At 41.6% G+C, this 60,948-nt stretch overlaps 3 protein-coding genes and 1 long non-coding RNA gene across 4 annotated transcripts; 2 read left to right on the top strand and 2 right to left on the bottom strand.

The window, feature by feature from the left end:
* Positions 1-3,021: 3,021 nt before the first annotated feature.
* LOC119740336 (demethylmenaquinone methyltransferase-like) lies at positions 3,022-6,605 on the top strand. The gene is made up of 5 exons (XM_038215599.1): positions 3,022-3,227; positions 4,238-4,360; positions 5,202-5,337; positions 5,764-5,856; positions 6,345-6,605. Exons 1-5 carry the CDS (start codon positions 3,081-3,083, stop codon positions 6,554-6,556), a joined length of 711 nt encoding a protein of 236 aa, XP_038071527.1. The 5' UTR covers positions 3,022-3,080; the 3' UTR covers positions 6,557-6,605.
* Positions 6,606-11,287: 4,682 nt separating this feature from the next.
* On the bottom strand, positions 11,288-18,253 carry LOC119740638. Its single transcript, XM_038216002.1, has 7 exons — positions 18,248-18,253; positions 16,543-16,599; positions 16,076-16,145; positions 14,765-14,809; positions 14,111-14,310; positions 12,814-12,876; positions 11,288-11,499 (listed from the first exon to the last, which is right to left on the bottom strand). Exons 1-7 carry the CDS (start codon positions 18,251-18,253, stop codon positions 11,383-11,385), a joined length of 558 nt encoding a protein of 185 aa, XP_038071930.1. The 3' UTR covers positions 11,288-11,382.
* A 258-nt stretch (positions 18,254-18,511) lies between these two features.
* Positions 18,512-23,246, bottom strand: LOC119742156. The gene is made up of 3 exons (XR_005272826.1): positions 23,002-23,246; positions 19,013-19,118; positions 18,512-18,625 (listed from the first exon to the last, which is right to left on the bottom strand). It is a non-coding gene; the product is annotated as an uncharacterized LOC119742156 (long non-coding RNA).
* Positions 23,247-26,447: 3,201 nt separating this feature from the next.
* On the top strand, positions 26,448-42,776 carry LOC119740498. Its single transcript, XM_038215819.1, has 9 exons — positions 26,448-26,651; positions 29,808-30,041; positions 33,654-33,794; positions 34,620-34,709; positions 34,965-35,189; positions 36,514-36,766; positions 40,346-40,581; positions 41,257-41,428; positions 42,541-42,776. Exons 1-9 carry the CDS (start codon positions 26,531-26,533, stop codon positions 42,569-42,571), a joined length of 1,503 nt encoding a protein of 500 aa, XP_038071747.1. The 5' UTR covers positions 26,448-26,530; the 3' UTR covers positions 42,572-42,776.
* Positions 42,777-60,948: the final 18,172 nt, after the last annotated feature.

The following is a 60,948-nucleotide window of genomic DNA, read 5'->3' as shown; positions in this document are numbered from 1 at the left end:
ATGGGGCCATGCGAGTGCCCATTGCAGTGCCGTGTACCTGTAGATAGTGTTCACCAAGGAAGGAAAAATTGTTCTTCGTTAGTATAAGTCTCATGAGGGTGCCAACATCACTGATGGGAGGAGTCGTGTGTCCTGCCTTGGCCAGAGCCAAGGAGCAAGCACGAACACCCTCCTCATGGGGGATGTTGGTGTACAGAGATGAGACGTCGAAAGTCCCAATGATGGCCGTGCTGGGAATCTGGTCCTTGATTCCTTCAAGCTTGCGTAGGAAGTCTGGGGTGTCGTGAATGTATGACGAAATCTGTGGGACAAGGGGTTTGAGAAAACTGTCAATGAACAGGGAGATGCGTTCCGTGGGTGAGCCATTACCGGAGATGATGGGTCTACCGGGGTTGCCAGCCTTGTGAATCTTGGGTAGAAGGTAAAATCTGGCAGTCCTACAATCAGAGGGAGAAAGAAATTTGTGAGCTTTCTTGGACAACTGGTCACGTGATCGCATATCGTCAAGTACCTGTTGTATATCTCGACAGAAAGTGCCTGTGGGGTCAGAGTCAAGGCGGGTATAGTTAGTGCGATTATCCAACTGACGGTGGGCCTCGTCAATGTACTGCTGACGATCCATGATGACCACAGCTGAACCTTTATCTGCTGGCTTGATGATGATGTCGGTGCGAGAGCGCAAGGAGTTGAGAGCCAGGCGCTCCTCTCTGGGGAGATTATCATGAGTCCTGTGGGGGAAGTTGTCCGGGTTAGTGACTTGGGAATTTATAACTTGAACGTATGTCTCTATGGCTGGCACACGATTCTTGGGGGGTACCCATGAACTCTTGACTCGAAAAGGCTCTGGCTCATTATTATGAATGTTATATCTTAAAGATAATCCTCTGTAATTTTTCGAAACCTGAGAAATTTATCAAACTTGTTGGTGGGCAATGTTCTTACCAAGATATTGGATGAAGAAAGACGGAAAACTTAACATATTACTTCATGTATCGACTCCTGTCCATGGTTCCCTCTAAATGTCACACTTTTGTAACCGTTAGTGTGGACAGACCCTTTTACTAGTCAGTATGAAAAACCTATACCTAGACTCGATTGAATATTTAATGTGCTCTTAAGAATGGTTTGGGGCTAGGCCTAAACAGACCGCTATGTATACACGTTCACACCAGAATACGCACTGGAGTAAATAATAATAATTTGGGAGGCTAATCATCCTTACTCGCAGCTGGTATGCTGAATTGCGAAGGACGCGGCTACAACGTGGTCAGGCCGCTGGCACGTAAAGGCGCCTATGGCTGCCGGCCACATCGACCCATATGACCACGGAGCACAGCCTGAGATCGAAAGTGTTTGATTTTTCCGAAGGGAGGAAAACCGGAGGGCCCGGAGAAAAACCCACGTGGCACAGGAGAGAACCAACGCACAACTCTACTCACATGCGATCCGCGGCCAGGATTCGAACCGTGGTCACCTTGGTGAGAGGCGAGCGCTTTACGCACAAGCCACCCATGCCACTCGGGGTTAAATGCGATTGTGTATTTACCGTGCACCGTTCTAAAAGGTTATATGACTCGCCCAACTACTATAGTGATATTTAAACGAACCGGAATGTTGTAGATTTGACTTACGATGGCAGTTAATTTTAGGGAAATTTTGGGGTGAGCGACGATGAAGACGACAAAACACAACACGAAAATAGAGCTTGTACACTGCGAGGTACCGTGAATGCATTACTTGTACCATTATTACATTTCTTGAATTACTAATTGAATTTCTTGCATCAGTCATTGAATTTCCTGCATTACTAATTGATTTTCTCGTATTACTAATTAATTTTCATTACTAATCACTTCAGAAATAAATCAAATAAGACACTTTTTTCAGGACTAATTATAATACGTCAAAATGACCCATACATGACAAACTATCAATAAGACACTGCGCATGACTATTATTTTTAGTCAATTGACTGAATAAACTTTTCAGTGAGAGTGCGATGTCGGCAAACTCCCTGGTGCTGGATGCAAATCTTGTACAAGAATTCAGACACAGTGGGTACGTTTTGAGGATGACTTCGACGATGTCCTTCCTCTTGCTGTACGTGAAATCACTGTAACAAACCCTACTTCAGAGGCTATAACTATACAGCAGACTAGGGAACCATATCCTTCAGACCCGCTTTTGCTGGACAAGGATAAGAGTCCACCGACTAGAACCAACGAAGTCCCCAATTTGACACAAGTAATTATGGCGCGTCCTACTGACCGGCGTTTGTCGGACGGGACTATTTTTACAAAATACACTAACGAACAACAAACTCATGCAATTGCAATTAAAGGATCCAGACCTAAAACACATACTAAAATGGATAGAAACATCTGTTAGACCGGCACAGAGGGAGTTGCAAATATTATCACCTATTGTAAAGTTGTTTAGACGAATGCTCCTCTTCTTGAAATCAATGATGGTGTACTACACTATAAACTGGGTAGAAGATCAAACACCCAGGTTACTTTACATAGTTTCAACCGCCATAAAGAAAGTCCTTATGCTCAGTCATGATTCAAAAATGGCTTGACATCCAGGAATCACCAGAACGATTAAAGAAATTAAACAGACATGTTTTGGTACAAAAACACCTTTATTGCAGGGGCCCCGGCCGAGCGTGTTCATTTAGACATTTTGGGGCCCGTTCACACCAACTAAATATAGCAGTCGGTACATCTTAATATGTTAATCTGTCAATAATCTAAATGGATTGAAGCTTACCCATTACCATATCAAAAAGCCGAATCTTTCCCAAGGGCTCAAAAGATAACTCTGTTTCTCAGTTCGGTTGTCCTCTTCAAATCCATACTGATCAGGATGCAAACTTCACTGGCTCTTTTGTTTCGAGCAAGAATACGCATTATTATACATAAAACATGTAGAAACGGACACAGACTTCGAATTGTTTTCCTGTCACACATTTTAGTGCCTGCGCATGAGAGGCTGAGGAATTGTTATCATCACCATCATCGTTACTCCATCATCTTCATCATCACCATTTTCATCGGAGGAAATTGAAGTTTTCAACGATGGCTGAAGTCGACCTGCAAAGAATACTGACAGAGATAGAGAAGCGACGAGTGAGGTGCAGAAAGCAGGAGTCGGCCGCCCCGGAAGAATCCCTGCAGATGATGCGAGACATGTATGCGGAATGGATTAATAACGACTATGACAAGGTAAGACACAAAATAAAGTATTCCTTGACAAGTTTGTGGTGGCTCCACAACTGCAAAACAGTTACAATCTATATAATTATGTCTCTGTGAAGGTTCCTGCTTTTGTGACAACTGGGAACAACCCTTTTCACTGCGGCCATGATGAGTCGCCTTTTTTTAAATGGCTGCCATGCCCCTAAAAAGGGTGAACTCCCGATGCAGCGTAGTGTAAACGAGTCCTGTTTATTACGTCACGCTTTACTATGTTTTGTTTGCTGCCCCCAACGACGACTTTTACACAAATTCCACGTTCGAGTCGAAACAGGACCTGAAAAACAGCTTTCAAGTACCCTTTGTACTCATTTCCTGACAGTAGTCGTTTTTATTTCATCACACCTTAGGCTACATATACCCGAAAAATGACGGAAATGTCTTCGAGCATTGCACAACCTCTTTAACATGATGGTCCGGATTCGACGCATGAGGGCGCGCGTTATACTGTACGGACGTACGTATGCGCTATGCGTGGATTTACTGTAGTCACGGACTGAGCGCAACCCAGACTCTGGCCAAGTCTAGAGCGCATACGGCTATAGTTGTTATGCTGACATAATGTCTCCGCTTAAAAAGGATTGATAAATTACAAATTCCGACAAAGGCTAAATAGATAAATTGTGGGGTGAGAACTCGCTGCATGCATACGCAGTCTCCCCTTAGGTCCTCCCGCGGTCTCGGCAGTTTGTAAATGCCCAAAGTCATCAAGGCCTTATAGCGATGTGTACAACACGAGCTCCTACGGCCATCCGATTTCTGGATGTGTCCCTGTGTTCCGACAACTCTATGGTCTAGCATAGCACTAATGGATTGAACGACATAAGACAATGTCACAATACATAGCCATTTTGCTCCACCTAACAATTGCTAGTTATTTCTTTGGTGTTATATTTTCCCATGTTGTTATAACAAGCCTGATAGAATATGGAATACACTGCAAGTGGCTGTATACCTATATGCATATCTATTTTATACAGGACATGGAAGTTCTTGGTTTCAAAAGCCCATTCGAATTAGCGGAGACAATATCACTCTTCATCAGCGACAAAAACAGCCGAGTACTGGACTGCGCATCCGGGACGGGCCTCTTGGGTCTAGAGGTAATAACCTTAATTAAACCCTGTCTGTCTGTCGGCCGGTCTGTCGGTCGTCTGTTTGTCTGTATGTGTGTCGTGGTGTCTGCGGTATGTCGTACTGTGAAGCATCGAGTAAGGACAGGAGTCAAATCGAGGATTACCTCGATTAGAAAACGTGTACAAAACCAATGAGAGCTGTTGCGAAAAAGTTGAGTGTAAACAATTAAAGGATCGTGATGGTCCGGGTGTGTGTCTAAATAATGTTATGTGTTTGTTTTTATTAGAACGCGAAGCGTGGTTTTGTGTAATAATAAAGAAGTGTCCTTAATTGCTCAAGCGCAATTCCAGATACATTGTGTGCACTCTGGTAATTTAAAGACCTTTACCTGTGACGTCATACCAAGGGGCAACCGACAGTCAACTCGAAGATTTAGGCATCTTTTGCATGTTATATTGCCCACATTTTGACACAGCGGTTTATGTCACCACTTTGGCATCACTCACATTTAAGATACACATGGAGTGTAAAAGAGAACAGTTTGCTAAAAGTTGCAAACATCTGACAACAGCATCCAATTTTAAGCAAAATGTAGGATATCTACTCCATGATCAATCTACATTGTGCAGTTTGTGCATAATAATGGATTGTAGGCCTATTGGCCAGCGTATATATATTTTTTTCACGTTATTATCGATGTCCTTGTCGATTTCATGTTCATTGCATCTGGCCTACACGACACGACAGCATTAGTTTGCAGCTTCCCCCCCCCCCGAATTTTTCTTCTAGATTTGTCCCCTTGTTTCCATGTATGTACGCACCATAAATATTTCCAAAAGCTAAAATTTCATTCACGTTCAATGGCAGCTTAAGAAACGCGGGTACATTCGCATAGATGCTCTGGATGCCTCTAAGGAATCCTTAGATTACAGCCGAGGGAAGCAAGTGTATACCAACTACTTCTGCGAGTACCTGGGACATAATCGCCTACCCATTGAGAATGGTAACGTTCAGAAAAGATGACTCTTTCCGAGTTCTTTTTAATGCTTTTTCCAGCCAGCAATTATGTGCTGCAACTGTTTGGAATCCTCCCCTGCATGGTCCTTGTTTTCTCTCCAGCCTATGATCTGTCCTGTTTCAAGAGGCATGTTAATTCATACCTTCAGTTTCTCTTGTAGCTCTGTACGTTGACTGGCTTTTAGCAACTACAACGAGACATCGTGGTAAAAGAAAAATAATCGGCTCACGTTAATAGAACATTAAGTTTCAAATTCAGAATTCTTTGCTGCCCTACAATAATCCAATTCACGCATATGTTCTACCACCCTGTTTTTGTTTGTTTGTTGGGTTCTTGGGGTGTTTGTTTGTTTGTTTTTGGGGTGTTTGTTTGTTTGTTTGTTTTGACGGTCATATATATTTCTCTTGGTAGGTACTTATGACGCAATCTGTATGAGCGCTGCTTTTGGTAACACCCATGTACGCCCCGACTGCTTCTCGGAGTTACTTCGCATAACCAAACCAGGTCAGTGGGTTGGAGAGATAAGAGACTAGTCTCTAGTGTTCTATAAAATTTGGACTCCTATTAAATCTGGTCTCTTGTACCCTCACAGTGGCCTGTCACTGTTCTAATTATCTTCACTTAGGCATTCGCAATACAACCAAGGAGTCCGTATTTCATACAGTCCAAATTTCATACTACACCGGTATTTACGAAATTTACTCAAAGTATCAAGGTATTAACAAGACATGTCACGCCTCGTAAAGCTGATGCCTGAGCATACACAACATTATATTGATGCAGCATTGCTATTGGGCCGGAATTAGTCCCTTCCTTGGCATAACGGGTCATCTTCTTTGCTACTTTGGGCCAAGGTGAGACCTTAGCCAGTCTAAATCACAAGTGACGGTCAGGACTCTAGGCTGGCCCTTTGCGACCAGTAAAAAAGAACACCAGCCTTTTGTCTTGATATTAATGCCTGATTCTCTATAAACAATTTTGCTTTTATACAGGAGGCTACGTAATTTTCAACGTGCGTGCAGAGAACCTCATCCTCGATGAATGCTGCAAAAGTGGCAAGCTGGATGACGTCATCCACAAAATGGCAGCCAAAGGAAAGGTTGAATTTCTGGAGAAAAAGCGGCATGTGTACATGCAGTGCGAACAAAACGGCAATACAGAGTACTGCTATGCCTTTGTGCTGAGGGTGATTGGAAATAAGTGAACATTTTGTTGAGTTCGATGACATGAAGTTTACACATAACATTTTGCATAAATTGAAAGACATACTTTTTAGTTAAAATGTTTGTATAAGAGTGCATTTTGCTTAACATTTATAATTAAGTAAATGGGACACCCGGAGACATTTTCAAGGATTGCATTTATTACATGGCTCATTTCTTATTTACCCTGATTTATTTGCTTAGGTGCTGATGGCTGTATTTTGGGTTGAACTCCTTAAGGGATTAAAAGGTTTGGTGAGGGTTCTTATTTATGTGGTTTAATATCTTGATTTGTTTTTGTAAACACCCGACTTTATGATAAGTTATGAGATTTGACACGTTTATTCCAGAATCATCGAGTTACGATGCTGAAGCTTTCTCTTAAGTTACTCATGCTCAGTTTTTCGACCTTATGTATGTAACGTTTTTTAAACAAACATTTAAAACAATTAGTTGGCAAAATCTCTTTGCTGTCAGCAAATCGTGCTTCCGTCGGCAACAAATCCGCACGGAGTAGCGCGACCCTTTTTTTCAAACAGTGTCGAAGACCATTGGGCTGGTCGGACAGCCGTGTGCTCGAGTCCATCGCTGACCATCCCCTCCATGGTTTTGCTTGATTGTTTTGCTCCATGGTTTTGCTTGCTATACCCCCTGCGGTTCTGACTTGACTTACCTGAATGTTTTGGCATGTCCCCCCCCCCCCTTCTGATTTCTGGACCCGCCCATGGGTCGAGCTTTCTATGACAGTGTTGTGACCAATGTCATTTCGCCTCGAACCGAAATCCCATGGTAACTCTGTTCTACAGATATTTCGATATGGAAATTGTTCCACCACCAGTTTGTTTGACATGGTTCCTCCTGTCAGGGTGTTTGAGCGTGCAGCCAGGCTCTCTGCTTCCTCTCATCCATACACTCTAGCTGTGCTCAGATGTAGAACAAAGAGCTACTATAATCAGGCATGCAAGTTGTTCCATCAGTTTGTTTGACTTGGTTCCTCCTGTCAGGGTGTTTGAGCATGCAACCAGGCTCTCTGCTTCCTCTCATCCATGCACTCTAGCTGTGCCGAGATGTAGAACCAAGAGCTACTATAATCAGGCATGCAAGTTGTTCCACCAGTTTGTTTGACTTGGTTCCTCCTGTCAGGGTGTGTGAGCGTGCAACCAGGCTCTCTGCTTCCTCTCACCCATACACTCTAGCTGTGCCGAGATGTAGAACCAAGAGCTACTATAATCAGGCATGCAAGTTGTTCCATCAGTTTGTTTGACTTGGTTCCTCCTGTCAGGGTGTTTGAGCGTGCAACCAGGCTCTCTGCTTCCTCTCATGCATACACTCTAGCTGTGCCGAGATGTAGAACCAAGAGCTACTATAATCAGGCATGCAAGTTGTTCCACCAGTTTGTTTGACATGGTTCCTCCTGTCAGGGTGTTTGAGCGTGCAGCCAGGCTCTCTGCTTCCTCTCCCCCATACACTCTAGCTGTGCACTCTTGCTCAACTCCTACCTTCAGCTTTCCTGATTTTTTTCTCTTTTCATCATATTACTTCTCTTTTCAAAGCCCTTTGCCAAGAGTGGCTTTTGTAGCCATGATGCTTGTGGCGATATTCCATTAAAAAATAGCATTCATTAAGGATATCATTTTCTCAGAACACGAACACGCACCAGTTTTTGAGTATAGCAATGTAGCGGTTTCATTTTCCAAGAAAGTCGATAATGTCGATAGCAGCGTGTTAGCACCGTCCAGACGGTTATTGCACTATAGTCCGAAGGTTCGATAGTTTGAAGGTCCTTTAGTCCGAAGGTTCAATAGTCCGAAGGTTTGATAGTCCGAAGGTTCGATAGTCCGAAGGGCCCATTAGTCCGAAAATAGAATAAGGTTAATTAATCCGAAGGTTCGATAGTCCAAATAGACGATAGGGTTCGATAGTCCAAATCGACAATAAAGTTCGATAGTCCGAATAGATGATCAGGTTCGATAGTCCGAATATACGGTAGGGTTTGAAAGTCCGTATTGACAATAAGGTTCGATAGTCCGAATTGAGAATAAGGTTCGATAGTCCGAATGGGCAATCGTCAGAATGACACTTCGGACTATCGGACCTTACTGCTGATTCGGACTATCGGACCTTATTGTCGATTCGGACTATCAAACCTTATTGTCGATTAGGACTATCTGACCTTATAGTCTTTTCAACTATCGAACCTTATTGTCAATTAGGAATAATGAACCTTCAGACTACTGAACCTTATTTTCGTTTCGGACTATTGAACCTTCAGACTGTTTAACCTTATTCTAAATTCGGACTACTGAACCTTCGGATAAATGAACCTGCGGATTAATGAACCTTCGGATTAATGAACCTTCGGACTATTGCATCAAATGTTCGGATTCACAAACCTTATTTCATTTACGGACTAACGAACCCCCCCCCCCCCCCTTATGGACATTTTGTGCATTCGGACTATCGAACCTTCGGACTAAAGAACCTTCGGACTATCGGACCTTCGGACTATCAGGCGGCCCCCGTCCAGACATGCTCCTCCAAGACGGAACGTGGTTGTGTTGCTTTCTCACGTACATTTACAAGTACGTTCATTCATTCATTGGACATAGGCATTTGCCCGTGGTCTCCTCCTAGATCCTCAAATTGTACACAGCTGGAATCACTGGCTCCGCTTCCACCACAGCCCGTCTTTCCAGTGCTGCTGCTTTCAGTTCGTGGAATTTTGTATGACTCAAGATCCTGGTTCGTGTACGGTGTATATCGTTGCTCTATGGGTATAGCTAGGTAGCAATTCCAAACATCCCCGATGTTTATTCTCAGTGTGATGATAAGTTGCAAAGCCTGTATAAAAACAAGCCAAAAGTGCCTTTGTTGGTAAACCTCTTTACTCCAAATCTTTCAATGGCCAGCTGGTATTGAAGGTTATTCTTGAGTTCTTCTTGCCAACTCCTTTTTAAGCTCCTGAATTCTTGCCTGCATCAGCTGTGCATGTGTGTCCCGGTTACACCTCTATGTTCCGACACCCCTATGTTCCGACAACCCTATGTTCCGACAACTCATCCTATGTTCCGACATCCCTATATTCCGACACCCCTAGGTCCCGACACGCCTATGTTCCGACGGCACATATTCTTATCTATATCCCTATCCCTCACCCTAACCCTAACCTCACCCTAACCCTAATCCTAACCGGGAGTACCACAATCATGTGTGCAGGTTTTCGGAACAAAGGGGTGTCGGAACATAGAGCAGTCACCGTATGTTCCCATCGTGGTCTTCATCTCGATACAGAAACGAGCTTGTAGGCCCTCATGGGGAATCAGTACATTTCATACTTGGATGCGCTCAACCTATGTAACTTGGATGCACTAGATAGCAGAAGAGTAGGACATTGCATAAAATTTGCTAAAGCACTTGGTACTAATTCAAGAGCAACTCACTTACTCCCACCTACGAGGCTAGCAAGTCATGGTAGGAACTTAAGGAACAGTTACCACATAACTCAACTCCCTATTAGAACCAAGCGCTTCCAACAAAGTCCAATTCCTACCGCCTTAACATTTTAAATGCCGGCTCTGTGTGATTTTATTGTGCGCAATGTTGTTTTTTTAGGAGGGGGGGGGCTGCATGTTGTCCCTCCTTTCTTGAATAGTTCTGTCTCCCTGGTTATGTGATGTTTGTTTATGTACAGTTTTAATGTATTGCCTGCCTAGTATTTTACTCTAACTCTAACTCTTACTCTAAAACAATTAAAACTTACTGAAGTTTTAATAGTTTTTAGAATTAATTGTTTATAATGTAATTGTCTTTTGGAATTTGGTCCTCCGGGCCAAGATCTGAGACAAATAAACGAAATTGAATGAATGAATGAATGAATGAATTTTTATGGCAACCAAGTTTGTCAACTCTGTGAATCAGCACACTAGTAAATGAAGACAATGGAAATGCTTATTACATGCAAGAAAACTACTGACTGAGGTTTTACGTAGCTCAGATTTGAATGAGGTTAGAGAAGTCATGGTTTTGAACTGTACATGCAAATTAGTCCATATGATTGTATCAGTTACAGCAAAGCTAGAGGCATAACATTCTTTTTTTCGCAAAGGAATCTTCAGTGTCATGTCATTGGATAGTGTCGTTTCACCGTGGTGTGAATAGATCTGTGATATACAAATACGTCACAAATTGGCGTTCGCTTCCGCTTTCGCGCCGAAGATGAACCGGCCTTTACAGGGAATGCTATTGAATTGATGCCAATCTCTTTTTTAACTTGAGTGTAAGTTCATCATGTTGGGAGAGACTTCATCATGTAACATAATAACTTAGACAGATCGTTATTTTGCCCTGAAGGCTAAGATCACCGATCTGTCGATTTCCAAGTCTTAAGTCCAACACTGATACATTTTGAAGGTTCAGATTATACTTTATCCCCACTTTCCGTTTAGTGTCTAATTTCATTAATTGTAAGTTTGATGTTCCTTGATTCGTAAGATTATATTTTAATTACTTTATTTTGTTTACTCGGGGCAAATGCAAGGATGGTGGTCCCAAGAACAGTTTTGAAGGAAACCTCAAGTTTTGATTTATTTCTATATTAATACTATTTCAACCTTTTTGTAAATTGTGTAAATAGCCCCCCAAAAAACATTTCTGTATTTATTTATTTAACATTTTTAACTTTTACATTTCGATTTAAAGTCTAAACATTATTTCACTTTATTTACCCATGCCAGTGGAAGACCTGACAACATGTATTTATCTTCGTCTTGCAGAAATCGAATAAAATGGCAAGCAGAAGCAGATTGCCGTTTCCCTCAATACTCTTTGTTTAAAACAACTCGTCACATTCACTTTGGTGGCTTAAATCATTGGCCAGCTGCTCGTGGTACGTATTGAATTTCAGAGTGGCCTTTGGTCCACCTTTTCCATCCACAAAAGCTCTCACCTGCACAGACGAAAAAAAATCAAATTTCCTTTTCTTAACAACACTTCTGTATAATTTCGCAAAGAAATCTTATAGCGCGAAACGTTTGTTGAGTTAGGATCCAATCACATGGTTCATGGCCCGTACAGTCCCATACAATACTTTTACCTGTTTCTGCTGTAAAAAAATATAATCATTGTTGAAATTCTGCCCGAAACAGAAATACAAGACAAAACTAGATTTATGTTTGTGGACTTAGGGCATTTTGTTATTGACAGTTTATGTCATGCTATAGACTGATAGGACATAGGCCTACATGTGCAGTAGAAAGATGTGCAGTTCTGAAGATAGCCACTGTTGCAATGCAACATCAATGTTGCATTATTGACAAAGGCATTAAAATATACATACCAAGTTACAACCAAATCGGACTAAAAGTTTGGTAGATATAGACCTTAGAAAAATGCACCTTTAACGTGATGTCACATAAAATGTAATGACGTCATCATGACGTCACTTCAATTTGTATCTATAACACATCTCGGTCTAGGTACGTACCAACTTTCAACTCAATCTGAATTTTAGTTCTGTAGAGATAGGCCTTCAAAATATGCACCTTTAATGTGATGTCATGTGACTCGCCATCGTCATAACTCATGATGACGTCAATATTCGGCACACATCTGCAGGTGCTGGTCTAAATGTGTGCCAAGTAAAAAGGAAATCGGATTGATGTTACTGCCCAATTTCCATGCACAATAAAAACGTGTACAAGTGATATGGGAATAGTCTGAAAAAGAAAAAAAAATCTGAACAAAAACAAAGTTGTTTCGGCAAATGTGCCGAAACAGCCAATAATTCTTGAATTCGAAAACAAATCACCACATCTCCCCCCCCCCCTTTTTCTTCACATTGGCCTGTGGCCAGTTCTGTCTCATTTTGACCGAACGCCTCATATACATGTATACGCGCTCACACGGTTTGGAAAGGGATGTTGTGTTAGGTACGAGTGAACCCCTAACATAGGAGTTCGCACACCTTAGACAAATTCGGGAATATCAAATGTGATGACTGTCCACTCACTTGGCACCCTGGCATTGTGCAAGCTATTGTGCAAGGTTACTGATGGATTATCTCAACAAAGCTAATGCATAGCTTTCGTCATCATTGAAGAGGGCATGCGTGAAAAGGGATAGCGGGTCCGAATAGATCTAAAGATCAACACTGTATTTTAATTTGGTACACCTGTTTGAACGAGTCGATTCGCTCTAAGCTTGTCCCTAAATCATATCTCGAAATATATAATTCACTGCACGCTGCGGTATCCAAACTTACCTGTGCCGTGAAATTTGAGAACTCTTCGAGATGTCTTAGCTCCTTACTGTAAACCTTAGTCTTCTGTAAGCAAGAGAATACATTTAAAGCATCTGAAATATTGTTTTGGTTCAGTGGTTTGTCTGGGTTGGGTTGGGTTGGGTTGGGTGGGTATGGCTGGGATCGGTCTAGCCTTGGTCAATGCTCTCGTCGTTATTCGTCCCGTACGCGGTCAATCGTCGGCATATATCCTCACGCACTAAGCACATGCATGTAAAAATACAGCGCGAACAGCGACCTCATGCGGCCACTATTTTTTTATGCAAATCAGTTGGGGACGATCTCGAGCCTTGGTTCAATCGTCAGCAAAAGCTTATGTTTTTCTTTATTTTGCGCTGGATTTCTAGCGCACGACCTCGTATGCGAATAAGTGTAGGCGGGGCTAATATGTGGAGTGTCCAATCACACCTTGGTATATCCGGACGTCATCAAATTATCTGCAGCTATTCGCCTTTTGCGGACGTGACATGAACCACAGTTTTTGTGCATTGGTGCCGTGTGCAGAGACACACAACGTGTACGTGTGTGGATTATGTACGGTGCCACGTTTCACTATGCAAGTTTCCACGCAACGATCGACCAATAAGAAAACGACATTTAAGGTCAGCTAAGGCTATTAACATAATGAGCACCACCCCCAAAACCTCACATGGACGATTGAACAAAGGCTCTCGATCGTCCCCAACTGATTTGCATATAAAAATATTGGCCGCGTGAGGTCGCTGTTCGCGCTGTATTTTTACATGCATGTGCATAGCGCGTGAGGATATACATGTACATGTATGCCGACGATTGACCGCGTACGGGACGAATAACGACGAGAGCATTGACCAAGGCTAGGATCGGTCTTGTGAGTGGGTTGGGCTGGGATGGATTGGGTTGGGTTGGGTTGGGTATGGCTGGAATGGATCGGGTTGGGTTGGGTTGGGGTGGATTGGGTTGGGTTGGGTTGGGTTGGGTGGGTATGGCTGGGATCGGTCTGGTGAGTTGGGTTGGGGTGGATTGGGTTGGGTTGGGTATGGCTGGGATGGATCGGGTTGGGTTGGGTTGGGTATGGCTGGGATGGATCGGGTTGGGTTGGGTTGGGGTGGATTGGGTTGGTTGGTTGGGTAAGGCTGAATTTGGGATTGGGTTTAGCTCGTCTAGGTTGGGTTTGGAGGGTTGATTGGGTTGATTTAGCATTTTTTTTACTAGATTGACTAGATTTCGAAATTCCTGCAATACTTAATTGGGGATTTGGTGATGAAGGATTGATTACCTTATAATATGGAATCTGCTCGGCCAAATTGCTGCTAGATTTGCCATAGCGCAACTCATAGTCGGTGATTCTACCGTTTACTTGAATGGGAGGAGTCCAAGACAAGACCGCTGTGTACTGACCGGTGTCCCCCTGATCAGACAATGAAGGCGCTACACAGTCCACTTGGAAATCTAGGGGAACCCCCGATATCTCCACACCTGTAAGGAAATACAAAATTACAACGAACATCGTGTTAGGTGAATGGGACACTTAAGTATCGGGTATGGTACTGTTCTGTTCGCACCAAGAATACCCTATTTTAAGTATGTTGCGGCCATTGAAAAAAAGTGGAAATACTGCCAACAATTGTATACGTTGTAAGGGCTATAAAATATCAACTAAACCGTTGTTCAACCTTTACATTTCTCTAAACCTTGGATTTCCACTAAGGTTTTCAACCAGGATTTAAAAAAAAAATCAAGATTGTGTGTTATTTATTTTGAATATCCTGAATATATCTATATATCTATATGTATAAATATTTAAATATCGAAGCATATTACGACGGTGAAGGGTACAAAAGTAACATTGGGTATAACTTTCTATTTGCATCATCAGGGCCTAAACCATCCTTTAAAGACAAATATTTATATCATTCCAGGTTCAACTTACTTTGTGTCCTGCAGAACTCCCTGTCGCCAGTTTCCAGATAGCAATCTGAAAACATGAAATGTGTTTATACAGCTGTAAAGTATTATGATTAATTTCAAAGCATGCACTTGGCTGATGTTTTAAATACATGCGCTCTTTTCCTACTGGTAAGCTAACGACCGTATCCCAGACAAGGGCGGATCCAGGAGGGGGGCAAAGGGGGCCATGCCCCCCCCCCCAAAAAAAAAACGAAACCAATTTTTTTTTTTTTTTTATGTGACATCGCAATAAAGGCAGGCAATGAGTACACCACCATCTTTTCCTCAAAAAACATTGGTTAAAGTGGTCAGAAATTGCCTCAGATCGCACCACAGAGCATCTAGAATCCAAAAAAATTTCGGGGCCCTTACGGGCCCCGAACCCCACGCCGAAATTTTTTTGACCCACTTTTTGGGGGGAACAAATTTTTTTTTGGCCCCCCCCAAAAAAATTGTGTTCTGGATCCGCCCTTGATCCCAGAAGATTGAATTTATGACGAGACTATTAAACTATATGGTCGTCAGTGGTATGAAGCAGTTTTGCGAAGTATTATAGCTCGAGAAGGTGATCGACTCTGCCTGTTCCACAGGAAAGCCAGAAAGGCAGAGTTTCCCCCGAGAGGCCTGTGTTGCTCATGGCAAGCGTTGGCGTTTGACTGCCAATCAACCGCTTTGAAGATGAGGCAGTTGATTTGATATTAAAACAGCTGCAAAAGCGTATTAATTTAGCTTAGGGATTAGAAGAAGATGAGCTACAACAGTCATGTGCGACGTACGCGTGCAATGCGACGTTGGATTCAAATCTTGCTCATGGAGCAGATTTGTACTCATCTTAATTACGTCTGGCTTAAAATTGGTGTCTCTCGACGACTGTTTGGATGTAATCAGATGACAGTTGTAAAACCAATGGCATTAACTGTTTCCAAACTAAAGGAATGGGTATACCGATAATTTTCACATCTTAATCGCCCACATTCAGATTTGGGCTCCAATTACAATACACTGGCGAAGCAGCCTTGACAAACATATCAGCAACTGCAGCTGTGCAAAAATGCCTAGATATATGCTTATTTTCCTTAGACAATACACAGCACAGTAGTTCTAAAAAAAAATCGTTATCTTCGTTAGTAGCGGCAGCTGCATAGGAATACCAGACATGAAGCGAATAGGTATGAAACGCAACATCAGCAATAGCAGCTGCACAGCAAGTCGAACTTTACAAAGACAACAATGGGGGATATCTTATGGATAATAATCTGCGAAACGACGTAAAGAATGCAGCAACTCGACCCACCTGGCGATTCCTGCTGCTTGAAAGCCTCTATGGATGTGCGTTTGGACCTCGCCTCGTCGATAGCCGACACCTAATACATAAAAACCAAATACACACAAACAAACAAACAATCAAAACAAAACTAACAAACAACGCAACAACCCAACAAAACAAACTGACTTTAACGCTGAATATTTTTTTTTCAAAACAATCGGCAATAATCAACTCAGACATTTGTCAAGATAATTAATATACCTAGGAAATGATAACGTCAGTGTCTGATTTACATGTGTGCATTGTCGTCATCACCGTATCGTGTAAACAAAGCGTGACGTCATAATGTCTCAGTTTTATTGTAGTGGCGGCCCATTTTTTGTTGGCCAGGACAGTGGATGGAAGTTTACTAATTTAGTGGTGGTAAAAAAAATTATTTACTTTTTCATGTTAAACTCTTTCTAGATTAACCCTGAATTGAACCTTCTTCTTACCCCAAAGAAATATTTGTATCCAAAACGGAGACCAGTGAATAAGTATGATTCGTCTTCCTGTGGTCAAATAAATACAAACTTATGGGGTGAATTACGAACGAAAAAGTTTAGATGGAATTACCAAGGCTCAAAATCTATTTCTAAGAATCTAATTATATTTTATTATTTATTTATCTATTTACTTTTTGTGGGTGGTTGGGGAAGGGGAGGGGAGGGGAGGAAGGAAGTGTTTTTGTTCCGGCTTTTCATCAACAAACAAACAAAATTAATATCAACGACATTATAGCATTACAAGCGGTAAATTTAACCTTTTTAAAGGGAATATACATCATTTGCTTTTGCTGTAATTTTCAGAAATGGATGGAATTGGGGGGTTGGAAATATATAGCAAATGTAGTTACACTGACTTTTTTGAGGTTTTGGGTTCGAAAATGCTATAAAAAACAAGAAAAACAATCATTTTCCTGTAGTCTGGTTCCCTGACTCCATTTAAGAAGAAACAGAGCAGTTTACATATATTGGGGAGTTGAAAGGTCAGGGAACCAGTCTAGCTGGCTTGTACCCGTTCATAGGTGTGTAATCGATTACAAACAAGTGCGATGGTCAACTGGGGCCAGTATTTGAAAAAAGCCAGTTTTTTCCAACGCTGATCGGCCGATCAGCGTTGGAAATTGATACAAAAATACCACTTTTCTTGAAAATGACAGTATACCAGGTGCCATGATGTTACAGGATGCTTTACACTGTCATTCACTAACAGTCCAGCAAGGTATTTCAAAATGATTTGGTAGTTTTATTTTATGATGTTTGCAAATGTTGTATTTTCCCTTTAAGTTTCTTCTAAGTGAACTACCACAAAGGATCCGCTGAACGGATATGGTTATCCGCGCAAAAAAAACAAAAAACAAATTTAGGTGCAAACCAATCGTAAGAAATTTCTTTTCCATGTTTTTTTCAATCGCTTTCGCATTTCAGTGGCTATACCTATAAGAAAGTATTCTAGCTAAACTTAGCGGAGTAAAGACAAAGTGCACTTTCCTAATACGCAAGGTCAAATTATGAAGGAAGGGTCAGTTGAACTTGGATGAAAGTGTTTGCAAACGGAAGATGAAACAATGCAAATTAATGAAGGGTTCCTACCGTCTCCAGAAATCCAGCCAGGGAGCAATTTAAGAGAGAAAGTTGCTCTTTGATCTGGCTTAGTGCGCCTCTAACTGCATATCCTCCGAAATCTGCAAGAACATTTTCTAATCTATTTGTTACGCATTCTTACATTTTCTGAAGATGTTGAGATTTTTTCCACATAGACTTTGTGCGTTAAGGCGAGGTTAGAGGGCAATGTTTTTGCATCGGTTGCAGGCATGAGCAATCATAAATGCACTGATTATTACTTAATGAGACAACACCATATGAGATACCTCCTGCAAAGGATAATGTCTTTTATGTTTGTTGTCGGTTTAGCCCTCACATTAAAAAAAAAAAACCAGCATTGCACGGGTATCTGTTGAGCGCAATCCAATTAGAAGAGGTGAAACCACAGCTCCTTAGAAACCTCAACGCGCATAAAAACTCGCACTATTATGCATGAAACTCGCACGGAATGCAAGCATTATGGTCCAAATTGTGGATGGGGTTTCTTATTGGCCTATTTTGAATTAGGAACAGAATAGTGCCCTAAACGATCAGCTATTGCTGGATGGGTTACCCTCATTGAGATGGTTTTAAATAAATAAATACATATTTTCTATCTTTTATTGTATTAAATCAATAATTTCCGTTGAAGTAGATCTCATCTTTTTGTATTTTTTTTGTCTCGTAGATTCGGAGAACTCTCAAAAGGAATCATTGTCCGATACCTATTATGTAGACCCTGAGGAACGACTATACTGCAGAAAACGCCTGCCTTTAAAAATGCAATCGTTCAACATACACAAAAACAATAACAACGGAACGAGGACAGTACCACTAATGTCTTGACGCCTCTGCCACGTGACGTTTGCCACGAGTTCCCATTGGCTGCCACCGTCTTCAGATGGTATCTGTCGAGTCTGAAAATCCACTTCGATCGTTCGAGGCAGAATTACTGAAAAGATCGTTGACAGATATGAGCAATATAGTCCAAAGGGATTTTTTTTTAAATCAAATAAACTCTATATAGGATCCCTGTGATAGTATATTTCACATCCACAGTTACAATGCAAAGTGTGATTTTGTTCAAAAAGATCAAAAGTTCAATAACTTAACCATCAACGTTAAATAAGTCCAAGTTTGTTTGACACTTTGATTTCGGTTTAAACAGCGCTCCAATCAGCCGTTACCCTCCCCACTTTACGAACGAAAAATTTGGACAACCCCAAAAACCAAAAATATCCCAATCTACTTACCAGGCATGATAAGACGCTTCTGAAAATGATTTGGCATTGGTTGACGTCTTTACATTTTAAGACTTAAAAGTGCTGTATAAAGTTACCTTGGTGGAAGCAAAAACCTGCCATACATGGGGAAGGTAGAATAATTAGAAACAGAACTAGGTCACTGAAGAATGCCCTCATGCTGAATCTAGCTGCCAGTGTGTCCTGAAAGTACAAAGTAATTGGAAATGTAAGATTAGATGACTCTGTTTTTCAAAAGTCTTTTAGGTAAACTTGATCCCCTCGATAAATTGCGCAGAGCGACACGAATCTTCTAGATTAGAGAATCGATTAATTTAGCCGGCAACAAATCTAAGAGGCGAACCTGTCTGCCATGCACGTGTTTACGTAGGCTTACGAGTACAATGCGCGCTGCTCTCTTCATGCCAAACGGGGATGACAGATGCAATCGATGAAATCGATGAAAACGACGGACTGAGGGAATCCGCATCGAGCGGGGCTTTCTTGGAAGATAAATTCTGATACTTCAGGCTTGCCGCCTGGGCGAACCGAAGATGCGATTTGATTTTGCGGCCGGTCAAACCATTGTAATATGAACCGTAAGCATATTTTGACTGTCTGTTGAAAACTTCATCCCCTAACTTCCTTAATTACAGACGAACCTGTCCAGTTATCTCCTTAATGATTACATTCTTCAAGTTGAAGCTGCACTCAAGAGGGTTTAATGAAACATAGGTAGATGTAGTTAAAACGCAGGAATTTAAGATTTTAACAATTTAACCCTGAGACTTTACTGAATGATTTAAAAGCAAGGGAAAACAATCCCAGTGAGGGATAACAGGTGGGACGATTGAGATAACAACATCCTTTAAACTTATCAGTCATGTCAAAGATGAGTGATTCACTTGCGCATAAAGCCTGGAGTCACATTCTTCAAAGTGCAATTGTCGAATATTTTCCACAATTGAAATTCTCTGTAAATACATCAGCTCGTGCTTGATCACAGCTGGCATCAAAGAGTGGAAAGTAAGATGTCCAAAGCCAAGTTTTTGTTCTGGAACGTGTGGGACAACCTTGCACGAAATGTCATCTTCTGGTACCGGTCTCTGTATACTGAAATATAATCCGCTTTGGAAAAACCTGCTGGTGTCTGACACGAAAAAGAGGTGTCGTCTTCGAAATTTCAGCTAGCCATTTGTTCAAATAAAACAACTCGTTATCGGAAAATACATAAAGGCATAGATGATCATTTGCATTTGCTCCAAAAGTAACCCAGCGATTTTGTGTTTATCAACAATCAAAAGCCCAGTTCATACTCGGCACGAAAGCGAAGGCGAACGCGAATTTGTGACGTCAGGGAGGGTTTTCACGCTGCGAATTCGTAAAGTTGAACACATTTCAACTCCGGCGAATTTCGCAGCGAATACTCCCCAGACGTCATTCGCTTTCGCGCCGAGTATGAACCAGGCTTTACTTGGATTAAAGACCGTAGTGGTACCATACACCCCGTGAAATTATTTTGTCTGAGTTATATTGGCGAAATCGTGTTTCGTGATCAAAAGGTCTTGCATAGTTTTGCATTACTTTTTGGCAAAAAGTGTAGTATTCGCTGAGATGAAACTTCAACAGGTAAAGTTTTGAACCTACTTAAATGGTGTTTATATTATTGGAAACGAATAATATGCATGAAAAGCAAAATGACCCTATTTGGCTTTAAAGGTCTCAACAAAGTTCATTAGGTTTGATGTTCCCCTCACAAATTCCAGTTTAATTGATACAATAATCAATACATTGTTGGTCATCTTGTTTGTCATCTTGGAAACAAATTGTTAATTCAGCTAGTGTATGTATCTTGTTCTATTTCCGGCGATGCCCTGGGAAATTTCCAGGTTAAGTGATACAAGAATCAATGCTCTGTTCATCTTCTTAACCAAATTTGGAGAGAAAACAAAATAGCAAGTACTTCAGCTGGAGCGTCTTCATTTATTCAGAGTTGTGCAAATGGAAGTGTATTTTTCCAGGGGCTTCTTTCTGTAAGGCACTAGACAAGAGAATCATCCCTGGAGAGGATTTCGATTTTTAGGACACCCCTAATACTTATCAGCTTGTTATGCAGTTCAGGCTGCGAAACTAAAGACATGATTTTACATTAAGAGCTGAATCCATAAAATATGCCTTTGGATATTTGGACGGTGCCATCTGAAATAATCCCGTGTAAGTTTAGAAGGCTTTATTCCTATGTACAGGAGATTTATCCGATTCCATTCTCACATGAGGCTGAAAAGAAGATTCTGCCTGTTGGAGTTGCCAAAATTGGAGCCGATGGCGGTGGAATGTTTTTGTATTTTTTTTTTATTCTGGTAATTTACATTACTTAGATTGTCACAGTCCTGCTCATTGTTTGTGCGTGACAAGGCAAAGGCATTTTGTCTTAATTCAGCCGTATGTTTGAGGCAGCTCAACAAATCATCATGTCTCTCCATCAGTCCGTACGTTATAGTTAGTTAATTCGTTAGTTATTAACAAACGTTGACATTGTCTATTGCTCCTACATATTTTAATCAATTTTCACAAAACTGTGTCAAAAGCATCAGTAACCCAGCCCCAACATGTCACATGGCCAAACTTTGGGTCATCATGGGGTCAAGGTCAAAATAACTTCAAATTTCAAATAAGTTTAAATGACAACAGTAGCACTGTCAGTCAAGATGTTGGCTTTGGTCAAACAAATATGGTGAACAGGTATTCGTTGGCCTGCAGCTTCCAAGATCCGATCGAGCAGGTTTTAAGAAGTGGAGCATCCAGAAATTTTTGAGGGGGGGTTGGTTCATCAGAAAAAAAATATCAAATGTAGACACTTTTTTCTCCGGACACTTAGCCTCCGAAAATCCATAGTTGGGGGGAGGGGGCTTGTACCATATACCAACGATTCTTAACACTATATATTAGAGAATACTGTACAAATACCCCCTTACCAAGCTGGATCTAATCGTGTGCACAGGCGACATTATTACCAGTATGATTTTTAGGGTGTCAGAACGGGGGGGAGGGGGTCGCATTATTTTGAATGCATTTCTATAAAAAAAAAAAATGCTTGACAGAGCTGGGGGGGGGGGGCTTTGACCTCCAAAACCCCACCCCTGGATCCTCGCCTAGCCACGAGTACGAGTGTGAGTACCAGTATTGGTTTGCGCGTATACGATGAACACAAGAACATTCCTATAGAGTTCGAGCGCAAGTATGACACCTGTACTCGAGTCCGAGTTTGAGTACGAGTGCTTTGACACCGGGGAACATGGCATGTTGTTCAATTTTATAGTATCATTTAGTACCATGGGGATTACCGCGTGAACAAACAATAAGATTACCATATGCTGTTAAAATGAGAAATTAAATTATCCCACATTGCATGATGTGCGTTAGTTTACCAAAACGTTCATACGCTATAATATGAACGTATACCATCGGCTGCAGACTGAACGAAGTAGATGTACGCGTCATTACAGCAAATTATACGTGTACTTTTATAAACAGCATCTTTTTAAATTAAAAACAACCAACGTAGGAAGCTTCTGTAGGCGTTTGTATTTTTGTCGCGGAGTCATTTTGATGATAAATTGCCGAGGTGGATGTCGACAGTAGAAGTATAAGCTGGAGTATTTGGGAGGAGCAATTCCCAACTAATGTATCCTTAGAGTATGAATCGAGGGGGACATGCCTAGACGAGAGTAACCCAACTCATCTTGACACGTTCTTCTAAAAGGTTCATATAACATAGAAATGACTGAAGGGAAACAGGTGTGTTGACGGTTCAACGCCTCTGATAACGCCTAAAACATGAGGAATCTTTCATTGTATAGGGAGTTTGCCACTTTTCTTCACACATTCTTTTCAAGAGCCATATTGAATAGCAATGCCAGGATAGCAGTTCATTTTCCAAGTACTTCAGTGCGTTCGGGTCTACAATATATAAAACATGAAACTATAAACCAAAGTAAGTATTCTCTATTCGAATAAAATGTGACAGGTTGTAGCATTGTAATACCGGTTCATCAATCTTTAGAAATTTGAAAACAAATCGTCTTACCTTTAAAGGAAATTTCAAGTGAATCCGTTCAGAAGAACACCTCGGGTTAATTCGTTTAGAAGACTGAACAAAAGAAGACAAAAACAAACGCAATTGGCCAGAATAGACGAATATTCTGATGTACTTTTACTAATGTTCTTTAAGTGAATGTTCCACTCAAAGTTCTAAAACTAGAATCAGTGTTGTTGTTCTGTCCGCCTCATGTAGGCACGTAGGCCTTGCTTTTGTTTGTGCCGTACTCTGTGTGTTGGTTGTTATCCGAGTGGAGATTGTCCCCGTCGGTCGAGCGGAGGGACGTGCTGCGAGCTGGCTGCCGTTCCCTAATTATTATCTCCAGGTACTTACTGCGCAATCTCACCACGCACGTGTGCATTTTACGCACGCCGTTGCCATCACTCTCCGATCCGTGACGCATCCCGATATGCGGCAGACTTTCGGGAATAAAGGACATTGCACATTAAATGAATTAGGCCTACCTCTTTTTCGGAATGTGTACCAGCGTCATGTTGTTCACGTTCCCGTGTGCTAGTCCAGTGTAAGAATTTACATGATAAATGCTCAACCCTGACGTATTATTTAACAACCAATATTTTGTTCAGAAACGTTTATTTGGCTGTTTTGAACTCATAGAAAAGAAAATCAACCAATTTTGTCCCTGGGAAAAATACGATTTTTAAGCTCTTAAAATGCTCCCGAAATGCCCTCGACCCAATTACTGATACACAAGTAGAAACAATGCTTAGCCAATACAGGTTCATCATAAGGTGGTCAGATTCCAATATGGGCAGTAGAGCATGACAGCTTCAAAAACACATGCATCCGAAACCTATTGCAATATTTTACTTGCAATTACATGACCACAGACTCAGTTATTGCGATACTTTGTAACTTGAAAATTGTTCTCAAAATCCTGCCAATCAACCGAATTGTAAAAACCAAAAAAAAAAAGCCCACAATATTATAATAAATAAAAGGGGGTTGGGGATTGATCGCTGTTTACTCAATTTAAGTTTATTGCTGGTACTGCACATAGTGGCTACTCAAAAGATAGCAACAGTATCGGTAGACTTCCATATGGAGTCTGACGGAGCCTTTAACGTCCTTGTAGTTTGTGCAACATCTGCTTATCTAAAAATAAAGGGTTTTATGGGGTTTGATATTTTGAATGGGAATAATAAAATTCTGCTCTGAGCTAACAAAAGAATGGTTTGTGGCTACACTGTATTTTGTACGAGATACTACTTTTCTGCATTAAGATATGAGATGAAAACTGAGGTACGATTGCCATCAGTTGTGGCGAACAAAAATTGAAAATGGACCGAAAAAAATAGATATAATTATAGAATACTTGTGATTTAGTGGGGGGAAAAAAGAAAAAAAATACAAGTACGGCGTTTGTTTTCTGTGAAAAAAAAACCGCAGGGTGATGGGGCGCGACGCTAGTATTTGGTTGTACGTTGTTTCAGTTCGGTTGTGAATGTCGTGCAATGTTAAAATGGCAGAAATAAGGAATCTCGGATTACTTTATATCAGTTTGAGTATTTTATCATTTGACCAAATACAGTGAAAGGAAAATATATATTTATTTTTTTTGCGAATTACACGAACGTTTATTTGTATGTATCCAATGGCATTTCACTTCCGGTTTGATGACGTCACAGCATTTGTATGCCTAACATCAACAAATGTTATTGTCCAGAAAAAAATAAAATTATTAAAGACGAACCATCACCCACCGAAAGCAAAGGGCACTCTCCCCTCACCCAATTACTGGACGGGCAAAAGAGTTGGTAGGTGGGCCTCTTCCACATCAACTGCCCACTGTATGTGTGATTACTGCGATTGAATTCACCGGACTGCTATTATCCAGGGATTTCCTACAACTTGTTTACTCGACATTTTCTTTCCCTTAAGCGTTCACCCAGATACATATTGATGAGAAGGCACGTTCGAATTCACAGATAACGATTGAATTGCATTCTATCCTTAAATATTGATGAGATGATCAAGCATAACATCTTCTCGTGAATACCCTGAGGGGTTATTATCTTGAAACTGAAGTACTGATAACATCTGGAACCATCCCCCGTTGCGCTCTCTATCTTGGATTGACATCAAGCGCTTTTTTGAAAGTGCGAGCTACAAACTTATTGGGTTGGACAAGCAAGCAAAGAAATTATGACGTGGTACGAATCCCCAATGGATGATGTGATGTTTTTGTGAGTGGACGTTGACCAATCTTAATCACTTCAGATAGCTCGGCAAGAATTGTTTATCGTCGAGGATTCGCAAGAAGCACTATTGTACTTTAAGTGCTTAAACACTGATCCTCTGATTAAAAAAGACACACACAATTAAATTGTTTAATTCTAATGGTTGAATATTCATCAGGCGTCGATCACGTTCGAACAACAACGCAGAAGGCTAGATGGAGTGGACGTATGGTAATTGTGAACTGCACTTTTAAAGGGCTTGCCTATATGTATTCATCCATCGAGTGGAAAACACTCAGTCCCATCTGTTTGAGATCTCGTACAGATTCCACTTCTGCTGAACATGTCGGGAAGGTCATGTTGCTGAGATCATACCTGCCCGGGTCTGAATCCATCTTACTCATTGATTTAAATTCTGAACTGAACGTGTTTGTATGTGTTTTTCTTCTTGAAATATTTTATGTGTCCAATATCCTCCTAAGACTTATTCTGAGAATTGATGCTTACTGCAAACTAGATTTCGAAGTGTGTCGCCACTCGCCTCAGACTTTTTAATTGTCGTTTTAATAAGTATCAAAAAAAAAAATCAAAATTTCTTCAATTTGTGTACGCACACTAAGTGTCCAAACGCTTTATCTTTGTCATTTTTGCAACATGAAGCACTAAACATACTTAGTGTACGGGGAGTCTAACAAATCTGCATATTATTATTTTTTTCCTTAATTTATGAGCAACCTGGACATAATGCATTAGCTATTTTGGAAAATGAAGAAGGTATAATTATAGTAGAGTACTATGATTTTTTTCTGGTTTTTTTTTTTCAGGCGAAGCCACGATGGAACTGTATTAAACTTATTTCAGATTTCCGTGAGATTTCATGACTTTTATCCTTTAAAGTACAGAACATAAAAAACAGGTGTAAAAAAGTGTATTTGTTTTGGGCCTAATCAACTTTGTGTACTTATTCGAAGGATAGGGATATAATACTACAGGTACGTCCATTTCGGCATTGAGGATACTCGAGTACGATGCTTTACAGCTATACACAATAAAGTTGTTCCATAATGTTCTTGGTGCTTATTGCAAGTACGCAAAGCATAGCCTACAACATCGTGCAATAAATTAGTTTCTCCTTGATGACAAAAACTCTTCCAATTCATACGAGCAAGGTCAACGATGACCATAGTTGAACGCAAGTGGTGTCAGCCGGTCCGTGATGTCTACCGCAACCTACAAACTGGACTCATATAAAAAAAAATACCAATGCAGACTTATAACAGTTATGAAAACCAGTGTCTGCCATTAAGGTGTCAAGAATGGCTGGTGTGGTCGTATTTGCTCTCCAACTTCTACTGGCTGGCTGCATACTGATGAAGCCGTGCCGGGCGGATGCCTCTCAAACTTCGGTAACACGATATCGCCGTGGCACCATATCAGGTAATCCATGAATCTTCAGTCCCGTTAATTCTGAAACACTGTCTTCGTTGACGGTGTCTCACATAAGCCGCCAATGTGAAGAGCAAATCTAAATTTCAAAGTGAGAACAGTGCGATTTATTTTGGGTTAAAGCCGTAAGGCAAAATTCAAAAGTGTTTTGAATCTGCTTTTTAAAACGTTAGACCAGATGGATAGACCGTGCGCGGCTGGAGTCGTGGGGTTAGATTTTATTTGTCAGGTACCAGATGTGTGACTTCGTCCGTTTAATGACGAGTGATACAGCACACATATACAAAGATAAACTCTTTAACGTATTTAATATTAAGACACTTGTATAAATGAACGCGCAATACTGTTTATAAAAAAAAACTTATATCTGAAACATAACCGTGTATATAATCCTTTGTTTATGTTTCTTCGCGCGATGTTTATACCTTTAACATTCATTTATCCGTTCCGTGGACATGTTTTTGTTACTACGTTACTGCCGATAACTATGAAGCCAATTCACTCAAAAATGCCACAGTGGTCATCCAGTTCAATCACTTTAGGACTGTCAGTCATCCGATAAGCCTCGTTCACACACACAAAAAGGGGGACAAATAACTTTAAATCAGCTACGTGGTAATTTAAAATAATATTTGGTAATACAGGACCTTGCGAAATCAGTTCATTAAAACAATGTTTATTTTCATTTGTTAGGAAAGATCCTGAAAAAAAAAAGAGTTTGCAAATTCGCCTTGTTTGTACAGAGCAGAAATCATCAACAAACCTTCTATTTAAATGCTAATCTTGTACTTGAGGGGGCTGCATTTCACCTGATAATAGCTATATGCTTTGCTGGTTACTTTCAGGGAAAGGTCCCCTGACTCTCGTATTGCTTTAGATTCGATCGTAGATTTTGTTCTTGGGTGATACTCCCTGGTAATTATGTATCGGCCCCGCATGCCGCAGAGGATATGAGATACGCCACGTCAAATTGCAGTGCACACAACCGGAGCACGAGTCGTTAGTTTTTTCCTTCAGGAAAGGGCCAGGGATAATACCCACAATTGTTCTCCATAATGAGCCTGAATAGGACCGTCTACGTGAAAATTTGCTTTCCGAAAATTACCAGTGCATCTTCCCTGTCACATTCGCCGCCGTCACTGTAAAAACTACTTTTAGTCAGAAAGAAATCGTCGTCTGAACTATCCATTTTTTTCGCAAGGAGCCTATACACACAAAATGACTTGGTTGTACGGGTGTGGCGTTACACATGCTAAACACGCCAGGGAAAAATGTTGCAACCTGACGCCACTTCTGCGCTTGTGAACGAAGTCTATGGAGAGTCATTTCAAGTATTTCCTAACAAAATTTGAAACAATTTTCAGTCCCAAATTCATGTTTTATCATCATTTTTGCAACGAATGACCTTCATTGAGATGATATATGAAGAAAAAAGTGGCGTCAGATTGCAACATTCTTTCCAATACTTCCGTTGACGCAATGGTTTAATTGTGGATTCTTAATTTACGAATTCACTCGGCGCTTCGCGCCTCGTGAATTCTTAAATTACGAATCCACACTTTCTCGTGTATTCTCCTTAACATACGCCACGGAAACACAAATGCAAGGTGTAACACTAAATGTTGGTGAATTTCACCGCCTTAAAATAAATCTGTCTTTGAAAAAGGATTCGTTGATATTTTTAGTTTGTCAGTGTTTTGGTATCGACGTATTGGATGTTTAGTTTTCATCGGAAAGATTCTGCGTGTCGTCACCATAACATCGCATTCCGTAATTCATAATTAGTAATAGTAGGGAGTTCTGACATTCGCAAAAGGTTGGACAAATGGGTTGGTGTTCAAATGTCGAATGTTGGTCAATGTACCAACGGCTAACACTTTTGGGCAAAGTCTCAAAAAGCTTGGTCAATTATTATTAGACAATAATATAGGTAATTTGATACAAATGGCATTGCCCAAAAGTGTTTTAACGAACGTTTCTACAATGTTTCTATAACGTTTCTACAGATGATTCCTAATTGGAAGACGCATTTGGGATATCGTAAAACCTGTTATTTTTGTGATTTGTAAAGACGTTACTTTATAATGATATTGAAATAACGGTGACCCAATGTATTGTCAATTGGCTGCTCGGGTGGTTGCGGGGGTCAACTCTCTAAACCAACCCCCTACCAAACATTCCCGCCACCCTGCCCTCAGAAAAACGATACAATAAAATCATTATTTCGTTTTAAAGGAAATAAATGGAAAAGGTAAATGTAATATACAGTTGGACCTGGCAGAGACGCTGCATAAAATACAGCTAATTTTGACTAGTCCACTTAAATTTGAACCCCAAACAGCGCCAGTAATATCAAAATTATAATGTCCACCCCTTCCCAAATTTCTCAGTTATCTGGAAAAAAATCAATTATTGTAGCTGGATGAGGCAATCTTGCTGTTCCTGGAAAACATTATTTGTAAATTTACTGAGTCATGCCGACAAGAACAGCCTTTTAAAATATTATGGTTTAGACATGGTGAAACTCAAATCCACTGACGCAGTGTAATTTTTGGTTGGAGTATCAGTTTCAATGGCGGCTTTGCAGGCAATCATTGCCCGTTGCTCGATCCTTTGACGAGTATCCCAGACAGTCAACTAATCCTTTCATGGCGAACGCAACGATGATGTCAATGCTGTCATCTGATGCTTGTACACTACTTAATATGCTGACAAAGTAGAGGAGAGATCTGTGCTGAGGGCCTCTTTTCTTGCTTGTTGACAGATTTTCTCCGCGTAACATTATACGAAATGTTACACAAAAAGGTATAGGCCTATGAAATGGCGTTAACACAGAAAGGTATATTAAGTGGCGTATATTACAATTATCAAAACAAACAGCAGCGATAATTTCTCTTCCATTTCAATATCTTATCGGTATTACACATAATGTTAAGATGTAGGTAAAAGGTTTGGTAAGAAATGTATTTATGCACTCGGGGCATCGTCACTGGTGTCCCCGCCCCCTAAAACATATTGGAGACGGGATAGCACGTCCCCTGCCCCTTCCCCTTCTACGTAATGCCTATGCACTGGAGTTAAGTTGATGAAAAGGAAATGTGGATGTTTAACATTTGTTGGTGTATTTCACTTTTTAAATCCAATCAGGACGTACGTGTATCGTCAGCGGGAAGACCTACCAGGCAGGAAACCCGGTGCCAGACCTGAGCCCCTGCAAGACCCAGTGCCGGTGCTTCGCTTCTCTCTTCGGCCGCACCGGCCACGTTGTGTGCGCGGTGAACAAGCAGTGCACGTATACCAACCTGTGCGTTAATCCAATCACCGACACCTGCGGGTGCCCCAAGTGCCGACCCGGTGGCTGGATATGGCCTCCAGTTACAGGTGGGCAAGTGAAGCCGTGCACTTGAATGGAAAATCCTTTCAAATCTCAACAGCAACATTTGTTGCAAACTTGCAAATTGCACTTGCACTAGTCCATATCACACTCTGAAACCATTTTTGGAGCCCGGTTAAATCATCTTTTCGCCCGGTTAAACCATTTTTGTTCTTTGGAAACTCGAAGCGGACTTGCCACCTTGTTCATACAGGCTAAGCTAATGTTTGTGTTAGATAAGGAAGGAAATATTGCCAGTTTGCCAGGTTTACTTTATCCAAAAGTTACATCATTAAGCTTCGGCACAGATTCAAATAACCTTTACTTAAGAACAAAGTCGAGTAGACTTGATGAATATGTTCCGATGTCCTTTGTTAAAAAAAACCAAAGCAATAACCAATTGTGACTTGTCACTTAATCGGACATTAGTTTTGAAAAAAGACGTCTTGTACAAACATGTTCCCGTTTGCTATTACTTTTTCTGCAACCAAGTATAGTCTGTGACCATAATGCGCATGCGTCAGTTGGTAGCAGACTTAATTTCCCTTTAGAAATATCCTCCAGAGCCATTATGAGAAAAGAAAAGATGAATATTATTTTATCGATCAATAGGACTTGATACTTTTGCGGGAGAAAAATGATAATGAACAAATTCGGGATTCGAATCCGCAACCTGCAGCACTTAAATCACCGGATTAGCGTAGCACGCCACCGTACATCCACGCTATCCGCCGGAGAATATAAACTTTTAGAAGTAATTTCAAATCCGATGACGCGTACTTATTCATTCCACGTGATACGTTTCAGGCATGCGTATTACAATTCATAGACTATACTTGTTTGCAGAAACAAAATATTTGCTCCCCCTTAAGATGTCAAAACTATATCGAAATTTCCCGACCTTATTCCCTCAAATGGTGGTAGACTATACTTGTCTTGTTTGCAGAATCAAAATATTTGCTCCCCCTTAAGATGGCAAAACTATATCGAAATTTCCCGACCTTCTTCCCTCAAATGGTGGTCTTGCATCCACTCCAGTTTGCCTCCCCTTCTTCTTCCTTGCAAAGGCAGCCTTCATATGGTTGAAGATAAACGCAGAGCCTGATTTTTAGGGTCTGGGGATGATCAACAGACGCTGATTATATCAACAACCAGCAACCTGGCAGTGTCCGTGCCACCTTGTCCCCTTATATTTTACCACGGGCGGGTTTCACTAGCTCGCAACACTCCGCCAGCCTAAATTAGAGCCTGCTAGCAGTTTGGTCGGTAGCTACAGTTCAACTGTAATAAATTTTAGCGCGCATTAACACGAGCCACCGGCTATCTAATCCACAGTGGGCGGAAATGCATCCACCGCAAGTGCTAACTGATGCATGCAGTATTCCATGTAGTGTGCTACATTCAAGAGTGATTGCAAATTGTATCGGTGTCTAAAGGTCTAATTCTGTTCATCCCTGATGATGTGGTAAAGAACTCGTCGCACATATTATCATACATTTCGACGCTCACTGAAAGGCGATCTAGTCTGAGTACCATCCGTTGTTCAACGGAGCCCTCTCTGTAATCAACGTCTGATATATCTGAGCATACAAATTGTATGCGACCCCATACAACATTCAATCGGAGTCCACTTTATAAATTGTGAGGTCATTTCGGTCAGAAATGTGGACTAAGCTGTTTGTTTGTCAATTTGACTGCCATGTTTTTGCAAAAAATACTACAAGGTTGCAGAAGACCTGATACAAGGCGCCTGCTGAATGTTCAGAATCTCGAGGTCAAGACGCAGTCTTTTGTCGTATATTAAGCGCCGAATCTGCTCCAATATCATAGACCCTTGATGCGTAAGGAGATCAACCATAGACTAGAGGTGACCATGATTTACTCCAAGTTTCGCTGGTTCTCGTTTTACTTGTAAAACAGATTTATACTAGAAAGCACTTGAAGACAGTCGGCGGACTCGGAGGAGTAAAGCCGGCCTCAGGTCGACCTGTGATTTGCTTGCGCCACGACGGAACCGTCGGCATCAAGCACAAAAATAATACTCAGGTCACAAAACTGAGAAATCGCAAAATATTCTCAACCATGCTCATGTCACCCAAGACGCGACGATCCACCACGATTCCACAGCAAAGGCCAAGTTCGCGCAAGGACTATAGTTGACCAATGGTTAACTAACGTTTGCCCGAACTCTGTCTAGTCGACGGTGGTTGACTACGCTAGTCGACTATTTGGAACCAGCCTACTGGGGTTGGTTGCTTCGCTGGTAACCAATAGCCGCGCGCATTCATAACGCTAGCAGAGAGCCAGGATCCAGAAGTTTTGCGATGACATTTTGACCAGCGTTTGACTCACTGATCAGTGGTTTGACTAGAGACGTTCGCACGTTGCTATCAGTGCGCAGGCGTAAGGTACGAAACAAATCAACCACTAGTCGACTAATGGTCCTTGCCCGAACTTGGCCAAAGACAGTCATGTGGCTTCTTTGACAATAAGGGAATAATTATGTGCTTGGTCGGTTCGGCTCAAGCCATTATCAGCGCGCATTCCCCTGATACGGTCTTAAATGTACTTGAATTCACATTCACAAATACGTTTGAGTCAAACAGTCGACACAAGTCAAGAATTATACATTTGCAACGATTTTGTTCAACAGTTTTACTTCATTGCTTTTTTTAAACACCCCTCTAGCTATGGTATGGAATATTCTCTCGCGAGTAGTAGTAAACAATCTCCTTATATGATGATTGCCGCGCGCGTGGTGCATACTGCGTGATGTTGCGCGGAACGCGCGGAGCGCCAGGGTAGTGTGCTGATTGGCTAAACAATTAAAGAGATTAACTTGATGCGCGCACGATCGCGACGTCGTCGTAGAAGTTGAAGTTTGTTCTATTCTTGCGACTGTTAATTTTTTTGAGACCCGACTAATTCCGATCGTCTTAATATCGTCGCAGTTATACTCAGGTCGCAAAAAAAATCGGCGACTGAAATGTTCCCGACGGTCGTAGCTCAGGCACAGCCTGATCCTGAAAAGTCAGTTGCCGACTGATCTGTGTTGTCGCAAGGTCGACCTGACACCGGCTTTAAATACATTACGAGGATCACGTCTTATGGCCGGTTCATACTTCATGCGAATGCGATGCGAATTTGACGGAACGAAGCATTTGCTGCGAAATGTGTTCAACTTCTGCGTATTCGGAGGGCGAAAAGTTGCTCTGACGTCACAAATTCGCGTTCGCGTTCGCTTTCACGCCGAGTATGAACCGGCCTTAAGAAGGTTTCGTCGCCATGATGTTGCTCTGATGTTATCCTTAGTTCTCAACGACATTTATCACTTATACTTCACTAAATCTCATGGGTTTCCCTTCGTGAATGTTTCCCGTCCTTAATTGAGCCGCGGTGCTCTGGTTTCATATCTTCCGACTAGCGTTTGGTGTATCATTCAGGGGATTGCAAACAGAAGTTCCAGGTTCAGGTTTTCAGGTTCAAAACCTGCCACATTTTCATCGAAAACTGATGTGACCAAAAACCAGCATATTAACAAATTTAACACTGAACGGTGTGTTGAAAGCGTAGATTTGATCGCCACTTTATTTTAAACTGCCTCTTTCCTGACAAAATAGAGTCAGTGCTGCTGTCAAAGAATCGTATTGCCTGGCAGATTTCGACCCAGACCTACAGGGGCAAGTCCCGGGGAGCGAATCTCGCCGTTGACGGGAAAACGGATGGGAACTTCTTCCGTGGAAACACCTGTACTCATACCGGTAAGAAATCCAATGCTTGTCCTTTGTAGATATGCTGTTGTCTGGTTGGCGAATGTGGCCAAGTGGTTAGCGTGACTCATGATCAGAGGGTCAGGAGTCGAATTCAGCTGCTGGCCATACGTTTTGTCCTTGGGCAAGCCACTTCACCCCTACTTGCCTCTCTCCACGATCCTTGGTATTATTTTATTAGCTATGAAGTAACCGGCAATGGACTGGCATCCCATCCAAAGGGATAGAAATATTCTCAATCGTTCCATGCCTAGAAAACCGGAGACAAACGCTGGCCTGATGGGCTGTAATTAGCTCGTGACAGACTTTATGATTTTTAAACTGTTGGTGTCTCATCATTAACGTGTCTTGGGAGGGAATAAAACAATTGCCTTCCAACAGATTCACACATTATCAGGCTATGGTTCGTAGCACTTACTGCGGCACGGGTACACCGTGGTGATCATCGTGTGCCCCCCCCCCCATCTCCGATTTCGTCAAGATAAACAGAGCTTTTTATTCGGGAAAACTATGGGCATGCAATGATTGCGTGCTCCCTTCCTAACAATGAGGAACATACATTGTACTTTTCCCGGCAAAGTAAGCTCTAAATTTACCACAAGTTACAAGTGTAATATTTAGCAATAAGTCATGCCTTCTTTATTTGTCCTAAACGGTCCTCCAATAAGTTATTTTGAAAGACATAATTGCTGCCCAGATTCCTGCCATATTAATCTATACCCGCAAACTTAACAACAACAAAAATCAGAAAGTATGTCATTTCTTTGTGCCAGTCCTTTTATATTCAAAGCTATTTCGCTTGATTTTCTTGATTAGCAAATCAATATCAACCGTGGTGGAAGTTGGACCTGGGAAACAGCTTCGTCGTCACGAAAGTCGTTATTTTTAATCGAGCCGGAAGGTTTGGTAAGTGCTTTGAGACCAAAGCAATCTTATGACAACTGTAAATCTCATCGAGTAATAGAGATGTTGATAAACGGTAAAATCAAAACATAAAAAAAAAACTCGGGATCAGAAGAAAGATGACGTGGAACTTAGAAAGATGGTGATTACAGGCCTAATTGAAGAGAAAAAAAATGCACCTTCGTTAGCGTGTTTCATTCAGCTATTTCTTCGGCACATTATGTGCAATGAATCTGAACTTTGCGGTAACTTCATCAGGTAGACGACTCATTGGCGCTGAGGTGCGAGTTGGAGGCAGCACTGTCGCCGCAAGGAACCGCCGCTGCGGGGGGCCTGTGACGAAATCCGAAGCGAAAGCCGGTACCAAGATAACCAGAGAGTGTCCGGCAGACACGAGGGGGCGCTTCGTCAGCGTGCAGATCCGTAAGAGAAAGGAGTTCCTGACTTTGTGCGAGGTGAAGGTGTTTGGTCACGAGCGATTGGGTAAGAGCGATGGGTACCACTAGTCCTAAAGTTGGCCATTTTTTATGATTACTGAGCTGGCTGTCCTCCATCACTTGGACGCTTCATAGCTCGCTTTGGTATTTCATACAATGCACTCCCCTTTAGTGACGTGTTCTAGAGCTATATATATCGCACATGTGAAATTTCAGGCATGGAAGTGTCTCATTAATAGAACCGTTACCGTAATTTCAAAAACGATGGTGAGTTTAAGTCTCACACTATAAGTCACCGACGATAACACTTCATGTGTGCACTTTAGGAAGAACATCATAGACCAAAGTCCACGGGCGTCGCTAGGGTTTTTCTAGGGGGAGGGGGGCACAGCAATTGTTTTCCCAAAAGTCCTTGTACTTTCTCTAGCATATTTGAGGGTGGACGGGAGACATTTACCCACCCCACCCCCATTGACAACCCTGAAGACGCCCAGTTTGTTATATGTGTATTATTAAAATAAGTAGCAAATATGACTTCACACCTCTTTTTCTTTTCTTTTCTTTTCTTTTCTTATTTCTTTTGTTCCCCTTGTTTGTTTGTTTGTTTGTTTGTTTGTTTGTTTGGGTTTTTTCGGGGGGAGGGAGGGGGCAGCGCCCCCTTGCCCCATCCTGACGACGCCCATGGGCCAAACGCTTTTTCCTTTTATTTATTTATATCTTTTTGGTATGAAACCAAGGATTTCTCAGAAGCGTTTTCGGCACTGTGGCACGAAAGCCAGAAAAAAAAACCTGTCAGAAGAAGACATTAGAGAGGTTTCGCATGCAAACGGATACGTTTAGTGCGACGGATACGTCATCAATTATGACGTCATACGCCACTCACTATCCGCTAAACGTGCAGACGACACGCATATCTCGCTCGCTACATGTAAGTAAAAAATGGATACGAATAGCTAAACGTAAGTGTAAGCGTATCCGTTCGCTTGCGAAACCTCCCTAATGAGAAGAAATGACAGTTTGAGAGGTGGGAGGAAATCGGAACCCACGGAATCAGGTAGGGACTGAAAACACACAGCAATGGAAGACGAGAGATGTAACCACCGCGCCAACCTGACTCCCCGAGCACTTGTTGGCAGTTAAATCAACATCCTCTTGGAAAAAGATACTGTTCTTACACTACGTGGTCTTGAGACTGCATGGTTAAACCAATTTGAAACAAAATCCCTACTCATTGATAAGGATGTCATGACCTAAAATTGAAAATAAAAGAGTGTGACTTGGTGACACAGAATAGGTCTCTTGATTTTGTCCAATATACCATTTCTCAGTAAATGTTGAAGATTAAAATGGCATTGTGTTTTTATCTCCAGGAAGCGACGGTGGAGTGATTCCCTTCGAGGGCTACCCTGCCCTACCCTCTCCTCTGATCTCAAGCCCAGGCTACCCGTTAGGCTTTATACCAGGTTCTCCAGTCACGGGAGGCAATTGTATCGTGCCCTCCCCACAGGACCGGTTTAGTTACCTCATCATACCTGATGGCGGTGACACGCTGTTAGGCGGCTGCGCCAAATGCAGGTGTACGTCTGTGACCTGGTACAGTGCACCAGCAAAGGTAGTCGACAGGTGAGGCAATTTAGGCAACGGCTTAATTAATAACAATGCAAAAGCAAACCAGCATTGTAACCGAGTTTATCACAAGGCTATCGTAAAAAATGATGAACCATGACAACGTGTCATAGTGCACTTGTAATGAAAAAAAAAATAGTTTTAACGAAGTCTGGATGCCGTACCATTGACTGTTTACGACGTGATTGCAAATGAGCTCCAAACGATGTATAGAAACTTCTTTTAAGATCACTGAAAGAAAGGGCAGGACAGGAGACTGGTGACGAGTCTATGATTTGGTGATTTGCTCTCCTTTATTTACTGATTGTTCTCAAAATTAAATGACGAAGACAGTAATTCAGCTTGATAGGTTGATTGATTGATAAAGGCTGAGTTGTCGTGTAACTTTAAGCTGTGGAATGGGAGCTGTGTACAGTAATCGAGGCTGTGATGGAGGCAGTGGAGGCCGTGGAGGCCGTGGTTAAATGCCGTGGTTTTTTATTATCTACTACGCATGACCTTTGAGAGACGGCACACAGATGATTAAGAAAATTGGGTTTTACCTGGGATTTTAAGTTTGATCGACGAAATAATTGAGAGATTTATCGCAATGATTTCAGAAAGAATGCGAGTGAAATTGGAATCTAATTTTCTAGATTCATAATCACGGGAGGGCGCTATACACGTTTTTAGCTCAGACACTTTCGTACGATTCACGAACATCGCATTTGCAACTTATCGGATGCAAAAAGGTAACGCTAACCAAAGTGTCATTTTCTTATGTCACAATCAAAACTGTCCTATCCAGGGGCGGCAGCACGGGGGGCGAATTTTCTTTTCCCAAACGACATCCGCATACATGGTTATTTAGCGCCCTCTACGATACTTTTATGATTCCTACGCAGGTATATAATTATTTTTTTCCAAATTTTTGGGCGAGCAGTGCAATAGCTCAGTCGAGACAGGTTCGAGATTTTGCAACGCGAGGTTGCGGGTTCAAACACGGTTTTGCACCCGAATTTATTTTATTTTCTAACATGAGACTTTGGAGGATTTTTTGAAAGGGAAATTAAGTCCAAATTTCAAAACGTTCGAATTCATTTTATTTGCTTCTAATTTATATTTTCTTCTCATCTTTTTAAAAGTTAAGTCCAAAACACCATAGTGTACACCCATATGCGGATGTCGTTTGGGAGAAAAAAAAATCGCGAACGGGGGGGGGGCAGATTTTCCCAGGCCAACAAAAGTGCCCCTCTCGCAGTTATAAATGTGCCCCCTCGAGATGAAAACAAAACTGCCCCTCAATGTACACGTATGAAACCAAACTAAAATAATAAAAATGTCTCCTCTACGGTAATGCAAAACTGCCCCTCCAAAACACAAGTACCCCTCTCACATTAACAAGATTGTGCACCTTCTTGAGATGGAGAACTACCCCACGAAAGCAAAAATACCCCTCTCGCAAATATGTAATTGTGCCCTTCTCGAGATGGAAAGTTGGCCATAAAATAAAAGTGCTCCTCTCGCGATAACTTCTGGAGATGGAAAACTGCCCCTCGAAACCACAATTATTGCCCCGCTCGCAACATTAAAATTGTGCCCCCTCTCAAGATGGAAAACTGGCCCCTAAACAAAACAGTGTTCTTCACACGAATAAAACGGTCACTGAACTGGCCTTCCAAAGCAATAGTGCCCCTCTCGCTATTAGAACAAAATGGTCTCTCCACACAACTAGGTAAAAGAAACACAAAGAGCAAGATGGACAAAGTATTCATAATTTGTTCCTCGTCATATAGGTTTATAGCAAAATGAACGGGACCATATTCTTTTCCTCCACTTCCACACCGACGGAAGGTGCCCCCTTTTCTGAGCAAGTACCTCTTTTTGGCGTTCCCCCCCCCCCCCTCCCCCTACCCAGTCGAAAAGCGTTCCGCCGCCCTGGTACTACCAAACACAATTGTTTCATTTAGTTCCTGAAAATTCATCGTTAGGAACGGAAAGGACCGAAATCGAAAGATCAGTAGTCATTTTGAAAGTTCATACATGAAGTTTGCGCCTGTCTGAAACCAGAACTGTATGGGTCTAGTTGAGTCTCTCCTAATACTGTATAATACAACGTCACTCTGAAACGGGTAATTTCATTGGACGGGGACGTGTACAGATACATGTATTGCTAATAGACTGACAGGATGGACACACGGATGTAACATCAAAGAGACGACACCTCATTCGCAGTGCAAATCTATTTTTTCTTACGGCGTAATATCGCCATACTATTGTGCTATATCGCAGTAATGTAGCATTTATACACCTGAATAAATCCCCGTCATCTAATTGGGGGATCGTTGATCACATGTCATTGAAATATTCTTCCGAACGCACGGCGCGGCCGCACCGCAAAAATAGAAGTTCTACGGCACTGTGAATATAACTTCCATCGCACGGTTTCATTACTGCCGGTGGTGGCGCTGTAACACGAATCTGATTCACAGAATGGCAAATTGGCGGACGATACGAGAGAATCTCCGTTTGTTCTCCTCGACTCGCAGAAGACGAAATATTGGAACTTGTAGGTGATGCTGACGCTGCTAACACAAAGAATCAAATAAGATATTCCTATTGGTCGAGAGCCCGTCACGTGGCCGGTCTTAAACGGATGATAAAGACATGGCTAGCTGGTCTTAAACACTTTTCCAGTGTCACAATAAAATGTGGACTCCTAAAAACCCAGTGCCTCTTATCGTTTCATTGGTTGAACGTTCACAATCCTCACGTAGGCATGCGCAACACTACCAGGGAGTCAGAATTTTATAGTTCTAAATTCAAAACGCAACGCGCCAGGTGCGTTCTGAGCGACATCGCGCAGAACATGACACACGCGCGTCAATCTCCATAAAAGGGTTGTTTACATCTTACTCGCCAGCTGAACACTCCATTATTTTGCAAGAGGGATGTTTCAAAAAGCATAAAGTGAAGTTGTTAAATAAAATCGGGATGTTTTGAACGAATTATATGATTTTTCTTACCTAAAAGGTATTTATGAATGGGAATAAATATGTGCTCCGTCGGTATTTATCACTCTGTTTAAGACCACTTACAGTCTGGGTGCTGATAATTACCCTCGCCTCCGGCTCGGGTAATTATCAGCCCCCAGACTCTAAGTGGTCTTAAACAGAGTGATAAAAACCTCCAGAGCACACATTTATTCCCTTAATCATATTCAATTTATCTCGGTTTAAAACAGCGCCACTACCAGCAGCAGCGACACCACCAGCAGCAGCGACACCGTGCAATGGAAGTTCTAATCACAGTGCAATAGAACTTCCATTGCACTGTGCGCTGCGCGCCACGCGCGCGCCGTGCGTTGGTACGAATAATTCAATGACATGTGATCAACGAACCACCAATCAGATGACTAGGATTTATTCAGGTGTTGTATAAAAGCGCAATGGCACGGCGATATGACGCAATAGTATGGCGATATAGCGCCGTACACAAAATAGACTTGCACTACGAATTTGTGGATTCGGACCACCGTCGTACTCATTCGTACTTGAGGCGTTTGAATGATCTACACGATTATTGTCCATGTTACAGAGGTTGCGATTGCGACTACTCGGGTTGTTGCCAGTACCAGAAAAAGCACTACGCCCCTGGCGTTGTCGTGCCCAACTATGACGGGGACCAGTGTAGACGGACCTGTAGATGCATTTCCAGGGCCAACGGCGAGAGACCAGTCATTGCTTGCTCAGCTAACAGCAACGTGTGTGAGTTTGAGAGCAGATGCGTGCACTATGAGGTGGATAAATGCGGCTGTCCCTACTGCAAGAAAGGTAATTCAAGGTCATGTATGGTATAAGAAGTACATGTAGTCTGGTTCCCTGTCCCCATTGTCCTTCGAACTTCAAATATGGAGACAGGTAGCGAGCAGTGAATCCTGAATACATGTATGCAAATTATATGCATGATGTACCATAGGTACCACACGTTGGTAGTTCTGAATCCCGTCCCCGTGCATTCAAAATCACATCGTCAATGTTTGTGCGCAACCAGCCTATTGCAAAAATTGGCAGTAGGCCACGATTGTGCAGTTTCGGGGGTGATGAGCTTCGATTTTTTCCTGAATGCAAAAGTATCTTTGGCAAATATCAATAAAGAGAGGGGCGTTGCTGTTCAGTATTTAAAACATATAGACAGTTGAAATTCGTGAAAGTTACCTTCATGTAGACACTGATGATTTTGCGTACTTTTTTATGGTAAAGGCAAGATTGAGTTTTTGATAACCATGTTTTCATCTATCGTCCATTCTAAAAAGTTAAATAGTGATTCAAAAATAAACAGTCATAATGGACCATTATGGACCTATTGCGGATAATCGTGCCCGCAACTCATCCCGGATATTTATTGAGACGATTCCTATATAATAATGAAAAGTCCCGGGCCAAAGCTGGAGATCAAGCTGAGGTTTGAAAAATGGTTGGGTCATCTCGATTTATTTTAATGTCTAGGAGTGAGCGACTGCTGGGGTTACGATCCGTGGAAGCAAAAAGACGTCTGTGTACCAGACGGTCATGGTCCGGTTGTCATCAATCCACAGCATCCTGACTATACCTGCCAATGCATGTACGTCACTACAATCAAAGTCAACGCCAACACAGTCATTCCACAGAATAAGCTCAGGTAAGGTTAGGTCATTGTCATTGCCCGCGTAAAAGAAGGGCCAAGTTCTTGGGAGGGGATTATAAGGGGATGAAAATGCATGGTCTTTTCAGATGGTAGTTGTTTTTTACGTGGCTCAAGGCTTGCATTGTGCATGCGCATCTTGCTGACGTGACTCTCCCAATCGTGTTGGATATATATGACATTGATCTCCATGGTAACACCGTTTTTTACTGAAAAACAAACTATTTGTTTTCAAGGTGCGAGAATTATTATAAAAGAATATACGTCATTTGCTTACGATGGTTGTCATCGCTCTTACCACAGGTTTACAGAACACTTTTCATTTTTATAATGCAGTTATAAAAACCCCATCCTCAATATCGCACTTTTGGCTAAAATAAACAAAAATATAGCCAGTTCACCTGCCCACGTGTAAAAGTATGAACTCGTCCCATTTTCTGTCTTCCAACGCAAATTCTTTCAACATTCGCCAGAAGAGAATCTAAGATATTGATGCTAAATTCACTGAGATTTCTGCAGATCCTATTTCCAATGAAAAAGGATCTTTTTTGGCTTGAAGTGCCCTGAGGTGAATTAGGTAAACGATACGAAGGAGAAACAAAACACCGAGCGTTTGTCCCGACTAACGACAAAATCCCGCAAATACACAAGAAAAACACTTCTGTTGAGTAGCGGGTTCCGATTCGTGCCTGTGAGGGAGTTGGAAACTAATCTTTACCGTGTCTTCTGGGAGATGTGTAGCCTTCTTTGATTAAAGATCTCACATGGCGTTGGTTGAAAAGGAAATAAACGAGGATTGAAGGAAATGGGGAGTGCTAGGGGAATTCAAGGACGTCCAGTCGGATCGTTTGAAGGGAGGAGGTGGCTAAGTAGTATGGAGAGTGGGACTTAACAAGCAACATCACATTATATGGAAAATACAGTGCATTTTGATTAACTTTCCGTGGCTCTGAATCTGGTCTGTTTTGAGACTATTGGGGTTCTGAATAGCACCAAGAAAATATTTATTACTTTGAAAGGGCATGTTGTTTGTGAATAATATAATTTGTTGCTCGTAAGTAACAAGCATTAAGTGGTCATTCTTTTTTGTTTACTTCTTCCTATTTCAGGAGAGCAAGATGTACCGGTCCAGTGCACTAAAATTTGAGGATCGTCAGGCTACTGGCAGCTAGCATTATAAAATTCAAAAGAAGTTAAAAGAAGTTCTCTAGAAATTTGATTGTGTTTAAATGTGTATTGGTTAGTACGGGAAAAGAAATGGTGTTTAAAACTTTTCGTAAGGTCATATATGGAGGCGTAACTTCTTTTCGGAAAGAAACACAAATTATCATTGAATAAAGTATTATGCCACTAAAATGCTGAGTTGTCTCCTTTTTTTCATTGAAGAAATACAGTCCTTTTCTTGGGGGGGTGCGCGGGGTTTTTTTTCCCCCGAAAAATGATGAAATATCTTTTGAATCGCTGTTTTGTAACAATCCAAAATTTGTTATTCACTTTTAAGTAGACTGATTTCCGCCCCAGTATTATGCCACTAAAATGCTGAGTTGTCTCCTTTTTTTCATTGAAGATGTACTGTCCTTTTCTTGTGGGGGGGGGGGGGGTGCGGGGGCTTTTTCCCCCCGAAAAATGTTGAAATGTCTTTTGAATCGCTGTTTTGTAGCAATCCAAAATTTGTTATTCACTTTTAAGTACCGCCCCATGTCAGAATCCAGTAAGTAAGGACCGGGCAACAGGCTGTCGCAGGCGAAGCTGTTTGTTGAGCCAAGGCCAATATATTTATTTTACAGGCTTGCAAACCCCCCCCCCCCCCCCCCTTCAAGAAACATGACTGCAAAAGGACCTTTACAAGTGACATATCGCGTTAGAAACGCATCAACGCAGCTTGTGAAATATTGTCCAATTACATAATGGACAAATGGACGCAGAACGTTCAAAATCTGAGACAAACAAAACCTAACGTACAAAGTGCCAAACGGCGATAGGTCACAATTGCAGGGTGGAGTTATAACAATTCAATTACTTTATGTACGCAATAATTAATCACAACGGAAGGTTTAGACGGTTATTCTGCCCCCCGGGAAAACTATTCGGAGACGGAATTCGGGAAGGGAAAGAGAGGTGCGAAGAAAGAGAGAGAAAGCCCTATTGCTGTTAATTTGATGGGGGAGGTAGGGCAAATGTTGCCCTGCACACGTTTGGAAAAATGATACATTGAGAATTATGTGGAAAATGTTAAGGAATTCTGGGGGAAATGTGCTTCTCCCCCCCCCCCCCATGGGAAAAATCTTGGTGACGCCCATGGGAATTACATAGGTGAAAGTGTCCTCCAAATCGTTTATTCTGTCCCCCTCCAGGTTATTGTGTCCCCTTGTTTTGCCACGCATAATGCCCATTCCATAATTTGTTTTGATGAATTCGCTCCACTGGGTAAACGTTCAGGTTCAGGGGCCATATATTCACTTGTTCTTGATTCCGGTCATCATATCACATGTTAATGCACCCCCATGTGATCGAGTCTCGACCAATCAGAAGATATCAACTCTCCAATTGGTATGTAGTAATTAGTATTAATATGCCCCCTTATATAGTAGCGTGTGCGAAACATAGTAGAACATACAAAGTCTGCGTGCTAGACTTTCATGTCGCAAAATGGGTAGACATGTTGGGGTGCATACCTTTGTTCCCCAATACCGATCTTCCCGAAATCCTTACCATATAACCCTAACCCAAACCCAAACCCTAACCCTAACCCTGACCCTAACTCTAATCTTAAGGATTCGGGGAACGTCGGTATTGGGGAACATAGGTATTGAACATCGGGTAGACCCCGACATGTTGTATGCATACCCGGTGGCTGGCTCAGTAGAGGCCTACTCGAGCGTTCTTATGATTAAATCCAATCAATGTGATCATTACAATTCCGACAAGGCACCCATGAGAGCCTAGCAGCAATTCTCGTCCGCGTTTTTTCTGTCTCAAAGCCAAGTTTTTGTAAAGCATAGGATTAAACAGTTCAGCTCATCATAAAACGGCTATTTTTGTTGATGCAAAAAAATAGAGTTAATGACCATAATTCGCATGCGTCAATCACATCACGTTAATAACTAAATATATCACCTGATTCGGAATAGGTTCTTGTAGCTTAGATTCCACGACAGTCAGGTGGCGTGTGCGTGAAATCGCCGATCTGAATGCTGAAGGTTCCAGGTTCAATTCCTAAAGGGAATTGTACGTTTTAATTTTTTCCCCAAAGGTGAATTTTGTTTCCTAAAAAACTGTGTTTAATATACTTCTGGTGTTCGATTTCGATAAAATAAATTCAGCCTACTCTTCACATTTATGCCTCTGGAGGATTTTCAAAGGGAAGTCAAGTCCGAGAACCATTCCACTACCAACTGACGCATGCGCATTATGGTCATTGACTATACTTTCTTTGCATAAATAAAATAATTGCATATATCTCCGCTTCCGTGTCAAGAAACGACTGAGAATATTTCTCCCCCCCCCCCCCCGATGGAATGTCAGTTCATCGTAGGTTTTACCCGGTGGTGGAAAGATGCACGTGGTGTGGAGTTGTCTGCTGGAAGACATCAGTCATTATGGCTGGCAGCTACAGCTAGGAATCGAACCCCTGACCTTCAGATCACGAGTCTCTTTAACCACTAGCCTACACTTCTTCAGTTCGCCTCGGTTGGCGTCATTTCCCGAATAATCGTGTAGGCAGCTGCAGGCGAATATTCTCATGAGACCATCAGCATCTAACCTTACAAGACACTAATCGTCATCATGGTATCACACGTCAGATCTATGGACTCGTTCTGCTAGGTTGGGCGTGAGGCGATGATGCGCTTCGGAGGAAGCTTTTATGACCATCGATACATTTATCGAAGGGGAATATTTCAAGGAGGGGCGGGGATCCTATGAAAACGAGCACTTTTAAACACTGGATCAAAGAAACAGGAATTTTGTACGAGGGATCGGAGCTATTTAGATAATGGGCTAATAAAGTTATATTCTTGTTCATTTCAATTGGTTCAATAAGAAAAGCATTTTATTTCTGGTATTAAAGAGGGATGCTTGTTCACTTTTAGTCTGTTTGTTTGTGGGTCGGTCGGTAGCTTGACTGGTTGTCATGTAAATGTACATGATTATTGTATCTGGCCGTGCTGCTGCATAGCCCCAACCAATCACCAGTCATTTTTATAATCTACCGGCCATCTTCAAGCTCAAAGTCAGAGACCTTTCAACATTTCCCCTTCTTCCTTTAGCATTCTTATCAGACAATATTGAGGATACGTTTGCCCTTCGGCTTTCATAACGACTCTTTTCACTTATTTCCTCGTGTTTTTCCTCCTACGGTTGTTTGTTCCCTGTTTGGTCAGGTTGATCACTTTGCCCCCGGTCTACATTCGCGTCGTCGACTCTACAGAATTCATCCTCTCAAAACCAATTTTGTCATCAAATAAAAGTTTCATGTTAAATTCATTTTGCCCGATCCCCGGGGAAGATTACAGTGTTTGATTTATGTTCTCACATTGTTCTTTCCTACGCAGTGAATTTAATGGTATTGTGATGTCAATACAGGTAGGGACCTTACTCGAGGCAACGAATTTCAGTGTCTAAATTATTCATATTCGCTTCCGGCAAAGTACAAAGAACTTGATTTCTGTGATTCCGGACCATACCGAGTGAACTTTCAAAACGAGTTTTCTTATTTATTGAAAAGCGATCCAATAGCGTTCTCGTTGCAGGGGGCACTGGGGGGGGGGGGGACTTGGACTTATTTTCTGAAGTGACTTGGGGGTGGGGGATCGAGCGGGGGGATGGTGACCTTATATGGCCCCTGCCTGATACGCCACTGAGGTGTTCGTATTACATTTATGTGTTCATCCAGTTTTACGTCACGACATTATACGACATTCTATTATTCCGTTGTGGAGGACGTTTTGGGCTGAATTATTATGAACCGAATTAAGATAACCGATTTAGAATTCGCACCATTCGACACAAATGATCCAGACCAGTCTTTGAATTCTGGCAAGGAAGAATTTGAACCTGAGTTATATTACAGTCTCTGAGTTATAACCAATTCCTTCAGATAGCATTTCAAGAAATTTAATCATCGCAAAGATGTAAATTAAACTGGGCAAGCCACTAGAGGTGAGGCGAGGGGACTGTCGCGTCAATCCGTCTCATTCGGTGAAAAGAATTTCAAGCCTTAAGTGCGATTCAAGTCTCTAGGCACCCGGCGTCCTGTTTCCAAGACGTCTTGGGCTACGCTACTTTGGTGCACGCACATACAGTAGAAACTTTAGAAGGGGGAATTTTCGAAACGGTGGCATTTAATTCTTGCGCGAATCGTCAGTGTCTATAGTAATTTAGTTTTCCTGGTTTTTATCCACGAAGAAAACGGGTATTGAACAAAGAAAAATGACAAGCGGGTTTTGAACCTGAAATCAAGTGGACCTTGTCTTGGCAATCCCCTGATACATGAAACATTAGTCTGAAGCCACAGTCAGTCTGCTCGATTTTAATTTTAAATTCATGTTAATGTCACCAGGGAGAAGGGCATCGCGGCTCCATTAAGGACGGGAAACAATCAAGGAGGGAAACCCATGAGATTTATTGTGATAAATGTCGTTGAGAACTAATGATAACAGCAGAGCAACAGCATGGCGGGAAAAACATTGTTAGCCGTGATCCTCATAATTTAATTTTACCAGCCGACTGTCTTCAAGTTTCTGTTTTAGAAATGAGAATATATGACCGCAGATCGTCTGATGTTATATCGTAGGATATAAAAATTAATAAATTGTAGTTCTTGTATAGTGCTTTCCGTCGCATCGACAATCACAAAGCGCTTTACAATTATTCCCTCGTTCATCAGGCACCGAGGTCACGCGGCAGCCGATATCAGCGCACATTGCGGTCCTCCAACCTCACAGATACCTATTCTGGATTGAGGGAGACGATTGTAGTTAAGTGTCTTGCCCAAGGGCACATGCAAACACCATGTTCCTGGCAGGTTTCGAACCTACGCATACATCGTGCATGAGTCAAACACCGTATTGGACCATGGCAAGTATAATGTTTGAAAAGCATCAGATTCACAGCATGCATTCCGACTGCTATCATGCATGTAATTAGCTGTGTTTCTTGATGACTATGTAAGGCTTGTACACAGACCGCAGAGATATCATTCTGAATTTCAATTGCTATAGGCGGATTACGAACACTATTAAACTCGTAAATAGAAACTTGTAATGACGCGTTGTGTAATCCACACAAAATTAATGACTGCTGACTTCAGATGAAATGGAATTTAAAGCTATAGTCCATCACTTGCAGCCATCCGAAAAGTAACTGGCGTAATTACTGTTGAAAAACAAACTTGGTTGAAAGATAGTAAGGGAACTAAACTCCCTGTGAAATTATCCTTTCTGGCAAGCTGTCATTTTGAAGTAATCAACGAAAGAAGGCATTTCCAACGGTGATTCTTAAGAAGCACCGTAGGAAATTTAAATTAGTAATTCGTTTTGTTATTCAGCGCAGCGCGCACAAGTATTGGAACGACGCACGCGCGCGCGGTTGTTATAATTCGTCGGATCAGCGCGCGACGCCGCGTATAGCTGCAATTCAAAACAATTCAAAACATGATTCAGTTACTTTTGATTTGAAATTGAGATCCTAGAATGCTGCTTTTCTCGGAATGTACAGCTGAAGCTTAGCTGAAACTTCATTAGGTTAGTTGCTCAGTATCCTTCATTAGATTTTGAACACTTTTGTTGCTTCAAACGATCAAAATGCACTATTACAAATGATGGACTATAGCTTTAAAGGCATACAGAACCAATTGTGTTTCATGCATTTTGGCGGTTTGTAGAAATAGCATTTAAATAACAGCACGCCAGACAGAATGATTCACGGGGTGTTTAGTACCAGTTTGATCTGTCATCCAAGTAGGTTTTGGATAATAGTTTGCAATGTTACTAGTGGGATAAATGCAAATGCTCCGCTATACCTTTGCGCACTGTGCAATGGGGACATATTTTTGAGCCAAATTTGAGCATTGTAACTACCGAGGTTTTTTTGGTAGAGACAGTAGCAATAGCAGTAGCAATTGAGCAATTTTTCTGTGACTTTTTAACTTAAAGATATTACAGATGTCATTTTTATTTTAATATAGCAACATGTTAACCTACTTCAACCTCGAGTTCACAACCTAGTCTCATTGAAGCGCCGCGTGTACTAAAACATGGCCCATTCGCTCCGTGTACGGAATCGCTATTTCGCAATGACAGCTTGGCTGAATTTGCAAATAAAAACCCTTACGTTATTACAATGTACATTGCTACGCCATCACGTCCAGTACCTAACCAAGTAGCTGAAACTCGCCAGTTTAGCCCCTCTGTTTCAACCAAACTTGGCGCCGTATTCGTCGTATAATGTTACTGTTCACAGTGACCAGTATTGCACTCATTCACCAAGCCTGTAATAATAATAATCTGTTTTACAATTAAAACGAGAATCAGTGAAATGTGGACGAAATCATGATCACCCCTCGGTGACCTTCGAAATGTAGGATAATGGAACGAGTTCTTTAAAACAGCATCAGGGATGAACATAATTCCTCTAGACACCGATACAATTTGTAATCACTCTTGAATGTAGCACACGTACATGTAATACTGCATGCATCGCTTAGCACACGCGGCGGATGCATTTCCGCCCAATGTGGATTAGATAGCCGGTGGCTCGTGTTAATGCGCGCTATAATTATTACAGTTGAACTGTAGCTATACCGACCCAACTGCTGGCAGGCTCTAATTCAGGTATCAATGCTGGCGGAGTGTTGCGAGCTACTAGTAAAACCCACCCGTTGTAATATATCAGTGGACGAATTGGTCAGCTTGCTGGTTGTGGATCTAATCAGCGTCTGTGATCGTCCCCAGACCCGTAAAAATAGGCAAACTGGAGATGCAAGACCACCATTTGATGAAAGAAGGTAAGGACATTTCGATATAGTTTTGTTTAAAAACGGGATAATTTTTTCTGCAACTAAGTATAGTCAATGACCGTAATACGCATGCGTACAATATATCACGTGAGTGAATAAATACGTTACGGGGTTTGAAATAACTGCTTATAGTTTATATTCCCAGGCTGATAGTGTGACTTCACCTTGGCGTGCTACGCTAATCTGGTGGTCCAAGTGCTGCAGGTTACGGGTTGGAATCCCTAAAAAGTCGTATTTTCTTTTATTTTTTTCGTAAAAAAAGGGAATTGTCTTTCCTAAAAGGTGTATTAAAAATCAAGTGCGGCGGATCGACAAAATACAATTCACCATTTGTTTTTCTAATTCATGGCTGTGGAGAATGTTTTAAGGGAAGTTGAGTCCAAAACCCATTCCGTTACCAATTGACGCATGCGCCTTATGGTCACTGACTATGCCTAGTTGCACAAAAGAATAATTACTAACGGGGACATGACTTGTGCAAGACGTCGTTTTCAAAAAGATATCCGATTAAATGACAATTGGCTACTGGGTTGTATTTTTCAAGGAGGCAGTCTTACCGATTCTACTCTGCTTTGCTCTGATACATTTTGTAAAAGATATATTGACCCGGTGCCCAAGTGTAAATGATCTAACTTCGGGATAAAGTCTTGAATATTTTTAGCATAGGTCAAATCCTCGGTAGATGCGATCATTTCGAGTGTAATGGCAATTCTATCCTTTTGACACTTAGTAGCTCGAGGCGCCCCATCACCCACAAATCGAGATATCCATCGCCTGATATAATCTAAAATGAAATAATATTCTGTCACCCGGTCGTGATGCTGCGAGCTTTCAAATTAACCCATCAAACAAACTGATGAAATGTGGCCTCAAATAATGGGAACTCATTGATCACAGAAGGGATGACCGTAATAAAATCCTCGCTCTGACCATGTACAGGGTGAGTCAAAAAAAGCGGATCCCAAACCCCATAGAATGTATTTCATATTTTAAAAAATATGTAGCACCAAATATTAATAATGACTGGAAAACCAATTTCAAAAGCTACTTTTATATGAAAAAATACTAAAATTGCTAAATCCGTTCAAAGAATATCACCATTTAAACGCAATGACCCTAAAACCTGTCTCGTCCAAAAAAGCAATTTATTGTGTGTTTTGACTGTTGATTTACAGAAACAATATGATTTATAAAATCTACTTTTAAAAACAAAATGGGCCTTCAAAAGGACTTTATTGCATATTGTTAACGTTAAAACTAAGATTTCATTGCTGGTGATGTTTGAAGACAATTGTGACGACGATTGTTGAAATCGCATTTATTGGACGAGACAGGTTTTAGGGTCATTGTGTTTAAATGGCGAATTTTTTTTAACCTATTGTCCAATTTCAGTAATGTTTTCATCCAAAAGTAGCTTATGAAATTGGCTTTCCAGTCTTGATTATTTCTGGTGCTACACATTTTTTTAAATATGAAATATAATTCTGGGGGTTTGGGTTTCGCTTTTTTTGACTCACCCTGTACTTCGTGAGACCACTTTTATGAAAGCAATTTAATCAGGGTGATCGTTTTAGCCGATTTTTGGCTAAACGATTTTCGGCTAACTTTGACAGATTTTTTGTTAAAAAAAGAGTTTGACAGAAAATTTGACAGATGGATTTTCTTGGCAGATTTCTGGCAGAATTCTACAAAAAATGGCTATTTGACAGAATAGCAAATTTGAAAAAAAATGTACATTTGTTTGTAAAAGTTTCAATCTTTTCAAACAAACCCTTGTATAATGGGTCAGGTTGGCTGGTCTAGGTGCCGAGGTTCACTGTGAACTGAACTTCGTTGTGACGCAACCGTCACGCAACCGCGATTTGCCCGGCATAATTTCATAACATCTTTATGTGACTATCGATTGTTTATAATGTAATTTGAACCTTAATCAAGGCAATACTACAAATCTGCATGTGATTTTAAGTGTTTATATTATAGTGTCTTTCAAGTAATTCTGGGGAATTTGCAGATTTTTGATAAATTTGACAGATTTTTGAAGTGCGTTTAGCAGAATTTAGCCATGACCTTACGGTCACCCTGAATTTAATTTAGGATGTACCAACGGCCGCACTTCTTCAATGTGGATGGGAGGTCACATATAATTTTTGATATTGCTGATAAGCTGAAAGCCTGCCTAATCATTGAGAGATGTATTGTGCCCGTGATTGGATTTCAACTGACAAATTGGCAATCTTTCCTCCCTTAGCTTTAGCCTGTATGAACAAGGTGCCAAAGTCCGCTGCGATTCCCCAGAGTGCAAAAAAGGTTAACCGGGCGAAAAGATGGTTTAACCGGGCTCCAAAAATGGTTTCAGGGTATGATATGGACTAGTACAGTGCAGGTGCACTTTGCCACAATGGTTGATATTGAGATTTGATAGGAATTTCCATTCAAGTGCACGGTCTCAATCGCCCATCTGCAACTGGAGGCCATATCCGGGCACCAGGTCGGCACTTGGGGCATCCGCAGGTGTCGGTAATTGGATTAACGCACAGGTTGTTATACGAGCACTGCCTTTTCAACGCGCACACAACGTGGCCGGTGCGGCCGAAGAGAGAAGCGAAGCACCGGCACTGGGTCTTGCAGGGGCTAAGGTCTGGCACCGGGTTTCCTGCTTGGTAGGTCTTCCCGCTGACGGTACACGTACGTGAATTTGAAAAGTGAGACACACGCAAAAATGTTAACTATTACAATTTCCTTTTCATTTGCGTAATGCCTGTCCAGGGGCATTACGTTGAAGGGGAAGGGGCAGGGGACGTACTACCCCGCCTCCAATATGTTTTTTTTTTGGGGGGGGGGGGCTGTGACGATGCTCCCCCCCATGCATGTAGCTTTTACCAAACCTTTTACCTAAATCGTAACATTATTTCGTATGTGTAATACCGATAAGCTATTGAAATATGGAGAATAAATTTACGCTGTTAGTTTTGATAAGGACGTCGTTCATTTTAACCAACAGGTGCATACCGCAAAAGGTACGAGGGTTGCACCCTCTAGAAATACCCGGCCCAGAAATATTCACGTTCGAGCATCAGGAACGATGCGCATAAATACATGGGACGTATGCTGCTGAACAAAAAGGTCAGCATTTTTGGGGGTGTTAGTTAATCGTGCTATGCTTCCTTCAGATACAAACCTTAGTGTATGTAATAAAGTCTAATGTACTTTTGGAATTAAGGGTATGTAGGGGTTTGTGACTTTCCTTTGAATTCTTATATCCTCTTTTTGGGGGAAAAAGGTGTTTCATGAAAAGTTGATTTCTGCCTCGTATGCATAACTATATACGCCACTTATACTTTTCTGTGTAAACGCACCTCGTATACCTTTTTGTGTAACTTTTGATAATGGTACGCGGAGAAAATCTGTCAACAACCAAGAAAAGAGGCCCTCAGCACAGATCTATCCTCTACTTTGTCAGCATATTAAGTAGTGTACAAGCATCAGATGACAGCACTGACATCATCGTTGCGTTCGCCATGAAAGGATTAGTTGACTGTCTGGGATACTCGTCAAAGGATCGAGCAACGGGCAATGATTACCTGCAAAGCCGCCATTGAAACTGATACTTCAACCAAAAATTACACTGCGTCAGTACAAAGGGTTTGAATTTCAGCACGTCCATAATGTATTATAAGACTGTTTCTCTCGACAGATCCTGGTCAATTTTCAAATAACATTTTTCAGAAACAAATTATAAGCGCAGGTTTGTTTAGTTATTCCTGGGAAAAACTGTGGGAAACTTGGCTTCAGTTTTACATTATTATTTTGATATTACCGACGCTGTTCATGATACAACTTCAACAGACTCAAACATTATTAGCCGTATTGTATGCAGTCTTTCTGCCAGCTCCAACTGCATATTACATTTAGCTTTTTCTTTTCTTTCCTTTTAACCGAACAAACATAATGAATAGATGTTTTGGGGCGGGATGGTGGATATGTTTGGTAGGGGGATTGGCTGGATGAGTTGACCCCCGAAGCCACCCGTCACTACTGAGTAGGCAATTGATAATATTTGATTATTGCGTCACCGTTATATCAATATTATTATAAAACATATTTACGTAGCACCCACATGAACACTATTGGGCAATGTCATTTGCTCAACATTGGTTTCAAATTACCTAAATTATTAATTCATGGGATAATAATTGAACAACGTTTGGGAGAATTTGCCCAAAATTGTTGGCAGTTGGTAAGTTGACCAACATTCTACATTTTAACACCAACCCACTTACTCATTTTAGTTCAATAAGCTACAAATAATCTGTAAATTACAGAAATTGGTGTTTTAATTAAGACAAGGTAAATCTTTCCGATGAAAACTAAATACCCTTCGCAATACCAAAAACACTGACAAACAAACTAAAAAAAAATCAAAATAAAACCTCTTTCAATTACATTAAGGCGGTGAAATTCACCGAAATGTAGAGTTCAAATTTGCACTTGCGTTCCCGTGGCCAAATGGAGGGTATTACATGGAGGGTATTACGCGGGTACAATCCTGACCCTTCCCGGAAGAAAACTAACGACTCGTGCTCCGGTTGCGTGCACTGCATTTTGACGTGGCGTATCTCATATCCGCTGCGGACCGATACATAATTACCAGGGAGTATCACCCAAGAATAAAATCTACGATCGAATCTCGAGCAATACGAGAGTCAGGGGACCTTTCCCTTGAAGTAACCAGCAAAGCAGATAGCTATTATCGGGTGAATTGCAGCCCCTCAAGTACAAGATTAGCATTTAAATAGCCGATTTGTTGATAATTTCTGCTCTGCATAAACAAGGTGAATTTGCAAACTCTTTTTCAAGATAGGTGTCCTTCCTTACACTGAACATGTACATTGTTTTCATGAACTGATTTCTTAAAGTCCTGTTTTAGTAAATATTATATTAAATTACCACGTGGCTGATTTGCAGTTATTTATTTCTCCGTTGTTTTTGTCCGAACGAGGCTTATCGGATGACTGAGAGTCCTAAAAGGAATTGAACTGGAAGACCACTGTGGAATTTTTTAGTGAATTGCCTTCATAATTATTAGCAGTAACAAAGTGCCAAAAACAAGTCCACAGAACGGATAAACGGATTTGAATGGTAACAACACCGCATGAACAAACCTAAACAAAGAATTATCTGACCGATAATGTTTCAGATGTAAGGTGTTTGTATAAACAGTATTGCGCGTTCATTTATACAAGTGTCTAAATATTTAATACGTTACAGATAATCGTTTATCTTTGTATATAAAGACCGATATCTCGTTTGTATCATGTATAATGCTGTAGTTAGCAGTTAGCACCGGTCGGATCTGTTTCGATAATTGGTAATTTCCAAGTCAAAAACGGCCAAAACAGTGTACCTAAGGATTGCATTAGGCTAGCAGGAATGGGCCCTGCCAGTATTGTTTAATTATGGGGGAGAGCAAGCCGTTTACTCCCGGGGAGGGCACTTGCTTACAAGGGGGCATACAAGGCAAAACACCAAACCCCACCAACCAACCCCCCCCCCCCTCCTTTTATTTTTGTTTGGACAAAATGCAAGCAATTCTTTCCACCTTTCCAAAATTCCTGATGTTCTCGAAATCTGTCTTAGACCTTGACACATATGGTAAAATACTTTTAGGTGTCACAATTGTATATCTTATTGGTGATGCTTTTGCGGTGAATCCTCAGCAGTGACGTCACAGGGGTTAAACGCTTATTTAGCTCATAGTGCGGAAAATGCGCATTCGCAATGATTACCACCACATGTTATGTGTGCTGTATCACTCGTCATTAAACGGACGAAGTCACACATCTGGTACCTGACAAATTAAATTTAACCCCACGACTCCAGCGGCGCACGGTCATTTGAGTATCGTGAAGGTTTGCTTTGAAAGATCTTTCTTATCGCTCGCCAATTTTAGCTGCAAGCATCTATATCTTTTTATATTCTACTGTTCAATTGTGATCAATTTAATCAAGGGGAGCCGAACTCCGTGCCATGACTAATAACCAAGTTCCGGCAATCATTATATGATTGGAGCCTATGGCCTCGCTTGCGTGCTTCATCACATAGAAAGCGCAATGGAAATCGCCTCATATTTCTGTATATAATGCAGTCAAAGTGGTTTTTTATTATGTTTATGATAAGCGTATTCTCTCGGGAGTGCAAATAGGCCAGTGTTTTGATGGTTATTATGATATATAGCTCTGCTGCACCAAGCCAATTTGAAGCACTATTATAAGTACTCTAGGATATCAGGTCTACTGTTTTAAAAGGCAGATTCAACACACTTTTGATTTGGCTTCAGGGCTTTAACCCAAAAGAAATCGCACTGTTCTCACTTTGAAATTTAGATTTGCTCTTCACATTGGCGGCTTATGTGAGACACCGTCAACGAAGACAGTGTTTCAGGCGATATCGTGTTTACCGAAGTTTGAGAGGCATCCGCCCGGCACGGCTTCATCAGTATGCAGCCAGCCAGTAGAAGTTGGAGAGCAAATACGACCACACCAGCCATTCTTGACACTTGGCAGACACTGGTTTTCGTAACGGTGTCTGCATGTTTAAGGCATTGTTTTGGTTTTTTTATACATTAAAAGTTATGTCTGTAGCATAGGTTGCGGTAGACATCACAAAGCGGCTGAAACCAATTGCGTTCAACTAGACTATGGTCAATTAGTCATCGCTGACCTTGCTCGTGTGAATTGGAAGATTGTTTTGTCATCAAGGAAAACTCATTCATTGCACGATGTCGTCTATTATGCTTAGCGTACTTGTACTTGTACTCGTGTACCATTCCTCAGTGTGCTTATAAGCGCATCAATGGACGTACATCGTGTACCTGCTGTAATATCCCTGTCCTTCAAATAAGTACACAAAAGTTGATTAAAACAAATCTGCATTCGGTACGCCTATTTTTTAAGGTAAAAGGGAGAAAACGTCATGAAATCTCACAGAAATCTTAAATGTCTTCAGTACAGTTCTATCGTGACTGCACCTAGAAAAAAAACCTAAAAAATCGTAGTACTCAGTTATAATTATACCTTCATCAATTATCCAAATAGCTAATGCATTATGTTCAGGCTGCTCGTAAACCCATCTGGACCAACCCTGGAACAACCCATGACAGCTACCAACTTTGGCAGGAGGATTGGGACAGGAGCAGCCCCATGAACAAGGAGCTGATCGCCGACCCCACTGTTCGACTCCCTTGTTTGGAAGTCCCACACAAAGAGAGACAAATTAATAAAAACATTAATGTTTTAATGTGTTAGATTCCTTGTATGCTAATTAGTACTTAATGTTGCAAAGATGACAAAGATAAAGGGTTTTGACTCCAAGTTCTGCCCAGAGAACAAGCTGCCTTCAGACCTGGTAGAAGCTGCGCAGATCAAGTTCTTGCTCTCACTAGCAATACAGAGGCTGGCTTCCAACGTGCCCAGAAAACTTGTGTTGCTCTCATTGACCTATCATCAGCTTATGACACTGTATGGAGACATGGTCTGTTGCTGAAAGCTTCCCGAATCTTGAATCTCAAACCAACATGCGTTTCCTCTCATCCATCCTCAGCAACCGTAGATGTAGGGTCCCGCTTGGGGACTAGACCAGTTCTGTCAGGACCCTGAAAGATGGTCTCCATCAGAGCTCTGTCCTAGCTCCCCTACTCTTCAACATCTATGTGAGTGATATGCCAACTACCTCTTCCAGGAAGTTTGCATATGCAGATGATCTTGCCCTTGCTTACCAGGGAGCTGACCTTGAGGTCATCAGCAGAGTACAAACCCAAGATCTGAAGGGGATGGAGGAGTACTTACCCTTTTGTCGACTTCGCCCAAGCCCATCTAAGAAAACTGTCACTGCCTTTCACCTGAGCAATCGGCTTGCAGATGCAAAGCTCTGAGTGCCTTTTTATGGCAATTCCCCAAGTACCTCGGAGTCAACCTGTACCGCAACCCTCACCTATCGAGAGCATCTGAAGAGGGTGGCTGATAAACTGAAAGAAAGGGTCAACATCATCAGGAAACTTGCAGGCAACATCTGGGGATACAATGCACACACCCTTCGGACTGCTAGCTTAGCCCTAGACTACTCGACAGCCGAGTTCTGCTCAACAGCTTGTGGGCTAATGGCTGCCACACCAAACGAGTTGACACTGTCCTTAACTCTGCAATGCGGGTCATCATAGAGAGACTGAAGTCAACGCCTTTGCAATAGCTCTGTCCTCTCTCAAATTGCCCCTCCCAACATACGCAGAAGGGAGAGGGTGTTGAAGGATTTGTGCACCATCGAGGCTAACCCTGACTTCCCATCCATGCTGATTTGAAAAATGCCTGCCCAAAATGCACCTGAAGTCCCGCAACTGGTCTTCAGTCGAAACCCTGGATGATTTTGACCCTAAGTGGCGCAGACTATGGTCAGGTGCAACACCACACTCTAAAAACAACTTAGTCAAAATATTGACTGGTTTTCCCAGTTATTGGAAATTGACTAGGAATTTAGTTAAACAAGCAAAGTTTCATACTATGACTAGAAAAGTAGTTGGGTTCGACTCCAATTTCAGTTTTTGCATAACTATTTTTCCAAAGTCAATAATACTGACTGGAAAAAATCTAGTCAGATTGACTGATTTTCAGTTGCACCCAGCTGACCCTGAATGGCTAGTCAAATTTGACTGGTTTCTAGTCAAATCTGACTAATGCTTTTTTTAGAGTGCAACAATGGAGAGATCATCACAGATCCTACAGTAAAACCACCCATATTTGACCTCCGTCGCAAGCAACGGCTAACCCTGAACATAATCCGAACCCTCCATGCAGGAACAACCCATCACCTGCATAAGTGGGGGATGACAGAGAGCCCTGCTTGTGAATGTGGACATCCAGACCAGACCATCCAGCACATCGTGAATGACTGCCCATCACTGAGGCATTACCCTGGCGGCATCAAAGCCATCCACAGGTAAACCGATGATGCCCTGGCCTGGTCGTCTACCCTTGGCCTACTGTACAACCGTATGCTGTGCACGCCATACGCAAGAAGAAGACTCCAAGTTTTCGTAAACATACTGAACAATGTAGCTTTTTCATTTAATTTTTATACTAACGAATTTACGACAAGTGAAAAAAAAACTGAGGAGACTGGCGACGCACTTCGAATTCCAGTGTGCAGTAAGCACTTAATACTGCATGAGAATAAGTTTCAGGACGCTAACCACATCACAAAATATACCAAGAACAAAATAAAAACACGTTAAGTTCAGAATTTAATCAATAAAGCTAAGTTGGATTCAAACCGGGCAACTATGACCCCAGCAAAATGACCTTCCCGACATGCAGCATAAATGGAAATCTGCTAGGAGATTTCAAACAGATGGGACTGAGTGTTCTCCCGACGGCGGGTGAATAAATATAGGCAAGCCCTTTAAAAGTGCAGTTCAGAATTACCATACATCAACTCCATTTAGCCTTCTGCGTTGTTGTTCGAACGTGATCGACGTCAGATGCATATTAAACCAGCAGAAATATGTTGGTCTTTTTTTAATCCACGGATCCGTATTTAAGCACTCGAAATACAATAGTGCTTCTAGCGAAATTCTCGACGATAAACAATTTTCCCCGGCTATCTGAAGTGATTGATATTGGTCAACGTCCACTCACAAAAACATCCCATCATCCATTGGGGATTCGTACCACGTCATAATTTCTTTGCTTGCTTGTCCAACCCGATAAGTTTGTAGCTCGCACTTTCAAAAAAGCGCTTGATGTCAATTCAAGATAGAAGGCGCAACGGGGGATGGTTCCAGATGTTATCAGTACTTCCATTTCAAGATAATAACCCCTCAGGGTATTCACGAGAAGATGTTATGCTTGATCATCTCATCAATGGAATACAATCCAATCGTTATCTGTTAGTTTGGTACCGACAGATTAACTCCCCGAGGCATTCAAATGAGTCCGAACTCTTCTTACAGCGAACCTGGGCCGGTCGGCCACTGAGTCGCGAACCGAATACCACCATAAATGAGCGTAACACACTCCGATGTTGTAACCATAAGCGTGTTCAAACTCGGCAATAAGCCCCGACGTACAGGGACCTATTGGCCAGCCATGCATCAACATTAATTAAGAAAAGCCTTTCAATGAGATCCATGCTCATTGGTTCATAATGCCCGGTTGTTTTGTTTTATAAGCAAAAACCTGTTGCCGGATCATTATTCAACGTGCCTTCTCATTTATGTATGACTTTGTGGGTTATACCGATGAACGCTTCAACGAAAGAAAAATGTCGAGTAAACAAGTTGTAGGAAATCCCTGGATAATAGCAGTCCGGTGAATTCAATCGCAGTAATCACACATGCAGTGGGCAGTTGATGTGGAAGATGAGAAGAGGCCCACCTACCAACTCTTTTGCCCATCAATAATTGGGTGAGGGGAGTGTGCCCTTTGCCTTCGGTGGGTGATGGTTCGTCTTTAGTAATTTTTCGCAAAAAAATATATATATATTTTCCTTTCACTGTCTTTCTTTGGTCAACTGATAAAATGCTCAAACTGATATACAGTAATCCGAGATTCCTTATTCTGACAATTTCTCGATGATGTTGACAACCAAACTAAAACAACGTACAACCAAATACAAGCGTCGCGCCCCATCACTCTGCATTTCTTTTTCACAGAAACAAACGCGTACGTCTAGTTTCTGGTGTTTTTAAATAATTAGCTGTTTCGGTGTACAGCTCTTGTTTTCGTAAAGATTTTTTTTCTTTTTTCTTTTTTTTTTTCCTTTTTCAGACTTTTTTCCCATGGGTTTTGTACACGTTTCTTCCACCTGTACACTTTGGCACTTCCGTAAATCCGATCGACTTTACACTGGGTACATACTAGTCTTAGACTTCTACCTACAGATGGTCCTAGAAGAAATTCGTCATCGTGACGTCATCGGGGGTCATGTTACGTCAATTTAAAGGTGCACTTTTCCCCCACATATTTTGTACAAGTTTTCTTCAAATCAAACACTTTGGCACTTTCTTAAATCTGTTCGACTTTAGACTTGGCACGTAAGAAGAGAAGCCGATGATGGTCCTAAAAATTGCTGCCATCGTGACGTCATCAGGTGTCAAGTTACGATATATTAAATGTGCATATTTCACGAACACAGCCTTATATATTTCGAAGTACAAGTCCGATTGGGTTGAAAATTTGTGTTTACATAGACAGTGTTATAAATGAAAACGGAGGTGGCGTCATCACAAGTCTTGTGACGTCATATTAAAGGTTATTAAAATTTTCTGAATGTCTATATGTACAGTACTATAGGTCCAACTTGGCTGTAACATGATATGTATCCAACCTCGTCCCCAGGGTGTCGAACAGTACGCGCCAATCACTACCTGCTCTCTCACCCTGGTATTGGATCATTTGCATGTGCAAGATTTTTGCACACGTATGCAAATGAGGAATAGTGTGGTGCCTTG

Source organism: Patiria miniata, unplaced genomic scaffold (assembly GCF_015706575.1).
Source record: "Patiria miniata isolate m_02_andy unplaced genomic scaffold, ASM1570657v1 HiC_scaffold_5, whole genome shotgun sequence".
Classification (NCBI taxonomy): domain Eukaryota; kingdom Metazoa; phylum Echinodermata; class Asteroidea; order Valvatida; family Asterinidae; genus Patiria; species Patiria miniata.
The sequence above is the reverse complement of the archived record's forward strand: the minus strand, read 5'-3'. Positions and strand labels throughout refer to the sequence as shown.

Bases quoted from the DNA above. Each gene is read 5' to 3' on its own strand.
- LOC119740336 (XM_038215599.1), top strand. From the start codon at position 3,081: ATGGCTGAAGTCGACCTGCAAAGAATACTGACAGAGATAGAGAAGCGA. The intron at 4,361-5,201 runs GTAATAACCTTA...GTTCAATGGCAG, and splicing joins CGGGCCTCTTGGGTCTAGAG to CTTAAGAAACGCGGGTACAT. The intron at 5,857-6,344 runs GTCAGTGGGTTG...GCTTTTATACAG, and splicing joins ACTTCGCATAACCAAACCAG to GAGGCTACGTAATTTTCAAC.
- LOC119740498 (XM_038215819.1), top strand. From the start codon at position 26,531: ATGGCTGGTGTGGTCGTATTTGCTCTCCAACTTCTACTGGCTGGCTGC. The intron at 30,042-33,653 runs GTGGGCAAGTGA...CTGACAAAATAG, and splicing joins GATATGGCCTCCAGTTACAG to AGTCAGTGCTGCTGTCAAAG. The intron at 36,767-40,345 runs GTGAGGCAATTT...TCCATGTTACAG, and splicing joins CCAGCAAAGGTAGTCGACAG to AGGTTGCGATTGCGACTACT.
- LOC119740638 (XM_038216002.1), bottom strand. The intron at 16,146-16,542 runs GTAAGAAGAAGG...TTTATGTATTAG, and splicing joins GATACAAATATTTCTTTGGG to GTGTCGGCTATCGACGAGGC. The intron at 11,500-12,813 runs GTAAGTTTGGAT...TCGTCTGTGCAG, and splicing joins TCTCAAATTTCACGGCACAG to GTGAGAGCTTTTGTGGATGG.